Genomic DNA, 68,285 nt, shown 5'->3' with positions numbered 1-68,285 from the left:
ATGTGGCTAGAAGTAGAGTTATGAACTGTGTTTTCTCAAATGAGTAATGAGTTATGCCAACCTTTGAACAGTTTTCTTTTCCCTATAGTGAATGCGAGCTTTATCTTTTATGAAATTCCCACATGTACATGGGTCTGTTTCAAAGCTCTACTCAGTTCTGTTGATCTACCTAGCTATTCTATGCCAAACCACATCTTTAATAACTGCAGCTCTGCTGTATGCTCATTATTCTTGTGCTAAAATTGTCCAGGCTGTTCTTAAGCATAGTCCAGAAGAACTTTAGAACCAACCCTGTCAGGGACTGTATTACTCTTGGAGACCAACTTGGACAGATTTAGCATTTTGCAATATTGAGTCATTCTATCCAGGAACAGGCTAAGTGTTCCTTTCATTCAGGTCTTCTTTTATATTCCTTAGTGGAGCTTAGTCGTTTTCCTCATTTAGATGTTTCCATGTTTTTCATTAGGTTTTCTAGGAACATATCTTTTATTGCTGTTGTAAATCTAGTATTCCCAATCATTTCCCTTATTTTCATAGAGTTATAGGATAACCATATGTTTTTGTATGTTAATCTTATATGTTACTGGATATATAAGTTTCATTAGTTTCATGTTCATTTGGATCTGTTGGCAGCCATACCATCTGCAAACAAGGACATTTTAATATCTTCCTTTCCAAGATTTGCATACAAAATATATCTTTTCTTGTCTTATTGCATTGACTAGGACCTTTAGCAGAATGTCCAGCAGTGGCAGGGGTAAGGTTAGAAGGGGTAAAACAGATTTATTTGCCTTGTTCTTGACTTAGGGGAATATTTCTCATATTTCACCAACTGCTTTTTTATTGTCTTTTAAAACTGAACATTCCATTTTGTGTATATTGCTATATAGTAAGTCATCTCAAATAATTTTTTGGAAGTTGATAAAGCCTTAATCAAAATAATTATTCAAATTGCCTGTTCTGAGGCATGTTGGCCAACATGGTCCTGGGCATGTGCAGTTTGACAACGAAGGATGGAGTGGCTGAATTTTTTCCTTTGCTACTCCTCCTTCCCCACTCTCCCCTAACATGTAAAGGCAGTGTGATGTGATGCACAGAATAAAATTCTGCGAATCAGAGGTTTGAGTCCCTATTTGATCATTAATTTAAGTTATTCAACCTCTCTGACTTTGGTTTTCTCATCTATCAGATGGAAACAAGGATTTCAGATGTGTTGTGGCTCAACAGGCCTGACAATATTATTGTTGTTGGGGTAACAGCCATTGCTATGGTAATCAGCATTATTAATAAACATTGACAGAGGGAATAAGGGACCAAGGCACAGTCCAGATTGGAGCCCAGGGCTGTTCTGACCAGCTCTGCTGGCTCCTGAGGCAGTGGGGAGCTCTGGAGACCTGAACCTCCCATGAGCTATCCATGACCTTGGTGACATGTGTTTACTCCTTGCTGCAGGCAAGGTTCCAGTGGGACCCACGTGCATCTCTATAGAATGCCAGCCAAGGGACTTGCTTCAGCTTCTGGTATGTAGACATTTATGCCAACCAGGCCCAGCCCAGCAGCATTCCTGAGTTGAGGCCTCTGGGCCACCAGGACAGGTCCCTCTTGGGATTCCACACTCTAAGGAGCCCCTAGCCCCAGGCTGGCTCTTGCCAGCAGGGAACCTTGCATCTATATTGTACCTGCTTTGTGACCAGGGATGGGGGACAGGTGCATTTGGGGGCATCTTGGGACACTAGGCATGAAGAACTTTCAAACTGTACGGATATAGAATCGGGTGCATACAAGCATGTGACAATGCCTGTCTTAACATCCATGCTTCAACATGTAATGGAAATATTTTGAGATTTGCAGCAAATTTGGGCCACGCTATTTCCTCACGGTGGGACCTTGAGACTTTGCCCCCTGTCATAAAGGAATTAAAGAAGCTGTTGTAAGTATCGGGTGAAATCTTGTTTATGGGTGTGTCTTGTAAACTGTAACGTGCAGTTCACATAAGGTGATCCTGAGTTTTAGATGCATGGTCATGGAAGTGGTCATTGCATACAAGTGTGTGCAAGATGGACCCAGAACTTGTCTCTCTGCCTCTGTGTGTCAAAAGTAGAAAGCCAAGGGGAAAAGGTAAAGGTATGGTGAATCACAGGGAGAGAGGATGAGGTCCAGAGGTTGCTGTCAGACCACAGACCCTTCCCTGCTTTCCCCATTCATCTCCCCATCTGGTGTCACCTCAGACATCCCCATGCTGCAGGATAAAAAAGACAGCACAGCCTGAAGCTGCCCTGATAACTTCCTGCTGTGTTGCTAAGCAACATGTCCTCCTCTTCCAGAAAAAGGAACCTGATGTTCATGCTCAGGGTCTGGCCTTCCAGTCTCCTTCAACTACTCCTCCATCCCTTGATCTCTCAGAAACTCAAGGAAGGAGCTTCTCTGACTCATGGAAAGAGACTAAGGGTAGGTACACTTGGAGGAGGCAAGACTGGAGGACTGGAGGATGAGACTGGTGGGAGAGGGTTTGAGCTCACAGGGAAGCGCTGTGTTCTGAGCTGGTTGATGCTAGGGGTGGGGGTAACACTTGGGAAGCAACTCTGTGCACTAGACTCTTTAGGCACATGCTCTGTCCTTGCAGCAAATCAACAAGGTGGGCATAATCAGCATCTCCATTCTACAGATGAGGTCACTGAGTCTCAGAGAGAGCAAGTAGCCTTCTGTGTTCCAACGAGAGTACATAAAGGCTGGGTTTGTATCCATGTCCATTTGGGTTCCTTCTACTCTATCATGTCATTTGAGATAAATTCAAAGGTCACAATTGGCCACAAGACTTCTGATAGGCATTACTCACTGTCTTTGTCTGGAACCCATGGTAAGTGCTGGATTTGGAACTTGTCCTGGGGTTGGGCTGGGGTTTGGGCGCAAGCTATAGTCCCACCACTTCCTGGGCCTCTCAGAATCTTAGGATCCACTCATTCTTCCATCAGAGATGATAAGGGATGAAGGGGTGGGGAAAGGGGTGAGCTGGCTGCTAGGTTTGAATCATACCTCTAGCAATGCTGTGACCCCAAGCAAGTTCTTTAACATTTTGTGCCTTAGTTTTCCTCATCTACAGAGTAGGAATAATATTAAAAGCAACTACAGAGGGTCATAAGGATTAAATGAACATAAAGATCTTTTTGAAAAAGATTTTTATTTATTTATTTGACAGACAGAGGTCATAACTAAGCAGAAAGGCAGGCGGAGGTGGGGAGAAGCAGGCTCCACGCTTAGCGGAGAGCCTGATGCAGGGTTCAATCCCAGGACCCTGGGATCCTGACCTGAGCTGAAGGCAGAGGTTTAACCCACTGGGGTGCCGTCCAGGTACATCAAACATAAAGATCTGTAAACAGTGCCTGGCATGTAAGTGTTCAATAAGTATTAGCCATTATTATTATTATTATTATTATTTCTATGAGGCTTCAGTGTATAAAGCTCTTTCACATCCTTAGTGGTTAAGAGAACTCACTGCTTCTGAAATGAGACTGGGTACAGAGTCTGCTCTGCTCTTTTTCACTGTGGGACTTCAGGCTTAACCCCTCTGTGCCTCAGTTTCCACATCTATGAAGTGGGGGACATCATAATGTCTATTTCAGAGGATTGTTGTGAAGCTTTGTGATTTGGATATCAGTTACGGTAACATTAGTTGCTATAACAAGAAATCCTGCAAACTTCAGGGAATAGCGTAATGCATGTTGATGGGTGACTTCTTTCCATGGGGTTTTTAGGAACCAGGATCCAACCATGTGGTAGCTCTGCCTTCTCTTAGGAATGAGCTCTCCTCTGAACCCAGAAGGCAGAAAGGAAATAAGACAGTATGGAAACGGCACATCCATTTCTAAGGGCTTGGGCCTAACGGCGACACATACTATCATTTCCATTCATATTTTGTTGGCAGAAACAAGCCACATGACTCCCACCAAAATGTAAGGAGAGCTGGAAAATTCGACCCTGGCTGGGCAATCACTTCCCAGTGAGAACCCTACTATGTGAAGTAAGGAGCATGCAACTTGGGGCGGGAGTGGGAGGAAAGCTCGCTATTTCTGCTACACTGAGAGGAATAATATTAGGATATTATTTAGGTGGTGATAAGTGTGAGAAGTAGGTTAGGTGCTATTGCTAATATTATTCTTTTTAAAATTTATGTATTTATTTGAGAGAGAGAGAGAGAGAGTGCAGGAGGAGGGGTAGAGGGAGAGAGAGAATCTCAAGCAGACTCCACCCTGAGTACAGAGACTGACGTGGGGCTTGATCTCATGACCCTGAGATCATGACCCGAGTTGAAATCAAGAGTCAGACACTTAACTGACTGAGCCATCCAGGTGTCCCATATTGCTAATATTATTCTTATTTAATCTACATGATGACAATGGGTAATAAGTATTAGTATTGCCCACATTTTATTTTATCTATTTTTTAAAGATTTTATTTATTTATTTGAGATAAAGAGAGCATGAGCGGGGACAGAGGGAGAGGGAGAAACAGACTCCCTCCTGAGCAAGGAACCCAATGTGGCGCTCAATCCCACGACCCTGGGACCATGACCCTAGTCGAAGGCTTACCCAACGGAGCCACCCAGGCGCCCCCTGTCCACAGTTTTCGAAGAGAAAACGAAGTCTCCAAAGAGTACAGACCGATTTCCAAAGTAACAAGGCTGATAACTAGCTGACATGCTCTAATTCTAGATTCAGTATTGCCGCAAGAAGAAATGGAGAATGCACTGAGTATAGGAGGCTGACCCATGTGACAGTGGTGCGGCCCCATCACCAGTCAAGAGAAGCTCAGCAGATGGGCCCAGGACAAGGTCTGGATTGGCCTATAAAAGTAGCTGTGGCCACTCAAGTTCCTCCCATAACATACAGCAGCATCTGATTGGCACTAGAGGGGAAGAGGCAGGTTCTTGCCTTGTTTTGGGTAGTTTTGTTGGTTTGTCTAATAATAGAAAATACTGATATGTAATAAGGTACTTCAGCCCTATACAGTAGGTTCTGTTACTAGCAAATCCACTTTGCAGATAGGATAATTGCACAAAGTACAAAAGCAACGTGCTTGAGGTCACACAGCTAGTAAGGGATGGAGCCAGCACCCAAACCCAGAGCCGCAGAGCCCTTGTTCCTCCCTCCCCCCCATACTATGTTGCCTCTGTCTACAGAGAAAGGAAAGACAGAAATAGCAGGCAGCATCCAGTGAGAGAATTCTCAGAAATAGAAAAAGTCACAGTCAATGGGACAGTGGGTCACTTGTCTCTACAGATGAAACCCGCCATTCTAAGACAGAGGAGAGTCAGGGAAAAATACCACTGACAAAACTAAGATAGGAAATGCCACCAAAGGCAAGGTACAGTCAGACCCCTGGCCTCACCCCAGAGTACAGTGATCTACTCCAAGCTTGTAGGAACACAAGTAAGAAGGTGAAGCCCTGCAAAAGACAAGGGGGCAACAAAAAAGTCTCCGATTTGTTCTTTACCAGATGGAGGCCCTAAATAAGGACTCATAAGACAAGCTGTCAATCTTCTCTTCATAACCATCCACCTTCTGCCACGACAATCAGACAAGAGTACACCTGATATGGGTAAGCAGCAGGTCCCATCCACATGAGGAAGAGGCTCTCCAGGAAGGCCCAGCAGGAGGGAATCTGGTGTGATGTTGAAGACTTGAGCTCAGAAATCATGGGCTAAGTCAGCCACCTGACTTCTCCGAGCCTGAGCTTCCTCATCTGGAAGGGGAGGTAACCACCCCCACCTCACAAGGTTGTGGACCACTCAGAGGAGATGCCATATGAAAAGCATTGGCATAGGGCGTAGCCCGGCAGAGTCAGGTTCAGTGAATGGTAGGACTGCTCTTTTTATTATCAGCAAGTTTAACTGATACAGATTATAAACAGGTTGGGGAAAAACCTGAAGTTCCATGCATCTTAAAGACATGTTGGAAAAAGATGAAGTCCAGAAAAGCAGAAGGGTCTGAGAAAAGGACAGCACAGAAGCCCATTTCGCTGTTTATCTGTGGTCCCCTGAACTAATATGTGCCTCTGTGACCATGCAAGTATCAGGTGCTGTAGACACAGATGTTCTCATGCCACATGCTATCCAGGCTTCTGAGTCCATCTGCAAGCAGAGCTTGGTGACATGGCACACATGCTATCCTCCACCTGTGGAGGAGACACAGGTGTGTGTAATCCTGGCTCGGGGTGGGGGAGGATCCTGCAAAGAAGGTGATCAAGGGCCACGCAAGACAATGGAGAAACCACTCAGCCCTGGGAAAAGACTTGCGAGAGAAACCAGAAGACACAGGTCAACAAATCTGAGACTTTGGCCAAGTCTCTTAACCTCTTGTGCCTTGGTTTATTTATCCTTCTAGAAGGCCCTGTCTTCCTCCCTGATCTTGGAGGGGACCAGCAAAACAATGGATGTGTAAGTGTTTTATAAACTTTGTAACAGAAACAAATAGTTTGGGGGGATGGGAGTGGGGAGGTGGGGAGTGAGTCATATTTTCACCAGTGACATGAATAAGGAGATGAAGAAAAGGCTCAGGACTTCAGGGAATGCAAGAGGAACTGGACTTTGGAATGGGAAAGAGAAGCAATGATAGGGTCAGGATCCTCGAAGGCCAAGGATCAAGGGGTTAAGGGTCCATGAGGACAGACCTGAAACATCAGGAAGATGAGTGTATTAAGAGTGTGGCTTCAGGGCACCTGGGTGGCTCAGTCGGTCAAAGCATCTGCCTTGGGCTCAGGTCTTGATCCTGAGGTCCTGGGATTGAGCCCCTCAAATTCCTGCATCGGGCTCCCTGCTCAGGAAGGAGCTTGCTTCTCCCTCTCCTGTTTCCCCTGCTTATATGCTCACTCTCTCTTTCTGTCTGCGTCAAATGGATAAATAAAATCTTCAAAGTAAATAAATAAAAGAGTGTGGCTTCTTTGGGACTTGAGGTGGAATAGAGTCATCTCAAGATCACAGTAGCTCAGGGCTTGGAAACATCACTGAGGCAGAGCTATAGCCAGACCTGAGATGGCCTAGAGAAGAGAACACCCATCTATGGGATTCAGGGGCTGGACACAACCTTAGAAATCACCTTGGAGAGTCATTTTCCAACTCTTCTTCTTTTTGGACAGAGAAAATCTAGGTGACCTCTGAGGTTCCACCAAGTAGAATTCTCAAATCCCTGGTTGAGCCTCATTTTAAGGAGACACAATAGAATCCCAGAGAAGAGATGTGATTGCCCAAAGATGATGAAGCAAGAGAGTTGCCACACTGGGACTGGAGTTCATGTTTTCTGATTCCCAATCTTGTATCTTAGCTTCCAAACTGGCCCTGAGTGTAGGAAAAAACAGAGGGGCAGGTGGCTTTAAGGATGTGATTTCCTGGGGCGCCTGGGTGGTTCAGTGGGTTAAAGCCTCTGCCTACGGCTCAGGTCATGATCCCAGGGTCCTGGGACCGAGCCCCGCATCTGGCTCTCTGCGCAGCGGGGAGCCTGCTTCCCCCTCTCTCTCTGCCTGCCTCTCTGCCTAGTTGTGATCTCTGTCAAATAAATAAATAAAATCTTAAAAAAAAAAAAGGATGTGATTTCCTAGGGATTAAGAGCCTCTAATCTAGGGGCACCTCCCCTCGGCTCCTCAACGTGCCTGAAATCCCACCCTTACCAGCTGACTCCCAGGACTTGAAGAGTCTCAAGGTTGGAGATGTTATCTTGTCTCTGCCTCCCCAACCCCCTAGGGAAGGGGCTGCTGAGTACTGACAACTGCCTTCCTTCCAGATCAAACTGGCACATTTCTCTATACGTAGCTTCCTACCACGCGTCCTAATACTGCCTTTTGTCACATACATACATCCAGATCCTCTGTCACAAGCCAGCTCTTGGAGTAATTGAGGACAGCCCTCATGTCGCTTTCCCCAGTGTGATTTCCAGATTACGTCTCTCATTGTGGTTGGTTCTCCAGCTTTCTCTCTTCTCACAGCCCGAGCCCACTATGCTATATGTTCTCCATCTGGTGTTCTCTCAGGATTGTTCTCTAGACACTGTGTCCAGTATACCGGGGGCACAACTACTAGCGCAAGTGGGTCATTTCCTTCACCTTCACTCCCATAGCTCCATCAATACCACTTCAGATCACAATGATTTTTCTGCATTCCACCTTCAGCCTCCCATTTAATATTATGCTAAGAAGCCACTAATTTATACACAGGCTCTCCTGAGCCACTTCTTGCCACGCCTCACACTCTGACCTTCTGTCCTTTCATTTAAAGATCTAAGAGCAGGGCCTCACCCTCCCTGCCAGAAAATTTCACCTTGTTACATTTAGCCCATGATTCTCAGCAGCCCAGATCTTTCTGGATCTCGGTTCTATCTCCCCAGTGAATCTGTTCTCCTTCCCAGCTTCCTGCCCCCTGCAAAGAGGTCCTTCCCTCCTCTCTCCAAGTCACCAAGGCCCTTACAACGTGGGACTCGCCCCCTTGGAATGCGTGAGTCCGCTCTTCCACCTCATGAGGTCTATAGGGCGTAATGAGATGGAACACGTTCATATTAGGATATTAGGTTACTAAAGTAGGGTGCCATTAAATTCTAAAAGGCATAGTGAAAAGGAAAGGAATTATGTCAAAGAGATATGAATAGTGACCTCAGTGTAATGGGCCTGTAGGTAATTTTCCCCCCATGCTTCATTCCCCCCTTTGTCCAATTCATATTTAATGAAGGCCATATGTGTGTATCTTCCAAATTTCCTATGCCAAGTATGTGTTATTTGGACAACCAGGAAAAAGTTAAGTGAAAATAAAATGAAAAAGAATAAACACTCTTTCCCTAGGTAGACTTTGATCACTTCATCAACACTCTTTGGGGAAAAACATCTCAGCCCTCCTGTACCAAATTGTGCGCCTTCCATCTGCAATCCCCTTCCCACCCACAGCGCACAAGGAGATCTCCTCGGCCTCCTCTGGGAGCCCAGGGTGTTCTCCCTTCAACCAGCAACCCGAAGGAACCTTGGGAAAGAAGTACCAAGACCATGGGGGAAGGGGTGGGGGCTTGCCTTGATGTGCAGCCCAAGGTCGGAGCAATCGCCTCACTCACCTGCCCAGGTGTTGTTTCATCTAACGGAACCTGTTTAAGGCAGTTTTCCGGCCAATAGTTTTTGTAAAAAGCCTCTCTCAAGAGGTGTGCCTCGGTGGCTCAGTGGGTTAAAGCCTCTGCCTTTGGCTCAGGTCATGATCCCAGGCTCCAGGGACCGAGCCCCACATCTGGCTCTCTGCGCAGCGGGGAGCCTGCTTACCCACCTCTCTCTCTGCCTGCCTCTCTGCCTGCTAATGATCTCTGTCAAATAAATAAATAAAAATCTTTATTTAAAAAAAAGCCTCTTGAGAGAGCATAAAGGCCATGGTCCCAGTGCCTGCAGGATTCAGAAGGGCCTCCAGGTGGGGAGGAGAAGGGCCCAGCCATTAAGCATTTGCCTTCGGCTTTAAGGGGGCGTGATCGGAGGGTGCTGGGATGAAGTCCATGTCGGGTTCCCCGCTGAGCGGGGAGCCTGCTGTCCCACTTCCTCTGCCCCTCCCTCTATTCAGGCGCACTCTTTCTCTCAAATAAATAAAATCTTTAAAAAGCGGGGGCAGGCAACAGAATGACACACTTGAGCCACTTCCAGGACTTCTTGAGGGAGGCAGGGCCGAGGTTCCCCTTTGCCCTCCTCTTTGAAGATCAAAGAAAGCCTGGAAGCCTGGGGGTCCACCTGGACGCTGGGAGATGGGACACCTGAGGCTTCACCAGGCTAAGTCCGGATGTAGCGGTAAAACCCGGCCCTGGGTTACCTCCTCCGACCAGCAGAGGGCGCGCGCTACCCGAGAGAAGGAGGGTGCCTCACCAAGCCACTGTGGGTGGCCGCAGGTGCGGAACCCGAGGCGGAGAGCGAGGGGTAGGGTGGGGAGATGTCTCGGTCTTTCTGAAAATCGGGAGGCAGATCCACAGAAGAGATAGCGTTGGAGATAGAGGGGCGGTGGGGGGGGCTTGTGAAGGAGAGCGAGAGAAAGTCAAAGAGAGGGTCGGCTGGGGAGGGCAGGGCAGGTGGGGAAGGAGACGAACTGGAGACAGGAAAGGTTGAGCGGGCCTGCAGATGAGACAGGCTGGGATGGAGGGTGGGATGGGGTGAGGTGAAGGGGCAGGTGGAAGGCAGGGTGAGGCCGGTTGGGATCCACTGCCCCGCGGTCAGTCCGGTGGGGCTGCTACACTAGGGCGGTCTCCCTCTTGGGCCGAGCCCACCCACCAGAGACTCCCCTGCCCCCTGTAGCACCCAAGTCGGCTTTGGCCTCCTCATTCTCTCCAACTCTTCCTTTCTGCTCAGGCCTAAGCTGGGCATCTCCTTTCCCCCTGAAAAAAGGTTCAGGTGCATCAAAGAACACAAAGAGGAGGCAGTAGGGAGCTTGGGAGCTTTAATGGGTCTGGAAGGGAATAGAAACACACCAGGCCATCCAGAGAGAGGGAGAGAGAGAGAGAGGGAGAGAGAGAGGAAAGGGGGGGCGGAAGCTACCTAGATGAGTCCCAGGGCCAGGGAGCCTCACCAAACCCGGTGAAGTCCCGGAGGTCAAGGAGCAGGTGGGCGGTGTGAGGCCGCTATCACTCTAGGACGGGGCCGCTCCGTGGGAGAAAGAAAAAACGAGAAAAGACTTGGAATTCGAAAAAGAGAGGTCAGAACGGAAGGGGCTTCCAGGAGCCAGGCAGAAGTACAGGTGGAGGGCAGAAAAAGACACGGGAGGTCCCGCAACCCCCTTGAGGGCTCTGGGGCCATGAAGATGGAAGGTAAAGAAAGCCGGGGTGCGGGCGGGTACGACGAGGTGGCGGGAGGCGGTGGCAAATACAAAGTTAAAAGAAGACGGAGGAGGCTTCAGGTCCCTTCCCCCCAGGGGCTGGGTGCTGCGACGGAGGAAAATCTAAGATGACAGAAACGGTCGGGGAGGCTCCCGGCCCCTTTCCCGGGTGTGGATGGGACCGAGCGAGGCTCTGGGCGCCCGGGAGAGGCCGCGCGGCACAGGGCCGCCCCGTCTAGTGGTAGTGGCCCCCCAAGTGCGAGGCTGCGGCCACCGCTCCGAAGGGCCCGGGCGGGGGCTGCAAGCCGGGGCTGGGGTAGAGGGCTGCGGTGGCGGCGGCGGCGGTGGCGGCGGGGCCCGGGCCCGGCCAGTAGGAGAAGCCCGCGGGCGCGACGCCGGCCGAGGCGGCCATAAGGTTGAGTTTGGAGAGGCCCGGGAAGGGCAGCGGGGCGAGACCTGCAGGCAGCTTGTACAGCGCGCCGTCCTGGGCGGCGGCAGCGGCAGCGGCGGCGGCAGCGGCGGCGTGGGCGTGCGCCGGAGGCGGCTGGCAGGCCTGGGCCAGACCCTGGAAGTCGAAGCGGTAGGCGTAGCGCTTGCCGTGCACCTTGCTCATGATGTTCTTGTCGTAGTAGTAGCGCAGCGCGCGGCTCAGCTTGTCATAGTTCATGTTGGGCTTGCTCTTGCGCTCGCCCCAGCGCCGCGCCACCTCGTCTGGGTCTGTGAGCTTGAACTCGCCGTGGCCGCCCTCCCACGCGATGCAGCCGGCGTTGGCGCGGTCCGCCAGGAGCTCCAGCAGAAACTGCCACAGCTGGATCTGCCCGCTGCCTGTGGGGAGGGGGCGGGCAGTCAGGGAAGGGACGGCGGAGGTAGGAGGGAGGGCAAGAGGTGAGGCGGCAGACTGCGGGGGGCTGGTGGGAACCGGCGTCGGGTAGGGGAAAAGGGCGCGTTGGGTAGGGACCGGGTAGCCGGGCGCCGCTGCAGCGCCTGGCCGGGGAGAGGCTGATGGGCCCAGCGGTCCTGAGCCTTTCCCGTGCTTCTGCACAATGGAAACAGGGCTCTCCCTCTTAGAAGGACGAAGCCCCGCGGGCTCCAGGCTTTGTGAGAATTAGGGAGGGGGGCGAAGCACAGCCTCCTCGGCGTGGAGGCAGCGGCGGTACCGGGGCCCGCGACTCTGGGAAGCCAGCAAGGGCTGAACACCGGCCTCTGTTGCCACCGTGAGCCTGCGCCCTTATTCGGAGCAGAGAGGAACCTACGGGACCGCACAGGGTAGTCTGCGCAGGTGCTTAGACGGCCACATCCCAGCTGGACCATGTCCGCAAATCCGGGGGAAGAGACCCCGGTGCCGCGGGACCAACCGGCCACTACACAAGGCCTAGGCCAAAGGACAAAGTTGGATTGGCCCCGCCTGAGGTGGAGAAGAGGTGGAGGCTGGCTTTCTGGCGGTACCAGTCAGACAGGAATGGGGGCAGTGGCCCCCGAAGCGTGCGAGGAGGGTCAGACTCTGAAGGCTCCCCACTCTCTTCAGGATCGGGGTGCGGAGCGCCGCGCTGGCGCTACTAGGGGTTCCGCCCCAGTTTTCGGAACAGCCGGGATTCCCAGCATGGGAAGGTGTCCTACTTTGGGGCGCGATGCACAGCTCTGAAGAGAGGAGATAAGACCGGAAAGCCGCTGGGCTTGACTCCCTGCCTCCTCTCATCTTTGGCCATCTCTGGGATCATGGGGCCAGGCGGTCCCGATTTGGGGGTTGCTGGAAGCGCCAAGCAGGATTTTCCCGGATGGTGATGAAAGAGAGGGCTGCCCGAGAATTCCCACTCCCCTGTTTTGCAGCCTCAGTCAGACAAGTGGAGAAAAATTTTGATACACTGACTTCTTCTCACTCTCTTTTAGGAGAGGGGGGAAAAATAATTTTGCTCAAAGTCGTCTGATTATTGATTCAAATCAAGCCTGGTGGACCTCTCTTCCTCTCTCAACCACTTGCTCTGAACCCAGATGCTGGCCCTCACCATCATTTCAACCCCAGTCTCTCCACACCAGCTCAGCGAGTAGCTGCCTGACTCCAGGTCGGGAGCTCTAAGGTCAGGATCAAGGGACAGTTAAGGGAAGGTTTAGGTTAAAATGCACAGCTGGCTCCCATGCAGACCGACATCAGAGGCTTGGAAACCCATTCTCCTTGGGAGTCACATTCCCTTTTGGAAAAAGCAGTTGCTAACATTGTCATTATGGTTACTGTAACTTGGTGAGATCTGGATACTGGGGTGGGGCAGGGGGAGGCTGTGGAGAGGCTTTGCCTGGAGGGCCAGCCAGGCTCTGAAACCAACAAGGCAAAGCCAAGAGTAATTCAGCGAACCTGAGAATCAACATCAGTGGCCCAGCCGACTTGGCCCCTAGAGCCTGGCGGGCCTGGGCCAGTGAGACTTGTAGGTGCTGGCCCAGTGCTAGTGGGGAGAAGGGGTGGAGTGGCCAGGGAGTAATTACCCTTTGCCAGGATGTGGCCCCCGCCTTGTGTTCCTGCTGCCAAGAGGGGAAGGACACCAAGCACCCGGGTCCTGGCCCCTCAGTGTAAAAAGGCCAAGGGTCAGGATCCTCTCCCTCTGCCCTGGTGTGCAGGTCCAGCTCTGGGACTCAGAATATACTGGAGTGGAACCAAAGGCCAAATGAATACCCCCTCCCCTCAGCCTCTCCACAGTCATACCGCATTGCACATCCCTTCTACCCACCGATCTCCTAGTGGTGGCACCTGTAATTCTGGGGTAGGTGCCCCAGCCTCCATCCACTGTCTCCACCCCCCCTCCCCTGCTTTCGGGCCAGCTCACCTTTCTGTACAGCCGGGCTCAGCGGCCCCCAACCGGGGCTCTTTCCTTCCTTGAAGAGACCGTCTCCGACGTGATCTGTAGCAGCAGGGAAAAAACAGTCAGGAGGACTCGGGCGGAGATTGTGGGCTTGACCGAGAGGGCTCCCGGCCAAGGCTCCGAGGGTGGGGGGTGGAGGGTTGGTTCCTGGGTGCGAGGCTAGGGGCTCGAGCTGCCAGCTCCTCCTCCCCGAGCCTGGCCCGGGCGCGCGCCGCGCGGAGCCCCTCCATAACGCCCAAGTCAGGAAACGCGTCCAGGAAAAAGGAAATCCGCTTTCCGAACGGGCCGGCGGGAGCCTTATAAAGCCGAGCAGGGAGTGCGCCAGCGGAGCGGGAGCGCCCGGAGCCCATCCGAGAAGAGAGGAGGGCGCCAGGAAGGCTGGGCTGGTGGGAACGCTCGGAGCACGGAGGTGAGGAGCCACGAGGGCGCTGGGGCGACGCTCAGCTGACCGCAGCTTCCCAACGCTGAACGCGCACTGAGTCAGTCCCCTGCCACACCGAAGACTCCTGCTTCCCCTACCAGGCTCCCTCAGCCGCTGAGCTCGCGCCCTCGGCCTCCCAGGTTCCCAGTCTCCTCACTTTGAGTCCTTAGACCTCACACTAAAACCCTAAAGCTCTCCATCTGCCTTTAAGGTCCCCCAGTGCCCTACATTGCTCAGTCCTCCCAGCAATCCTAGTCTCTGGACCGCGTTCAGTTCCCTTGGACCCCAGCAACCCCTTCCCAGGCCCGAACCCAAACTTCCGGCCCCAGGTCCTGGTGCCTCCAGCCCCTGGCTGGTCCCTGGTACCTGGCAGGTACATGTTGATCAGCAGGGGCTGGGAGGCGCCGCTCTGTCTCATCGCCGCCAGGGACTGGGTGGTGGGAGGTGGGGGTGGGGATGAGAAAGGGGGACGCGTCAGGCTTTGCGCTCGGGGCACCGATCCCCGCCCGAGGCAACCGCGGGTGACAAGGAGACGGCGCGGGTCCGGCAGGGCCTGGCGGGAGGGGGCTGCCCGGGTGTGGCGGGGGATGGAAGGGGTCCTGGAGCGATGCTCCCAGCTACCAGGCTGCCTGGAACCCTCCGGCCCCCCGCGCGGGCAGGGGCCGCAATTTCCGTTTTAATTAAAGCGAAGCTGCCTCGGCCCCCCGGACCCCGCCCCCGCCCCTCTTATCGCCCGATCGCAATAAAGTCTCCAACACGCCGCGCCGCAGCCAAGCGCGCCCAGCAGCCCCCAGCGCCCCGCAACCCGGGAGACGCGCGGGGGATGGGCTTGGGCCTCCCACTCTGATAGGGGTCGGGAGCGCATTTCTTTTCCGCCTCCTTGACTCTGAGCAAACAGCGTGGGGCAGGGTACCCGGCCCCACCTTGGACCCCAGGGGCCACAGCCCCTCCTCCCGCCCATTGCAGCCCCCATCACCGCCCCACTCTCCTCCCCCTTCTCCCCCCACCCCCACCCGGGTTCCCGTCTCCAGGCTGCGTTATCTGCATCTTCACTTTTAAATTTCCGCTTCCCTCCCTCTCGCCTGTCGCTCCGCTCCCGGCCCGGGCAGCAGTTGCTCCCGTTATCTCCGCTCCCTCCTCCTCCCTGAGCCTCCTCCCTCTTCCTCCTCTCTCACTCTCTGCTCTTCCCTAGAGACCGGATCTCCTTCCCCGTCTCCCTCTTGCTTTGGCCCGTTTCTTGCCTTTCCAGGCCTCTGGGCCAGCGCCGGGTCTTCCCCCCACAACTTCTAGCGGTTTATCTTTCCTCCCCCTTTCTAGGTCTCTCCTTCTCCCTCATCTAGCCTCTTCAGTGCCTTCCGGCTTCCTGTCTCTACTCTCTCTGTCCTATGTCTCTCCTTCCCCTCCTTTTTTCATTCATTTGGTCCTGACAATTTGTGTCAGGCAGGAGGCTCAGGAGCCCCTTTCCATTTCCCCCAGAAGAATTGCTCTTCCATCCTTCCCCATCCCCTGTCATGCCAGCCTACCATCCACCATCTCAACTACTGGCCTCCTGGTTGTCCCTGAACCAGGCTGCAGTTGGCACCTTGTTCTAGCAGGAGTAGAATGACGGAAACAGCGTTGTGTATTGTATAAGGTCTCCAACCCAGGGGAGGTGTGGAGGCTGAAATCCCTTCCAAAGACACTGACTGTGTATTAGCAAAGCTGAATGTGGTTCCCAGGGGGCCTGAAGTCTCTGAGTACCTGTGGGGCTTCCTGGCTCAAAAGAGGCTAGCTAAGGAGGGATGCTAGCTGCAGATGAGGCTCTGGGCTTAGGAACCCACCTGCAGCCAGGCAGCACCTGACGGCTAGTGTCAGAATTGGTAATCTGAAGGCCTTTCTCTCTTGCTGCTTGAGCCCAGGAGGTGAGGAGGCCTGGGACTCCAGAGCACATGGATCAGAGTGGGCAAATTTCCTGCAGGATCCATGATCCTGTGGTGTCTGACTGATGATGGCTAGAGAGTCCAACTTGAGGAGTTCTGCAGGGCCCAGGTTCATTCCTCACTTGCTGCAATTGCTGGAGTGTTCGCCTTTGTTGAAGGAGGAGTGAGGGAGGCAGAGTCCAGGACCCTAAAGGAAGATGTAGATGAGAAATTGCAGGCAGGGGGTGGGGTGGGGAGAAAGATAAGAGATTAGGATGTTTGCTGGAGACCAAACCCAGGACTTCACGAGAGGGGAGGGCCTTGGAGGTGGAGATGAGGTTCCAATCTCTTTCCTTCATGCCTTCTTATTTCTTTCCCAGATAGAAAATGATGAGCAGGAGGCCAGAGCTGAAAGAGTGGGGAGGCAGTGGGGTTCATTCAATGCTCTCAGCAGAAGGCTGAGACAGACAGAAGGGACAGGTGCTCAGAGCTGGAGGTCTATCCAGATATCCCAGCTCTGGACTGTTGATCAACAGCTCAGGCTCTGTGCCTCACAGAGGACTCAGGTGCTGAAGGGGTAGGTGAGCTCTGGAAAGAGGCTGAGAGGTGCTCCCCCTCCAGCCCACTGTCCCTGGGTCTTGGCTGCATCAGAAAGGGGATGACCTCTTTCATCCCCTTTGGCCTTGGCTGAGTGCAGCCAATAGATGAGTCCCAGGCAGCTTCTTCTCCATCCTCCTCTCACCTGGCTGGGTCCCAGACCCACAGGTTTTTGCTGACCATCAACCTGTCTAGAATAGGAGGAGGTTGGAAAAGTGAGAAGACTCCTAGCTTGGCCTCTAAGCCCCTACTCCTTAGGCACCAGTGTGGGAAGCAGAGTTGGACCCCTAGGTCCAGGAAACCCTAGAAGGTTTGTATTGACAAAGGCTGCAGCAAATATTAGCTCTCTCAACTCCCTAGTTGTACAGACGGGAACACTCAGTCCTAGAAACAGGGAGTGTCCTATTCAAGCTCCCACTGCCATTCCTGAAGCAATCTTGCTGACTCTTCCCAGCAGCCACATACCCTCCAAAAGGAATGGGAGATAGTAGATCTTTTGCCCATTCTTACCCCTGCAAAGCAGGAAGAAGGGAGAAGGGCTGCTGGGCTCTGAGGCTCGTTTGTATGGGTTCTAGGTTCAACTCTGGTTCCCTCATTTCTTAGTTGTATGACTTTGGGGGAAGTTAGTCTCTACATCTATAAAATGGGATTACAGTATCTACCATACAGAATTATGAGGCTTATATAGCCCATGCTGACCACTCAGACAGGCTCTAAACATTAAGCTATTATTACTATTACCATTCTCCAAGGGGACAGTTAGGAGTCTGTGACCAGGCAGGGACTCCAGACTCTTTTGGGGCCCACAGAAGTGTGGGGTTCTGCTGAGGCCTGAGGCTTTTAACCCCAGCTCTGGTCAGCCTTCCCTTAACAGTCTGAATTTAGGATCAAGAGCCCAGGGTTCAAGCCCTGTTTTGTCACTGGTCTCATCAAGCCTTCTCCCTCTCAGACAGCCCAGCTTCCTTCCTGATTGATGAAATGGATTAAGTATGGAAGGTTTTAGAGGAACCAAATGCAACAGGGTCATGGGCTCTAGAACCCATCCATTTAGAAAGCAGAACTCATGGCCTATTCAGAATTCTGTCCCTTGCTCCCTCGGCCCTACCCTGGAATCCATGGTGGTGGGGGACCAGTGCAGGAGAATGAAGGCCCTACTTTGACTGCCCAAGTGCTTTTTCATAATACCACAAGCATTTTTAGTGGTTTCTCCTTGAATCCTCACAACTCCGTGAGACCAACAAGGTAGGGATCAATAGCCCCACTTTGCAAGTGAGGGAATGGAGGTTCAAGGATGCTATATGATTAGATCCCAGATGTTCTGACTTCTAGTCCAGGGCTCTTCCCACAGGAGCAGATGCCTGACTTTGCACAGGTGGACCCCTGGGAATGGCTCAAGTCCAAGTCTAACTGTTCTCCAATATTGGTTACCTTCTCTGGGTTTGGGCAATGACCTGGGCCACTCCTCCTTATTGATAGGTCCCCTATGGGCTTGAAGTCACAAGCATCCCTGAGTGACAGAATAAGGGGAGTCCCAAGGGCTTTGAGGGCCCTGCCTATGTGGGATCATGTGTGCCATTAACTGGGCCAAATGGGGAACTGGGTAGAACCTGCACTGGTGCCAGGGGCTCTGGTGCTGCTACCACTCAGCCCCAGGATGCCTGAGGGCTTCTGCCACCTGCTCCAGAATCCAGGCTCACTGTGGTCAGTGGGTGAGGAGTGGCCTCTCCAACTCACCAATCCTCCAAAGAGAGGGGAGGGAGAGGAAGAATGAAGAGAGGGTTCTTTGGAACAGCTGAGAGGAAGGGTATGAAAATGCTTTGTCAATGCCGGAGCTCAATATCATGATGGGATTGTTATGATTCAGACAAAGGATCTGGGGGCTCCACTCAGAGAAAGTCTCCCCTTTAGAAGGCCCTGGGAGGCAGGGGGACCTCTCATCCATCTCTCCTCTTACAGTTTTGCTTCTTTATAAAGCAGAAATTCTATAAAGCTGGGAAAAGGATGCATGGTTTGCTCAGTTGGATAGGGAGTCAGGGCAAAGAGAAAGGCTGGAAATATGCTGGGGAGCTCTGCATACCGTTAAAGAGGTCCTGCTGTGCAGGCATGCAGGTGCCTGGCCCAGGTGGTTGAAATTCAGCTATGAGCCCTGCTGTACAACTGTGTGCACCCGAACCAGAGGATGACAAATGCATCATGTGTGCTATGGTACACATGGCCCAAGCTCATCAGCCTTGACCAAGGAGAGGTGTGGGACTGGTTGTATTTAACAGGATCCCCAGGATTCTTACCAGTAGTTTTCTTAGCCCTATCAGGGTCTAGTCACATATATCCTCAGCCCGTTTATGCTCCATAGTCAAGAATCCTAAAGCTTGAGAGGAGGGTCAGGTTGGCAGTCAAGGACCTTAAGAAGAATTAGGATGAAGATTACAAAGCAAGACATCAAGAAAGAGGCAAGAGGGGCAGGCAGGTTCAGGAGCCTTTATTGAGGGTCCTCAGGAGAAGTTACAAGGCAGTGAAGCTTAATGCTGGACTCTTCGAATGGACTGCAGCAGCCCAGTGTGGGCCTGTGTGCCGAATTCACTGTAGGTACGGAACTCCCCACTGTGCCGGTCCCGCTCCAGTACATACTGGTAGCCCCGGTAGCCTGGGTACTGGTAGGCCACCCACCTAGGCCAGTGAGAGCACAAGGGTGGTAAGCAGCCTCTGCCTGCATCCCCACCAATGTCCCCCATTAGTAGCCCTCCTTTCTCAGCCCCTGCCCCCCAGCTCCAAAACCATTGCTTCAACTTTCCCTACATGGATCTCTTCTTGCCCTGCCCACTGCTCCAGGTCTTATCATAGTCCTCCCCTTGTCCCCTATTCCCACCCTCCATTGCCTCTTCATCCATCTTTTAAAAAATCCTTTCCTCTATCTCCACATTGGCTCCCTGACTCCTATCTCCTACTGCCTGACCCCACAGTCTGTCTCCATCATCTCACTTCCCCCATCTCTCAGCTCCCAGCATCTCTTTACCATGTCTCTTAGCACAGCATCACCTTTCCCAACCTCCCTCCCTGATGACAATTGCCTCCCTTCTCTTCTCATCTCCTTTGTTCCAGTCCCAGGACTCACGCTCCAGAGCTGACTTTGAGGGAACCCACATCCTTGCTGGCCCAGCCCATGGAGGGCAGGGATGGGTAGTCATCGCTGAGTTCAAACTTGCTGCCCTGGAAGTTCTCCCCCTCGAACAGTGTCACACGGCTGTCACTGTGATTCTGAAAGGTGGTGGTGGACAGGTCAGGCCCTCCAAAGAAGTGTTAATGGGTACATCCTCAGTCCTATTTTCCCCATCTTCCCTCCCAACACAGCTGTGCAGACACTTTGGCTCCACAGACATTCCCAGAAATCAGTCCATCTTGTCCATAACAATCTGGGAAGCTGGGATGTTTAGAAGTCCCCAGCCTAGTCCCTTCTGTGGCTTTGACTGGAGGTGCAGAAACTGAGGGTTTCCCCAGAGACCCTTCCAGGTCAAGGCTAGAGGGCATCTTATAATATGGACCTATTTGCAGAAGGCAAATCAGAGATCCCGAGAGAAATTTGGCCCATTAACCAAGATAATTTTCCTAAAGGCCTCATTGACTACTCAATCTCCTGGCCAGGACCTTGGGTACAGTCTCGCAAAGGACTGAATCCAGCTAAGGGATGACAGAGTCAGAACAGACAGGGCAGGGATCAGTGTTGGTTGGGTCTTGCCTTCCATAGCCCTAGAGTCTTCCTCTCCTGGAATGGAGAAATTAAGCTAAGTCAGCATTTGCTCTTTGCCCTCTACCTCTCAGCCACAGGCCTCAACACATGGTACCTAAGTCAGCACAAGTGAGAAATGAGATCCCGCCCTCCAGGGACTTATTTGATTCATTGCCAACCCTTACTCCACATACATACACACAGAGACTGACCCCTTTTCTCCAATGATCCCCGAATTGAGTTCTAGTCTCGTCTTCATGTTAACTCTTGTGTCCGAAGGCTCCTTCTGAGCCCCATTTCCACACCTGTGTATGAGGCTAACAGCAGCCACCCCAGCCTTACAGGACTGTGTGATGACAGAGGCACTCTCTCATAGGTGTGGAGGACACGAAGTGAAGATCCATAGGTGCTCAAGCTCAGTCTTGGTGCTGTCCGTGGTGCTGATTTTGGGTACCTGACTTGGGCCCACTTTTTGAACTTGTAGATATACTTCTGGTTCTGGGAAGTAATGCCGGCACCACCCATCTAGGAATTGTATTTATATGTCCCCATACAGTGACTGGACAGCCTTTCTGAGGTGCCATGGTGGAGTCAGGGTCTGAAGCTAGGAGCTAGGTTGTGTGTGTGTGGGGGGGCTGCTGTGCTTACTGCGCAGAGCACCGGGCGGAAGGAGAGCAGCTGGTCACTGTGATGGCCTCCACTGCCGCTCCAGGCACTCCAGCGAGGATAGTCACCCTTCTCCAGAATGAACTGCTGTCCCTGGAAGTCGGGGTACTCAAAGGCCACCCAACTGGGGAAAGATAAAGGAACGTGGGAGGCATCTACCCCAGCCTCACACCTTCCTCCCCACTCTCAACCCTATTGTGTTAGAGAAGACTGAAACCAGTCTTTTTCTTCAACCCCAGGCCCTTACCCTGACTTACACAGCTCATGGCAATCTGGCCTCCTCTAGAAGCTGAAGACCCTAAATCTTGCTATCCAGGATTTGAGAGACCCAGACTTCCAGCTTAGGCTCCGCAGGTTGGAAGGAATTTTCCAGCTTCTGAAGATCACCCAACCAAGAGTTCCTACCCCGAGGATTTAGGTGCTTGCAAAGGTAGGTGTAGGACGCCCCCGTCCCCCAACCTGCAGTAGCGACTCGTGATAGCAACAACCTGCAGTAGTCAGGGGGCCCCAGGCTCTCAGAGACCAGGGTGGAGCGCGAGGAAGGGATTTAACGCAGAGCCATCTAACTGCACAGAGAAAAACTCTGGATAGGAAATAACTACACTAGGAACCGCTTCAGGGTTCAGGCTGGTTCCACCCGGCACCCGCAAAGTGTTGTCCGTCGCCTTTATCTCTTTGGTTCACACATTTTGTCTTATGGCGAGTTCTGGGGAGGCCAAGGGATTCCCTATGTGGGTCGCTCACTCCCAGGCAGGGCTAACAGTCTAGGGAAAGGAGGGCCGAGAGCTGAGGTCGCAGGCTTGGAGCTTAGGCCAGGGGATCCCGGCGCCCCCCAACGCAGCCTGGCGGTTCCTGGACCGACACTCACGCGCCATTTTCCACCTTGACAGAGCGCACCCTGCGCAGGCCTCCTCGCTCGGCGATGTTCGCGCAGTCGCTCAGCAGCCGGCAGCGGCGGCCCTGGAAGTCCTCCTCGTCCCAGAGTGTGAGGCTGGCGGGCGCCGGGCCCGGCGCGGGGGCGCTGCTCATGCCGCTGCGGGCGAGAAGGGCAGGACCAAAGGTTCAGCGTCTGACAGGCGCCCTTCGGGGCCCAGACCCGCCCAACCCGGGCTGGGACAGGGTGAAGAACACCTGGCTGGACCCGGGCTGCTAGCGGAACTCCGTCACCTCGCCCTCCCCCGCCCCGGAGACACCCTGACCCAGCCCGAGTATTCACCGGGTGGGGTGAGGGTTGTACTGACGGAAATCGGAGAGGCTGCGCGTGGGCCGGGCGTGCGGGTCTTTATAATGGGCCTCGCCCCCCTCCCGCATTCTCTTTCGCTGGGGTGGGGGAGCTGAGTCAGCGGGCAGGCTGCGGTCAGTTCTGGTGTCCTTTGGGGGAGCCCAGGCCTTTCCCAAAGCAGTCAATCTGGCCCCAGCCCTCGGGAATCACAATAGAAAGTGCTGAGGCATACATCCTGCGCCCGCCGCAGCTGAGGCTGACTCCGCTTTTTCTTTTTGGGGGGCCTGAGTCAGGCAAAGCGCTCGCGACCTCTGGGCAGAATGCGCCCTCCCTGGCCTAGCCCTTTAGTGATGGAAGTACCAGGCCACTCTGGTACCTCCGGGTACCAGGGTACCCGGGTACCAGGCCACCCGGCTAAGACCTCAAATTCTTGACTTGAGGCTCGGGAGTTCTATCCAACGTCTAAACTCCACCTCCTACCTCTTTCGAGCGACGCTGGACGGGATCAGACGCGGCTCTCCGCAAGAGACTTTCCTCATACCCTCGGTCTTCTTTCCCATTGTGGCTCCTTTCCTCCCAAGCTTGAGTTCCCAGACCAGCGCTCAACTCCCGGCTCGGCGCTCCCGGAGTTTACTTGGGCAGAGAGGCCAAGAGAAAGCAATAACCAGGACTCGCCGCAAGGCGGCGCTGAGCTCAGGAAACGTAAACCGCCCTACCGAGGGCGCGGATTTAGGAAACGCTTAGAAATAATAGTAACTAAGGGAGCGGCTCACTGTAGGTAGAATGTTTCAACCTCAGCGCTACGCTCCCAGTCGCCAGAGTTCCCGGCTCTGGAGACTCCGGTCGGGACCTGAAGTTTCTAGGCTATTGTCCTCAATCCCAGTGGCGCGCGCGCGCGCGCGTGTGTGTGTGTGTGTGTTGGGGAGAAAGGTAGAGAGTGGGGCGGGGAAGGAGGAGGAAAGGCTTGGGGCCTCCAACGGAAGCTGCAGGGAGGACATTTCCTCCCAATTTACAGCCGAATTTCCTAACCATCATAGCCATACCCGTCAATAAGGCACAAAGACTTCTGGCAAAATCGTGAGTTTCCCTTAATGGAACGGGTATTTCAGCAGAAGTGGAGGGGAGAGTGAAAAGGGAACTACTATTTTGTTGTTCCCATGAGCCAAGTGCCTTCATAGACTCAACAACAGTCCAGTGAGGTAGGCTTGGACATACAGACGTGGAAACTGAGGCACTAGGAGGCCCCCCTCCACATTCCCGCAGCCAGTGTCAGAGGACCATTAGAACCTAAATCCCTTGACTCCAGAGCCAATGCTCTTACTGCTCAACGTCCTGTGACTAAAAGGACTCATTGGCCAGAAGCAGCAGCCCCAGCTCCTGGCAATCTACAATGCTGGCCAGCCCTCCTTTCTCCCAATGGCCACGTTCATTCCCACCTCAGAGCCTCCCACTACCTGGAGTGTCTTGGCAAGCAGGTTCATTTGTTACCTCCTGGGTGATGCTGTTCCTGGCACTTACTGTTCATCATATCAGACTCTTTTCCTTACAGTGTTTATCATTCTGTAAAGTCGATCATCTTTTGTTTATGAGCGTTCGTGGGTGCACTGAGAGTCTCCCTTACTAGAGTGTAAGCTACATTAAAGGAGGCAGGGGTCACATCAATCTTGTTGTTATCCTCAAACCCAGCACAGTCCTGGACACAGAGCAGGTGCTCAATAAAAATTGAGTGAGGGAACAAGGTGGTCAGGCTGGGCCAAATGTCCATGGGGGAAGGAGCATAGAGGAAATTCTCCAGTGAAAGCAAAGGTAAGGGTTTGCTCACTCTACTTATGGAGTGCTGAGAACAAGCGCTGGGAGCCACTGGAGCCCCCGTTGGGTCTCTCTTCAGTGGTGAGGAATTGCTCTTGAGGGTCATATGGCATATGAAGGTGAATGCCAAGAGTAAAGCGCCCTAAAACAGGAGGAGTAAAATCCAGGTTAGTAAGGTTTGCGTCACCGCAAGGACGACCACAGCCAGGCTTGACTGGAGGATGGGGTCGGAAGCACGCCCAGTCCCCCAACTCCCTACCCCAGAGGGCGTTTGGATAAATACAAATAGGGAATAATTTCCCCCAAATCCATAAGGGAGAAACCCAGACTGTCGAGGGAGGCCAGAGCCCGTTCTGGATTCTTCGTGTCCTGGCCCTTGCCCTTGGGCTCACAAGTGGGAACTACAGACGCGGCGGGAGGGGAGAACCGAATTTTTTCTTCCCTCCCTTTCCCTCCCTCCTCCGTCTCTATCGGGCAATTCTGGATTCGGCCGCCAGGAGGCGCAGGCGGACCGCGCTGGGTGGGAAGCCGGCAAGGTAGGGTGGGATGGAAGCGGGAGTCGGTGGGAGGCTGAGGTCCGAGGGGCGGCGCGCGCGAGGAGCGAGAGCGTCTGGCTGTGCGTCTGCGCTGGTCGGCGACGCGGGCATCCGGTGTTAGCGTCGAGGGTGAGCGGGTGTCTGTCAGAGGATGGACGCTGCGTCTGCGGGAGCTGGAGCTGGGGGCCTGGGCGCGGCCCTGGGATCAGGGTTCCACCTGGGTGGGCAGTTTCCAATCCAGCTGTTGGCCAGAGGACTATACGCTGCAGCTACAAGAGGCGCGCGCGCGCGTGGTGGGGGAGGTAATAACAGCTGAGGTCCCGATTAGAATGAGCTGTCCAGCTGGGACTTGGGGTGGAGACCCTTCGTGTGAGACAGGGCACCTTTCTAGCCTAAAATCCTGATCTTGGCTCTGCTCTAAGAAGCTGTGAGGCACTTGCCAGCCTCTTCCCTCCTGTGTACCTCAGTTTCCTCATCAGAAAAATGGTGTGTGGGGGCCCCCAGCCCATGACCTTTAGTTCCAGCTGTCTGTGACCAGCTCTCTCAGAAATGGGCACACCCAACGAGGCCACCAGTAGCCAGTTGTCTAGCCCTCTCTCAGGGTCCCCACATCCCCCAGACCTTCCTCCTGGCTCTGGGTTTCCAAGCTGCGGAAAAAGGGAAGAAGGAGCCACTGAAGAAGAAGGGCCTGTCAGGTGGCCCTGCCTCATGTGCTAGAATGGGACTCTGGGACACTTGTCCCTTTTTTGTGCTATGGACCCCCTCCCAGCCTCCTTTCTCCATGAGGCTGATCCAGCTCCAGCCCCCCAGCTTCCCCCCACCCACTCCCCTCTTAGCCCCCGCCCTCCCCCGGCAGCTGGTCCTGTTTGTTTTCCTAGATCAGTTGCACTGAGAGCTTCCTGAAGGATGGGTGCACAGGTGGCTTTGTTTGCCAGCTCAGCGCTCACCCCCACCTCCTCCCCATCCACAGCCTCAGCCTTTGGGTGTGGAGGGGGAAGCTAAGAAAAGAAAAAATAGTGTCCCCAAATCTAAACTTCCAAGAGACCTCAAGATCTCATAGGGATCTCATCACCCTCAAAGATCTCCCCATCCCCCCCCCCAGTCCTTCATCTCATATCTCATATGGGGACTTTTGCTCCCATAGAGAAATCTTCAGGACCGTCCTCCCCACAATTCTACCAAAACACAAATCCCACATGGTAACTTAAGATCCCACAGAGAAACTCTCAGACTCAGTCTTGTATCCTCAGTATCTGAGACCCTCAGATCTCACTCAGAGCCCCTTCCCATACGTGGACATACAGATCTGATAAAGAACCCCTCAACCTGATCCTGGGTGCCCACCCAGGTCTCTATCCCATATAAAGGCTCCCTGAGAATGCCCAGAGACATCTCTCTCACTTAAAGCCCCATCCCTGGACAGCCCTACTTCTCTGTCCTGCTGGGCAGCCAATGTCTTCTCCTCAAGCCGGACTGCTCCCATCCCTTACTCCTCCTGATTTCCCTGGGAAATCAGCCAGGGCTTTGGTGACTGAAGATGCAAATTCTGTGAAGGGCTCCCTCCTGCTCCCGAGGTCCCCTCACCAGCCTCTCCTCTGCAGCCCTGCTCCTCCTCCCTCCCCTCACCCCCACCCAGGTCTGGAGCCCGGAACCTGCAGACTAGCACCTTCCCTGGGGCTGTGAGGTCTGGTTTCCTGGGAGACAGAGATAACTGAATGAGAGATCAGCTCAGTCCAGGCAGGGTCCGACAGCTGGCCCAAAAGAGGGGGGGTCCTGAGGGGCTGGGAGGCCCACCCGCACACCCATTGTCCTTCCCTGCTAGAAACAGAGCCCCTCTTCTCTGTCCCTCAGTGGGGACACGGGGCTGGCTACCATCCAGAGACATGGGAGGCAGCTTCCTCCCTCACCCCCTCCCCAGACACAAAGCCATGGGGGGGGGGGGGCAGAGGGCTGCAAAGACATATTCACGCAGTTCCAGGCACCGGGACACTTAGACTAGGAGAGTATGAACACTCTCCTAGGATTCAACAAACCCCCAAAGTCACACTCATGTACAGGCAGACGCTTATTCACTCATTTGTTCCTCAAACATTTAATAAAATGTGCCACATGCCCCTCTGTGCTGGGTGTCGGAGTCACGCAGGAGTATGCCCTTGTCACTTACACTCCCACCTATCCCGTTCCATGGTCACCAGTGTCCGAGAGAAGGAGAGAAGGCTGTTCAGTCACCTGCCCAGGATCAGACACACATTGGAGGCTTAAAAGTGCCCTGGAGTCCTACACTGCTGCCTGGGTTCGAATCCAAGCTCCACTGCTTATCATTGGCACTCTTCTCCTCAGTTTTTCCTTCTGTAAAATGGGAACCATAGTCTTAAAAGCTGTTGTGAAGACTTAAGAGCACGTAGAAACAGAACGGGCCTGTGCTACTTACCCAATAGATGTTCTCTATTATTGCCCTTGTAGTTGTGATTATGACTGGCTTTGCTGCTTGGTTTCCCCCTGCTCCCCACACCCCCAGGCCTAGCAGGGAGGGAGGCTGGAGTCAGGGCAGCAAACACAGCTCTGGGATCTGCAGGCCCCTTCCCACATTGGCCTTGTAGAAGCCCTCAGGATGGGGAGCCTTCCTCCCTCCCAGCATTCAAGTAACTCTTCTCCTGATCTCAGTTTGGGAGGTTTGGGAAGGTCGAAGGGGGGGGGGGTATCTCAATTTCTTTTCCTCTGCCCTTCTGGAGAAAGCACTTGGGAGTGGAACTGGAGACCTGCCTTCTGGTCCTGGGGTTTTTCTGGCTCCATATGTGCCCTTGGGCCGGTCACTCCCTCTCTTGAGGCCCCAATTTTGTCCTAAGTGCTTATCTTGGTGGGGGGGGGGGGCTCTTAACCCTGACAACTCTGATCCTGTGATGCCTCAGAAAGGCTCGATCCCTCCCCTCACCAACCAGCCTCTGCACACCACCACCAAGCCAGAGTGAGGGGGCGAGTTGCCAAGGTCGCCATGGGGACTAATCTCTAAGAAGGTCAGTGAGGCTCTGGACCTGCCTTGGCCGGATGGGGATTAGCACTTGGTTATGAGCAACCCCCCCCCCCAATGGTGCCTCCACTCCCAGGTCCCCTGACTCTCACCTAGACCCTGGGCAGAGGTTCCAAGGCTGAACCACAACCAGTAGGTGGGTAAGGGGTTAGGGCAGCTGCAGAAGCTGTCTCTACAGCTGTAGCCAAGAAAGCAAAGGGCAGAGATGGGGTCCGACCCATGCCCCTCACTGCTCAGTGTCCAGCAGGGTCTGAGCCTGGCCCCTCTTCATCTTTTGCCCTTTAATGGGGAGCGATGGGTCTCCCAAGGGAGGGGCATATCAGCCCTACACCCAGCTCTGGCTGTAGAAGCCACCTCTCTCTCCTTTCTTGGGGGTAATTTCACCCAATGTGGGGATGGAGGCTGTTTTCACTTGGTGGACCGCTACCTCTGCACACATCAAGCCTTCCACCTCCGATTACCCTGACCTTTGACCTGGCATCTTTACATCTCTCAGAATTGTTCATCCCTGGTTATGTCCGGTTGCCTCTGTTCTTCTTCTATGGTTTCTCTCTGCCCTCTTCCTACCTCTGGCTTTCAAGGGGGATGGGGTGGGGGCTGTCCTCCCGCCCTGCTTGTGTTTTCCACTCTCCTCCCCTCGCCATTTCTCCTCGGCTCTCCCAGTCCCGAGGCTGTCCACGCTCCAACTGCACAGTCCCTTTTTCCGCTTCCTCCACTACCTGTCCCCTCCCCCGCCTGGGGTGCTGACGGGGATGACAGGAAGCAGGCTCTGGCTGGGAGCAGGAAGGGGGAGGGGTAAGGGGCTGCTCGAACACCAGCTGCTGAGCAACCCCCCCTCCCCAAGCCCCGCACCTGCGGGCCAGCCCGGCGCCTGGAGTCTCCGCCCTTGGCCTAGCTGGGAGGAGGGACTTGGATGGGAGGCCTGATCGCTAGCCTCGGTCAGGAAATGCGGGTCTTGGGGATAGGGGTTGGAGGTCTGGGGAAATTGGGTCTTGGGGGGAGGGGAAAGGCAAGTGGCTCTCAGTCACAAGGGCAGACCCAACCCTTGGTGGCCTCATTCTTCCCAAACACGCCCCCCCAATGACTGTGCAGATGAGGATCATTTCATGGGGGAGATCTCTTCATTGTGCACCCCAAGATCTGAAATCCCAGCCAGAGGTGGAGAGCTCCAGCCCCCTTCCACAATTAGGGAGAAAAGAGGAAGCCCCACAGACACAGGGAAGATGTGCGGGGTGGGGGGGGTGGGGGGGGGTAGGGGGGGCAGGCCCAACCCCGGACAGGCAAATCATTCAGTACCAGAGGAAAGCAGCAGAGGGCTAGGTCCAGGACAGAAGCCTGGTCAGGGAGGGCAGGAAGGGGGCTGCACACACCCCAGCCTGGGGAAATTGATGCCTCCCTCTCCAGGGCTGCTGAGGTCCGCCCCCTCCCAGAACAGTCTGGAATCTGTCAAGCCATCTCACCCCCTCCTCCTCCCTTTCTCTGCAGGGAGGACTCAGCAGATCCCTTGGAGCCTGCCTGCGGGTAGGAGGCTGGGGCTGATGGGGTAGAAGGGACAGGCCAGTACCTCCAGGAACATCCAAGATGGAGCTGGAAGGGACCAGTGACTCTCAACCCAACCCTCGTTCTCTCTCCGCCCCCCCCCCCGGGAGGGGGGTGACCCCTGCCTGGGTGTGTAGTGGTAGAGTCCCTACCCCATGATGCTTCCTCACCTTAAGGGGAAACTGTAGCTTCTCACTGCTGAGGCTTTCCTCCACTTGCCAACTACAACTAGCTCCTCTCTGGGGCTAGACCAGCATCACCATCCATTTGGGGGAGGAGGACTGGAGGACACCAGAGTCAAAGGACAGAGACTCAGCTAAGGGCTCAGACTGGCCTCAGGCTGCATGGGGAACCCTCAGTTCTAGACTCTGGAGGCAGGAGGCCAGGATCTAGGGCAGTCTCCACTCCCTCCCCCATGTCAGATCTTAGCCTTTGGAATCCCTGCACAAGGTGGCCGATCTGTCTCATGTTTGGGTTCTCCTGCCTAAGAAGAGGGCCCTTCACACCCACTCTCACCCCATCTGTAGCTACCTGAAACAGGCAGCCTCGGGATTATGGAGTTTGGGAAAGGGGGTGTGCTGCTTTCCCTGGGGACCCCATCTGGCAAGGGCTACTGGACCCTGAGTGTGTCCTTTTCAATCAGTCTGTCTGTGTGTCTCCCACACGGGAAGACAGAGGGGCCAGGGAGATGGCAGGGAGTGAACCCTTGGGATGTCAGCCCCAAACAGATCTGGAGAAGCACACTTGATCTTCACCTGGCCATAGTACCCCCAACCCAGATTTTCCACAACTCACAGCTACTGCTCCAACCCCTTGAGGGCCTCCAGCTTCCCAGGTCGGGTGGCTCAGAATTATTGCTAGAAGCCAGAAATCAGGATTTGCGGGGCTCTCATGGAGCAAAGGGGAAAACCGCGAGAGAGGCTGGGAAATGACTTGCCCAAGGCCATAGAAGTCGCTGGGACAGAGCGGGACTAGAAGCTGGGTTTCCACCTCCGGAAGGGCTCCTGTTCCTGCCACAGCCCCTTATGCCACCCGGTGGAGCCTGCTAGGCTGGCCCAAATGACCCGAACCAAGCCGGGCAGCCCATGAGTTTCAGGCAGGACAAGGCAGGGAGGGCGGGCCGGATGGGAGCCGGATCTCCTCTGGGAGCGGCGCGCGGCCTCTCCGACCCGTATGGCGGCGGCGGTGGCGGCAGGTGCCTGCGTGGCGGTCGGGCCCGGCCCCCGGGCGGGTGCTGAGAGGCCACCCCTGCCTCACGCGAGCCGAACGAACAAAACGCTCAGGTCCGGTTTGTGCGAGGGGCTCGTCGCGGGGCCGGAGCGGAAGGCCGGGGGCCTGGCTGAGGCCGTGGGCGATCTCCAGGTCCTGGTCTTCTGCGAACGCAGTGCCACACCGCGCGCGCCGCTGGCCGCCGCCCTCACCTGCGCGCGTCTGCGGCTGACACGTAGCCGGCCGAGGCGGCACCGCAGGTGCGCACCTGGTCAGCCCCTCCCTTCCTCCCTTCCTGGCCACCCTTCACCTGGCCGGGCCCTGCTTGGTTTGGTCCCCAGCCTACTCCCCGGAGCTTGTGCGGGAGCCTGGGCTCCGCGCACTCTTATACGGCCTGTTCAGTCCCCGCCCCCCCCCCCCCCACACACACACGCACGCACACACGCTCACACCTGTCCGGGCGCCCGTTTGCTTGGAGCAAATATTGACTCAGAGGAGGCGGAGCACCCCTTCCCCCTCCCCGCCCCCGCCTGGGCTCTGGGGCAGGAGCTCTTCCGAGGCCTTGGCCGCGGGGTGGAAGGGGGGGTGTCGGGGACCTGGGCGCCTCTGGAACAACACCAGATGTCACTTTTCCACCCACCTGCCTGGAAGGCGGGGGAGGAGCTGAGGACAGAGGCCGCCGGGGGGAGGTTAGGGGGAGCGCGAGGTGGGTATCCTAGGGAGGGTGGGACATCACCTGGGCTGGGGATTCAGATTCGCGATGGGAGTCGCTTAGTAGGGCCTGTGGGCCACTGTCTAGCTGTGACCTCAGCCCGCATCCCAAAGGGTAGCTCTTAGCGCTCTGCGATGTGCCTCGGTTTCCCTTCCTTCTCAGCCTCTTAGCTCAGTCCCCGGAGCCAGACAGATACTGAGAAAAGGCCGGTGGTGGAGGGGGCCGAGCCCAGGAGCAGAAGCAACAGGGAAAGGGGAGGGGTGGTCACCTCGCCTTACAGCCACCTGCTGCGCGGATACCGCCTGGCGCTCAGTTTCTGTCCCCCAGGCAATGCGCAGCAAAGGCTAATTAGGCCCGCCCGAAGCGCCCTCCACTGGCCAAACCCCGTCCAGCGCCCAGCAGCGAGCGGCCAGAACTCTGGCCCGGCTATGCTGCGGAGTGGAGAGAAGCAACCTCCCCACCCTCAAGTCTGCAACGAGTCGCCGCAATCCACCTCAGCCACTCCAACCATCTGTCCCTCCCAGAGCGCGCTCGAGAATTCCTTCTGCGTCGGGTAAATAAAGTGAAGGCAGATACAGAAGGCTATATGCTTTAGTGGCCGGGCAGTGGAGAGGGGGGCACGGAGGGCCGCAAGTCGGCGGGGCTGGGGTGTGGCATCCTCAAAGAGTCGCTAGGGGGCGGCACCACCAGGCGGGACACCTCGGCCTGCTGCAGCCCAAGGGGCGCCGCCGAAAGCAAGTCGGGAGTCTCAATCCTGGAAGACAGAAAGCCCCAGAGGGAGGTAGGAGAGAGCCTTCGGGCCGAGCCTACCTGCCCCTGCCGCCCCTCGCGGCCCTCGCGCCCCTCCGGCACAGTCGGCGCCCACACCTGGAAGGGCTGAGCGGCGGCAGGGCGATGACGCGCGGCCGCGAGGTGAGCACCACCTCCCCGCGGCTCGCCTCCACCAGGATGTTCTGGATCATGTTCTCCAGCAGCGCCTCCTGCAGGTTGGCGAACGCTGGGAGCCTGCGGGGCGGGGATGGGGGCAGGACGCGGGTGTCAGCACCGCCATCGACGGCGCTCGTGTTCTCCGCGGGCCTCTTCCGTGCTGTGCCGTGTGTGCCCTGGGCTCAGTCTACGTGGATTCTCATCCCACTCCCCGCCCGCCCAGCACTATAAGGCATCCTTGTTCCAACTCTACAGACGCTCTAACTGTGGCTCAAAGGGACCAAGTGGCCAAACATCCTGCCGCTGGAACAAGTGGTGGGCTGGGAACCCAGGCAGTTGTCGGTCCCATCTCAGAGCCAGGTCCCGGGGAGAGGCATCAACCTGTGAGGAGGTGCCCAAGGGACTGGGTAGGGCCTAAGGGATCCCAAAGCAGACAGGAAGGGCCACAGAGCAGCCCCAGGCAAAGTCCCTCCAGGAAAAGCTGGCAATTCCCTCCTGGCTCTAGAAAACCATTCAACTATGCCCTGGAAGTGGTGTGCTAGAAAACGGTTTAATAGCCGGGTCTGGGAGGGAATAACTAAAGCCCAGATCGGCATTCTGTAAATACCTCGCTGAAGGCCTTAAGGTACCAGCGGGATGTCACTGAACGCTGAGCTGGGAAGAGCCTTGCATCCAGACAGAGGCTGGCTCCCAGCGCACCACGGCCTCCTGGGATCCTTCTGCACACACCTGCCTTGTGAACCCTCAGCCAGGTCTGGCTGCTCACCGGCTGATGGTCTCCTTCTCATCCTGCTCTTGTTCCTCCTTCACCATGACCTTCAGCTGCTGCTGCCACTGCCATTTCAGGGACTCCTGGGATGTGGGCTGCAGTGTGGGCTCAGTCTCCGTCCAGGACGACTTCTCTTCCTTCGCCTCCTCCTCCTGCTCCCCCTTGCCTGTCTCCTCCTCCTCTATCTCCTCTTCTTCCTCCTCTTCCTCGTCCAGCTCCTCCTCTTCCTCTCCACTCTCCTCCTCCTCTTCCCCCACTTTCTTGTCCCGCCTCAGTTTGTCCTCCTCGGACTCCTTGTCTCTGCTGGCCTCCCAGCTGCTGGAGGATGGAGACAGGACAGGTGCTAACTGCAGGGTGTTGCTCTGGGCTGTGATCTTGGCGGACTGCTCATTCCAGAACTGGCAGAAGTAAGGCATCTTCTCCACCAGGCTTTGGTCCACGGCTTCATGGAATATCTTGTCTTCTAGCAGACCCCTGTGTGGAAGGCAGGAGGAGGAGGTCCTCCCCAAGATGGCTTGCCAGGGGGACTTTACACCCCCTGTGGGGCTCTGGCTTCAGAGCCAAGCCTCAAGGGGCAGTTCCTGACTTCTGTGTCTACAAATGGGTGATTGGTGGGGGAGGCCAGCCCTGAGTCAGTTGCCCCGCCCACCCCTCCTTTGGAGGAAGGCATCTCTGAGCTCCATGGGATCTTAGAGGCAGAGCCAGGAGGTCAGAGTTAGGCAGATAAGGGACAAGAACCCCAGGGAGACAGTGAACTGGCTCAGACCTTATCTGGACAGGACAGAACTCAGGATCCAGCCCTGAGGATCCTTCTAGCAAGCTCCATTAGAGCTGCCCCATCCTGCAGGGCCTGGGGCCACCAGTAGAAGGATCTTGTGGGGAAGTTCTATTTTTCAGGAAAGGAAGGGCTGGGACTTCAGGGGCCATGGGTGGACACAGAGCTGGCTGGCCAAGCTGGTGAGATCACCTGATGATGGTGGTGAGACAGTCGATCAGGAGCTGTTTCTCCTGCTTGGAGATGGGGGCCCACTTGTCTTGGGCTTCTTCCTCAGAAGACTCCAACTTTTCCTCCTTGTGGTATTTCCTCTTTGGCAGCTCCCTGGAGCAGGCCATGACATTCTGAGTGGCCTGGGAAAGCCACCATGCTGGGTGGGGGGTGTCATGAGCAGTGGCGGTGGCCATCCAGTCAGAACATAGATGAGCTTGGGACAGCCCACCGCTTTGGCCCAAATGTAATGCTATGGCATATGGGGACCAAAGCCCAAACCCCAGGGTCAGCACAGGACCTGGAGAGGCTCCAAGTTGGAAAGGTAAGGAAGGAGGAAGGGCAAGAAGCCCAGGTGGGTTCCCAAGCAGCAGAAACCCCCTCCCTGCCTGAGAATTCACCGGTGCAGGAAGTGCTGGGGAAAGCCAGAGCAGTTGGCCAGGAAGTCGTCGGGGGCATGAGCACGGGCCGTGAGGCTCAAGCACAGCATGCCTGGCGAGGGCGGCTGGGGACGGGGCCACAATATCTTCTTCTTTGGGATCTTAAGTTTCCAGCTGACAGGCCGGTTGAGAGGCTGCTGACTCTTGATGGGGGGCAGCGTCTTTGGAAAGGGAGAGACGTGGATGACAAGGATTTGGGAATGTCACTCCCTCACCGATGGATCTCTAGCCCCCCAACCAGGCCTTTGGAGCCAAATCGAAGTGTGACCCCACCCATTGGCACTTCCATCCCTCCCTTCCAGGAGGCTGGGCCAGCAGTTGGGAGTATCTCTGGGAGCAAGAAAGGGGCACCTGGGTGGCTCAGTGGGTTAAAGCCTCTGCCTTCAGCTCAGGTCATGATCCCAAGGTCCTGGGATCCAGCCCTGCATCAGGCTCTTTGCTCAGCAGGGAGCCTGCTTCCTTCCCACCCCCCCCCCTCTGCCTGCCTCTCTGCCTACTTGTGATCTCTCTCTCTGTCAAATAAATAAATAAAATCTTAAAAAAAAAAAAAAAGAAAAAAAAAAAAAAAAAAGAAAGGACTGCTCAATTTATCCCAAGGAGACGGGGCATATGAGCTCACCTTGTACTTCCTCTTAGGGACACAGGCTCTACAATATTCTTCTCTCTATGGAAGCAAAGAGACCCGTACTTAGGGTATAAGAAGAGGGGCTTCCCTCTTCTTACCCTTTCTGCCAACCCACGAGGTGGGGGGTGGGGAGGTGCCAGCAGCCAATGCCAGGACCTGCTGCCCTCCTGATCTCCCCCACCTCCCAGCCACACCTCCTTCCAGGACCTTCCTTAGGGAAGTGCTGCCCGCAGACAAGGAAAATCAGATCACCCAGCTGAAGGAAAAAAGGAGGTGTGAGCAAATATACGCAGACTGTACCAAGGGTGCTTGTCCTTGTGCCTCGGAACTTTGCAGTTCAGTGCGATAAGGAAATTCTCTCCTTTATTAAGATTTAATCCAGAAATCCCTTCTCCCACACCCTCCAGACAGGAGGTTGTGCCCTCATAGTTGGGCCAGAGCTTCAGAGGGGAGCAGAGCCTCCCTGGGGGCTGAGTGTGGTGAGGACAGAGGTGAGCAAGGTGCAAGAATAGCAGCCCAGGGGCGCCTGGGTGGCTCGGTAGGTTAAAGCCTCTGCCTTCAGCTCAGGTCATGATCCCAGGGTCCTGGGATGGAGCACTCATCGGGCTCTCTGCTCATCGGGGAGCCTGCCCCCCCCCCCGCCTGCCTCTCTGCCTATTTGTGATCTCTGTCAAATGGATAAATAAAATCTTAAAAAAAAAAATTAAAAAAAGAATAGCAGCCCAGGGAGGCTGGGAAGCTGGGGGAGGAACCAAGAGGGCTGTGTGGTCTCACCTTTACTCTCCGGCTCCCCTACAGATAGGAATAGCCTGCTTAGTGCGTGTTTCCTGGGTACCAGGCACTGTTGTAGGCACTTCACAGGCTTTAACTCATTCGATCCTCACAACAGTGCTGCGAAGCGGACACTATTTTACTTGCATTCAAAATATTTTTTAAACTTTTATTTTTAACCTTCTTAATATGGAAAATTTCAAATGCATTGGAAAGTAGAGAGAATGTACCAAGAGTCCACCCAGCTTCAACAATCAGCAGGTCACGGCCAGTCTTGTCTCATCTGTGCCCCACTTCTGGATTTTTGTTTAAGATTTGTTTATTTAGGGGCACCTGGGTAGCTCAGTGGGTTAAAGCCTCTACCTTCGGCTTGGCTCAGGTCATGATCCCAGGGTCCTGGGATCGATCCCTGTGTCGGGATCTCTGCTCAGTGGGGGGCCTGCCTCCAGCCCACCCCCTGTCTGCCTCTCTGCCTACTTGTGATCTCTCTCTGTCAAATAAATAAGTTAAAAAAAAAGATTTATTTATTTGAGAGAGCACCTGCGCATACACGAGTGAGTTGGGGGAGGGGCAGAGGCAGAGGGAGAGAATCTCAACCCCACTCCCTGCTGAGGGCAGAGCCTGAGATCATGACCTGAGCTGAAATCAAGAATCGGACATTCCCTGACTGCGCCATCAGGCACTCCTGGATTATTTTGAACTCAATCCCAGATGACACATTACCCCTATTTTATAGTTAAGGGAACAGAGACAATAAGTGACTTGACCAAGATCTCAGAACTAGAAATCTTCAAAGCCAAGAATAGAAACTGGGCAACTTGTCTCCAGAGTCTGCCTCTGAAACCACTGTCCCACACCGTTTTCCATCAGAAGGTGAGCTGTCTTGCCTCCTTTGGCTCCCCGGTGCCTAGCACTTAGCAGGCACCCATTAAACACTGGCTACACGAGGCTGGGAATGGTCAGCCAGTCTTCTGTGTACAGAACAGCGTCTCTTGGGGAGATGCTCTGCTAATGGAAGCAAGCTGATCTAGGACAGGCTTGCCAGTTTTGCATGTAGGACCACCTCACACCCCCACCTCTCTCCCCTCTGGTAAGGCCAATCAGAAAGATCTGTGATGTTCAAGGCCCACTCACCTTCCCTTTCCTATCTGTGATGGTGAACTCCACTTCCTGCCGTATTTCTTCGTCCTTCCACTCCTGTAGTTCCTTACGGTATTGGTTTAGGAGTTTCTGTCGGTACACCTGTAGCCCAGGACAAGGAGGGAGAAGGCCAAGGTCTGGAGGACCTGTGTGCTGTGGACCCCTCACTCTTCCAGGGGCTGGCCCCTGCCTTTCAGTAAAGGTCTGGGGATCTCATAGACCACCACCACCCCCAACACCACATCCCAGTACCGGGAGCTATGCTCCATCCCGGCTTCTTTCTGATGCTGGTCCTACCTTGCACACCAGGTCCGTGCTGTAGAAGCTGGCATGCACTGAGGCCTTCAGGGTCACCACAAAGGGAATCGTCTCTTCAGGAGCCACCTTTCCTGTCATGGGACTCACAGACACCTGTTTGTTTGGGGGAAGGGGTCTCTGGAGCTTCACAGGGATGGGATAGAGTGGGATGAAATGGGGTGGGCAGGACGGGGTGGTATGGGATGGGGAGGGGAGGGGCTAGGTGGGGTGAAATAAGACAAGATGGGACAGGATGGGGTGGAATAAGGTGGGCCTGGAGTCCTGCTAGAGGTTCTGATTCTCTGGAAATATGGGACTCTCACCTCCCCAAACTCTAGAGGCTGCAGCTGCCACTCAAAGTCAATTGTCTCACTCTTGGAGATGTTGTTGAGGAACAGCAGGCGGCTGCACTTGCTCTGCACAGGTATGTTTCCCAGGGAGATATGGGACTGGGACAGGAAGACGTTCTGTTTGTGGAGACAACACAACAGCCACTTGGGGAGGTGAAGTTACCGAGTGCCTTCGGCAAGCGTCAGGGTAGGCAGTTCACAGGCATTTGATCCTCACCATGCCCCTGTGATACACGTATTATTGTCGCCCCACTTTACAGCCAGTGCTGCTAAGGTTTAGAGAGCATAAAGAATTTGTCCAAAGGTCTCTTATAGGCACAGTGGGGATAAACCCAGACAGTCTCACCCTAAAGCTTATGCTTTTGACCATTAAAATAGGCTTGGGAGGGCTGAGAAATCAGAATTTGCTTAGAGAACTAAAGCCACCATAATTTGAATCCCTGAAGAATGCTTGTAGATTAATGGTGTGTGGGGGGAGATCAGCAGTTGGCATTGTCAATGGGAACAGAACAGTAGGGGCTCTGGAAAGCCTGAGGTCACATGGGAGGGACACTTCCTCTCTGTCCAGACCCTGAATGTCTCCAGGGCTGGGACTTTGTCTGGCTCTTCTTTGTGTCCTCAGGGCCTCCAAAGTGCTCGTCATGCAGTTAGAGTCCAGAGAGGGTAGGAGTGGAAAGCTGGACAGGCCAATGTATAGGTGTATAGCAACTGGGTGGCTGTACGGAAGGATGGATGGAGAAGTGAGTGAGCAGATGGTTGGGTGGATGAGTAAATGAGCATGTGGGGGGAGCCTGGGTGGCTCAGTGGGTTAAGATTCTGCTTTTGGCTTTTGGTGATGATCTCAGGGTCCTGGGATCGAGTCCCGCATCAGGCTCTCTGCTTGACAGGGAGCATGCTTCCCTTTCTCTCTCTCTCTGCCTGCCTCTCTGCCTCCTTGTGATCTCTCTCTGTCAAATAAATAAATAAAATCTTTAAAAAACATGAGCATGTGGGCCAGTGGGAGGAGATGGACAGCTGGGTGGATGAATGAATGGGTCAGACGTCCCAACAGTGGGGTGTGTTTGAACTAAAGATGGGGTTATTGACCCTAGATATTTTATGGCAAAATCCATCTAGGTCCAGGGAGGGACTGTTCTGTGTGAAGATAATACTTTACAGCCCTAAAATGGGAGAGCTTCCTTCTATCCCTTCCAAAATCCCCATCCCAATTCCCAGAGTGACTTGAGCAGGAACACCTGTGGGCACTAGGGGGCAGGGTAAGCCTCTCATGGAGCCAGTCCTGCCTGCTTGATGAGGTCAAGTTCCAGGCTTTACTTCTGTATCCCTCCCTTATCACCTCTATCACATTTCCTTCCCAACTTCCCTCTGCCCTGGCCCCGGGGGGCCCCTCAGGCCCCTCCTAGGCCTCAGGCCTTCCACCTCCCTACCCCTACCTGTCCAGGAACCATCAGCCTGGAATGTATGGAGTGGTCGTCCCAAGAGGAGATGTTGTGGAATGGGGCTGTGTCCCCCATGACCTGGGGGTCATAGCCCACTCCCTGGAAGCGGATGATGGCTGAGTTCCATCCCAGGATATGTATGGGTACATCTACCTAGGAAGTTAGGAGGGTGGGGAAGGGACTGGTCAGAGCAAGGCTTGCTGAGGGAAGCCAACACCAACCCCCGCCCTTCCTCAGCCCAGGCTGTGGCTCACCATGTAGGTCTTGGCCTCAATAGGGGAGAAGATCCACAAGACCTGAGCAGTTGTGCCCGGCTGGATCTCTCCATGGGGATTGAGGCAGCAGAAGACGGGGTGATCGAAATTTTTTTCCTGAACCTGCGACAGGATGTTGGTCTGGATCTCGTATGTCACAGGCACCGAGCCACCATTATACAGTTCATAAATCTGCAAGGGGGGCAGGAATAATGAAGTTTCCACACCAGATCAGGGTTTGCAGCATAGAGAGCCTGGGATTCTATGTCCAAGGTGGGAAGACAGGCTGATCTCCATGATGTGACTTTACCGCTCCAGAGCCCCCTAACCACCTCTGATTTCCATTATGGCCTGATCATCCAAGAAGTATGTAACTGCATTTTCAGTCTGGGACATTTTAGGATAATCTGTAATCCTTATTTGCTATTCATTTACTTTTGTCAAGGTATAAGACAACACTAACACTTGTGTCTCTAGCATGGGGATTTACAGAACTGTCCATGCACGCACCCTTCTAGCCCTTCAGGCTCTCGTTCTAACCCTCCGGGAGGCTGCCACTTTCCACGTCTGCCCTTAGAGGCAGTCCTGCTTAAAGGCAGAGGAGGGAGGGGAAGGAAGCTATGATGTCCCCCAGGACTAACTCCAAAGTGTGGGAATCACAGAATGTCCTGGAAGAAACCCAAGATCTTCTGGTCCAAGCCTTCATTTTAGGATAGGAAAATGGAAGTCAGAGAGAGCAAACAGTTCATCTGGACCTAGGTCTTGTCTCCTCATCTTTCCCAGCATGCACTCCTGAATATGCTGATTTTATTTCTCTAGCCTGGGCTACGTCCAAGCTTCAGACCTGGTATCCACCTGGTATCCGACTTCCGCTTCCCAAGCCCTTCCTGCCCCCTTGCCAGCCACTGATCGTCTCACAGACATCTCAAATTTGGTAAAAACCCAACTCTTCACTAGAAAGCCTATTTCTACCTCCCTACTGCCTCGGAGTGCACCTCCTTTCAGTAAATGCTCCAACTAGGAATTCATTACAGCTCAATCCCTGTCTTTCTCCTACGTTCTCAAGCTAGCCCCAGCAAGTCCCTACGATTTTGCCTCCAAAATGTAAATTAAATCTGTTCACTTCTACTTCTGCTGTCCTCTCATGGGTCCAGGCCACCGTCTATCATCCTCTCATGAATGAAAGAGGAAGCTTGGCCAGTTCTGGAGATTGCTTGGAGGCACGGTTGGGTCTCCTGGCTCTAGATCTGGGGGCATTTTCCAGTGTCTATGTTCAGGACCCCACAGGGAAGTGGTCTAGTCTCTCAGGAAAGCTCTCCAGGGGGCACCAATCAGTGCTTTCCTTTTCAAGGACCTGGGCCTCTGTAGCCTTGGCCTGGGGGGGCAGGGGGGCTTCCAGGAAGCCAGTAAGGTAAAGGATGGTCTCCTAGGTCCGGAAAGCCCATTCCTCTGACTCTAGGCTGGACGACCAGAGACTTCTGTTCAGAAATACAAGGACTTCTAAATGGTTAGAAATTTCACAGCTGGGGCACCTGGGTGGCTCAGTGGGTTAAAGCCTCTGCCTTCAGCTCAGGTCATGATCCCAGGGTCCTGGGATCGAGCCCCGAATCCAGCTGTCTTCTCAGGGGGAGCCTGCTTCCCTTCCTCTCTCTCTGCCTGCCTCTCTGCCTGCTTGTGATCTCTGTCTTTCAAATAAATAAATAAAGTCTTTTAAAAAAATGTTTTAAAAAAAAGAAATTTCGCAGCCATGACAAGTTTGGGAAAATACTACATCCCCCTCTGGGAGATTTCCAGTGTACATGTTCAGAGCAAAGGAACCCAGTTCCCTCCACTTGATAAAGAAAATTCTATAGCTTCACAAGGATTCATAGTCTAGTTTTTCACACTTCAGAAAAACGTCCTTCCTGGAGCAGCAATTTTCAACCTGGGGCTGAGACCTATTAGTAAGCAGGCCATGAAAGCAATTTAGCAGGTGGAACAGAATAAAGTAAAAATGGAAAACATCTGAACACTTTGCATGTAGTAGTGTACATACTAATTTGTGATATTTTGTTTTAAGTATATGTTTTGTACTTATGGGATTATTATGGGATTATTATCCAAAATATATTAGTGTGACTCCTGGTCAAAGAAGTTCAAAGAATCCTGTTCTAGGGGAGAGAACCCCCTGCTTTTGCATGAGAACATGGGAATGAGGCAAAGGGCTTCGCACCAGGCACCAGGAAGCAGAAGCCTCTCATCTTGGATCATTCTCAGTTACCCCAACTCAGTGTTTGACCTGTAGCCCCACCTCTCAGCGTGAGGACTTCTGGAGGGCAAGATCTTTGTTACCCTGTAGAGGGCTGATGCAGATACACAGAGATCAATGCTTAGGCTTCTTGGTAACTGGGACAACGTAGACCACTCACCTGCCTTGGGGGCAGTGTGTTGCCAATGGGGACAGGGACGAACTCGTGGCTAGTGGAGGTGAAGTGCACGTACTTTTGCTCCAGCTTCACTGTCACACCTATGAAATTTAGCTGGAAATAGAAAGCCCATGAGTAGCATCCTTCCCCAGGAGGAACAGAAGCACCCAGCCCAAAGTTCTGGACCCTAGGTCTCCAGGGGCACAGTTCCCTGCTCCTCTCTCGGGTGTCCAGGACAGAATGAGGTCGAGGGTCTCACCAGGATCTCCCGGCCGTGGGACACCTTGAAGAGCACTGGGAGGCGATCAGTGCCAATGAACACGTGGCTGGAAGGGAGGAGAGTCTGGGCTGAAGTTACAGAGCCCCAGTACCCGCAGGAGAGCAAAGTGCCTGTAGCTTTGAGGGGGCCAGCCCCTGGGAGAGTGTGGAAGGAACCCCCCCGAGCTGGGATAGGGCAAGAGAGACATGAAGCCTCCCTGCCAAGTGGTTGGACAGGGTCCTCCCTTGGCGGTGCGCACCCTGGTGGTGGAGTCACCAGAGTCCAAGGAGGAGCTACTCTGGGAGCACAGGGAAAGCAGGGGGTGGGGTGGGTCTCCAGGACCGGAAGTATGGACAGGCATGGGAGGAGCACCTGTATTTGAGTTCCACCACCTGCTCCTGCCCGGAACTCAGGCTCCCAGCCTTGGGGCTGATGGAGAATACGCAGTTGTCCTGCACACGCATTTGGTGGAGCTCAGTGGCGTCAAACTCCGCTTGCTGTGCCCACAACTCCAGGTCAATCTGCTGGTCACTTGGAAAGAGGAAGGCCCTGGAAGAGGGTGTGCAAGCCTTTTAGAACAGAGAGGTGGGAGCTCTACACAGCAGGCGGAGTGGATGGAGGCCTCCCAGGAGACCTCCCCTACTCCCTCCCTCCCCCACCCGATTTGGCAAGCTGCCCCACACGTGGCTGAGAAAACATGGCTCTAGCGGACTCTCACTTCATAACGACCCCAAACCCAAACCCAGAAATGGCAGCAGGTCCTTGGTGATGGAGTGGAAAGTGGAGACTGGGGCTTCCATTGTCAGGGACAGGAGTCAAGGGGGACAACCCGTGTATATGGGGAACTTTGAGCTAGCTAGTCACTAAGCCCAGGGGGATGGTTGTGTGACAAAGCCCTTAGGGAGGGCCATTTGAAGCACCTACAAATGCCGGCAGCACATACCAGCCCCCCTCCGTTCAGGGGGAGGGTGTCTAGGCCAGCGTGAGCCTGGGGCGGAGAACAGATGCCCCAGCAGGGCTGGTGTTCTCGAATCTAGAGCAAGTCTGGGCATAGAATTCATGTCCCCCAAATGCCTCATGTTGTGGGAAAGTGCATACTGCCCTCAAGCTGGTTAACACAGCGAGAGGTGAAGGGGTCCCCGAGTTATGATCTGAAAAGGAGGACCCCTCTGCTTGCAGATACACAGAGAGAACTGGCCTCAAACTGGGCAGATGGCAGGAACAGGGAGCAGTCAAAGTGGAAATGCTCAAAGAATGGAGGAAACCGCAAACCTAGACTCCCTTGAATCAGTCTTTTTTTTTTTTTAATGGAATTTTCTTTTTTTTTAAAAAAATTAATTTATTTATTTATTTGACACAGAGAGAGAACACAAGCAGGCAGAGAGGCAGGCAGAGAGAGAGAGAGAGAGGGAAGTAGGCTCCCCGCTGAACAGAGAGCCCGATGCGGGGCTCGATCCCAGGACCTGAGATCATGACCTGAGTTGAAGGCAGAGGCTTTAACCCACTGAGCCACCCAGGCGCCCCTCCCTTGAATCAGTGTTAAAATAGTTTCACATCAGAAATGTGATAAACATGGGGTGCCTGGGTGGCTCAGTCATTAGGCTTCTGCCTTCGGTTCAGGTCATGTTCCCTGATCATGTTCCCTGGTCATGTTCCTGGGATCGAGCCCTGCACTGGGCTCCCTGCTCAGCGGGAAGCCTGCTTCTCCCTCGCCCACTCCCCCTGCTTGTATTCCCTGTCTCGCTGTGTCTCTCTCTGTCAAATAAATAAAGTAAAATAAAATAAAGGAATGTGATAAACAGTTCCACTCAACACTGGAAGTTTTGAAAGAACAGACACCTTCAAACAGGAAAGGAGAGAAGGCACGGCTACCACCTTCTGCTGTGGGAATTTTGACAGCATCTACTAGAATAAAAACTGCATGAGCCCTTTGACTCGGGAATTTTCTCCTGGGGAACTAACCTGTAGGAATAAAGGTATGCGTGCACATGCTCACGCTGACACACGTGTGCACAGCAACACACACACACACGTGCACACGGATGTTTGTTACAACTTTCTTTGTAGTGGGGGAAAGAAAAACCCACTGGGAACAACTAATGTCATCCAATACCGGAGGAGTTTAATAACTTCAGGGCCATTCATACTACAGAATATTATGCCAAATATTACAGAGAAAGAGTTAAGGGGCGCCTGGGTGGGTGAGTGGGGTAAGCGTCTACCTTGGACTCAGGTCATGATCTCAGGGTCCTGGGATCCAGCCCCGCATCGGACTCCTTGCTCATCAGGGAGTCTGCTTCTCCCACTTCCCTTCCCCCTACCCCTGCTCATGTTCTCTCTTTTGCACACACAATCTCTCTCAAATGAATCAATAAAAAATCTTTTAAAAAAGAGTTAGTTTTATGCACTGATCTGTATTGATCTGAAGGGAATGTTATGGGCGTAATGCTGAGTGAAAATGTTAATGATCTAACAGAAAGCAGTATGCACAGCATCGTGCCAATACTGTAAAAAAAAATTCAAGGGGAACAGAGTAACCCTGGGCTGTGTTCACATGTGGATGGCATAGGGGCTGGGGGTGGAAGCCCCCCACAAACCCTCCATCACCCCCAGAGGAGCAGACATGCAGCGGGAGCCGGAGAGTTGCTTGCTTTGTGTCTTTTGACAGGTGAATAAACTGCTTCCTCACTTCATCCAGGGGATACTGATCAGCGGCACAAGTGGAGATCTTGCTACTTTGGGGTTATCTGGGTAGTTTCGACACCTCTGTTTCCCTCGCTGCCCTTGCTCAGTCCCCCTCCCAATAATCCTGACCCCTTTTTCCCTGCCAGTCCCTTAGTGGGGGGCGCCCCTTGCTGGCTCCCCTGCCTCAGGCTCCGAGGCCATTTCTCTCCCTGCACCCCACACCCTAGACCAGAGTGGCAGGTCTCGAAGGCAGATCATGTCTTTGTCCCCTGTCCCCGTTTCATCGCCACCATGCCCTCAGGAAGAAGGCCACACTCTTAGGAGAAAGGTCCCGATGCCGTGGCCCTTGTCTGCCTTCCCAGTCACACCCGGGACCCCATCCTCCTCCTCTGTCAACACTCTAGGTGGGCTGAGCCTTTTTCTCTTACTCATGTACACACCAGGCCCCCTGTCTGGAAGGTTCTTACCCCCCCGCCACCATTTTATTTAAAGATTTTATTTATTTGTCAGAGGGAGAGAGAGAAAGCAAGCACAAGCAGGAGGAGCAGCAGGCAGAGGGAGAAGCCGGCTTCCAGCCGAGCAGGGAACCCAACAGGGACTTGATCCCAGGGCTCTGGAATCATGACTGGAGCCAGAGACAGATGCCTAACCGACTGAGCCATCCAGGCCTCCCTGTCTGGAAGGTTCTCTGCAGCCTCTCTGCGTCTTCTCCCTAAGCTGCTGGTCTAGCTCAGTTGTAGCTTTCTTCAGCCCACATCACCCTGCCTCAGACCCCTGCAGCTCTTGGGGGGCCAGGCTTGGACCTGTCGGCACCTCGATTCTGAGGGCCATGTCGGGAGCCTGGGCCTAGAAGCCCCCAGTAAACGTTTAGCCAAGACTTAATGAGTGCAGGGACCAGGAGGGACCAGGGACCAGGAGGTGTTAGCCTGAGTATCTGATGTTGGTAAGGCCTTCCACCTCCCCGGGCCGGAGCAGAGGCATGGGGGGAGAAGACCCGGAGAGAGCGGGGAAGGCCACTCTAGGCTCCTCTTCCCTCCGATGCTCCCCCTCCCTCTTGGGGTTCTCACTCTGTCCTGCCTGCAGCTGCCTCCAGGCCAAGTCCACACTCCCCATTTCTTACTGATCTTGGCAGGAATAAAACCTTCAGTCTGTTTTTTATGAGCTCAGCAAAGACCAGCTAGAAGTTTCAAAAATAGCCTTCTAAGAAATTGAAAGGAAACACAACAACACAAAAAACCTAGGAGAGTCAAGCCTTCCAAGGAAGGTTCGCTGTGCTTGGACTCCTGGAAGAAGCACGGACTGCCTTCCTGAACCTCAGATGATCTCCTGATGGATGGGCTCAGCTCAGTGGGCACCTTGCCTGGGTTTCCTCCCACCTCGGTTTCCAGCCACCTGGACTCTCTCCACAGAGAGTGTGAGCTGGCTTGCTCCTACACAAACACACTTGCATGCATAATCCACCAAAATACCCTGTTCTGCGCCAGGATGGACTAACGCCGCTTTTCCTGTAGTGCCTGGCTCCTGGCCACACCAGTAGCCTCAGGGAATGGTGGATCTGGAGCTCTGGCGGGCCCCAGGCCTGCCCCACCTGGCTAGCAGCCCTGTCTGCCAAGCTTCAAGTCATTAGGGCCAGGAGCCCTCAGCTACTCATAGTCCTGGCCCTTCTCAGACAGGAGCCAGCCTCACTGCTTGCTTCCCCTCCAGCTTAGCCCTCACCCCAAGACTCTGCTCAGGTAGGAAGGTTCCTGAGATCGCAGAAACACCCCACCCCACCCCACCCCAGCCCCCGCCATGCCCCTGGTCATCCCTCTCAAGCCTGACCCCAGTGGGTACACTTCTTTGTCACTTCCGTTTAGGCAAGAAAAGTTAGAAGTCATCAAAAGGAAATTTACTAGGAAGTCGAGACGCGTGGCAGCGGTGGGGAGGAAGAACAAGAAAAAGCTCTGGCATGGAAACAGATGTTTATTGGGCACAAGTTTGGGCCCCGACAGGAGGAAAGTCAAGCACAGGAAGGGCCATGCTTGGCAGGCTCAGAGCTCCAGGCCTGGGCTGCTGTGACCATAGAGGCGCAGCCTGCCCTGTGGCCGGCCTCCAGCCTTCCCACAGCCCACGTGACTTCTCTCAGCCACGTCTTCCTCCCCAACACCAGCTCGGTGGCAGCCTGTCCCTGTCCTTCTCCACCAGAGATCTTCACTCAGCCCCATACAGGCTTGGCCTCCCTGGACTGAAACTCTACTGGGGGTGCCCCACTGCCTAGCACAGTGCCTGGGACATGGAGGCACTCTGAAGACTTCTTGCCATCTAACCGGTACCACTCTGGCTTTGAACCCGGCTCTGCCTGCTAATGGATGAGTGGCCTTAGCCTCCATCTGCAAAAGTCAGCAGAGGAGGTTTTTTTCCCCCTGGGGTTGGTGTGAGGCTTGGAGGAGAAAAGTCTCATAAATTGGTACCTGGCACACAGCAGGAGCCCATAGGACACCTCTAACTCATTAAGCAATTAGGATGACCATGCCAGTCTTCATCAGCCTCTCCCACTCTTGAGCCTAAGGCCGTCTCGGGCAGTGACAGGTTTGGAGCACTGAAGGATGATCCCAATCCCACACTGGCCTCCCCACCCCATGAAGGAGGGGATCCACTGCTCACAGGCACCAGACAGCTAGGTCCACCTGGAGCCAGAGATGGCCTCCAGCACCTGCCTCCCGGGCCCCCCCAGCAGCCCCCTCCCAGCCCCCCGTACCAGTCCAGGGACACCACTCCGTGGTTCTTCAGGGCCAGGAGCACCACTGAGGGTGGGGCCTCCACTGGCGCCGCCCCGAAGTTGAAGTCGAGCTTCAGATGGGTGAAGACAGTGGGGATCTGGCTTGTGCTGTGTGAAGCAGAGACTCAGACTCAGAGACAGAGGCAGACAGTAGGAACCCCCCACCAGGGGCGGATGGCTGGCCAAGCAATCATCTTCCTGTCGGTGAGAATTGGAGAATCTGGGACTCGGGGACTGGGGTGGGCTAGCATTTGTGACCTTGAGCCCATCCCTGACTTCTTCAGGCCACTCCAGGGATGGAAAGAATTTGGGGGGAGATGGGGAGACACTCCATAGATAAGTCCTGGTGCTGGGGGAAGGGTGTGGGCAGAGAGCTCCAAGAACACCCCAGATAGACCCTGCCCCCGCCCTGAGCCCACCTCACCTGTGCCGGGTGGGCACCTTGTAGGTGAGCTCTTGGGGGGTGGGGTCACGCTCCAAGTAACTGTTGAGCGTGTCTAGGGAGAAGAGGCGCCACAGGTGTTTTCGGGTGATGCCCTTGGCGCTGCCCACGGGGCAGACATCCAGGATGGAGAGCAAGGGGTACACAGCCATCAGGAAGACGCAACACAGCTCCTGCCTCTTCCCAGCCTTGTTATCTAGGGGAGAGAGGTGTGGACGTGAGGAGTGGCCTCACCTCTCTGCTGTCCTGGGCCCCAGCATGCAGGCTGAGCATGTAGGATCCCTGGCCACCTTCCCAGGACCCTTGTCAGGAGGAGCGGATATCTCCCAGGCTCTGGGACCTTTCCAGAACAGCCAAGCCTCGTCTGGTACTTTCTATGTGTCAGGCATTGTCTGAAATGCTCTGTGTGCATTGTGGTGCTCACTGGGTGTTGTCGCTTGTTTGCACACTGACTCTCACTAACGGCTTTATTGAGGTAGAATTTATATACCATGAAATTAACACTTTTAACCCATACAATCCAGATTTGTCCTATATTCATAGCTGTGCCACCATCACCACTATCTAATTTAGAACATTTCCATCACCCCCTAAAGAAGCATGGTACCAAAAAGCTGTCACTCCCCGTTCCCCTCCCCCGACACCATCCCCCAGCCACCACTGATCTACTTTCTGTCTCTATAGAGTTGCCTGTCCTGGCTGGACATCTCACATAAACAAAATCATACAATATGTGGGGTTTTGGTGATTGGCTTTTTTCACCTGGTGTAACGTTTTCAAAATTCATTCATGGGGTAACACGCATCAGCCTTTTTTTTTTTTTTTTCCCACATGTGCACACACATACACGGACATCTGTGTGGACGGATGTGGTCATTATGAGGCATACACACCAGTCACCCCAGCACATCCCAGCATGCTAACGCACACCCTGCTGGCACTGTCTGGATCCCCAGCACCCGCCCACCCCAGATCCTGCTCACACAGTCCGCCACCTTTCCTCTCAGGTGGCCCACGTACCTCTGTGCGAGAGGAGAGCATAGCAGATCTTCCAGCAGTACTGGGAGCGCTGGTGGGGACAAGCGGTCAAGCAGATAGTGTCCTGGGACCGGGGTGGCAGGCTCCCCTCTGTGCGGTCCAGCTGCAGGGCTGCTCAGGGATGACCCCGGTAGGGTCAAGGGCAGAAGCAGCCCTCAGTGCAGGCCAGGGAGTCCCAGGAGGCCAGCAGTCCTCCTGCTCCTTTCCACATACCCTCCCCTGGGCGCAGAGTACTGGCTAGAGAGCAGGCCCAGAGCCAGGAAAACAGGGAGCAGAGTCCCTCTTCCCAGAGCAGACAGAGGAAACCACGTTTTGTGTCACTGGCGTCTGCTAAGCACTTCACTCTGCCTCGAAGCCCTGGGAGGCAGGTGCTGGCAATCGTCCCATTTTATAGATGAGGCAGCTGAGGCTCAGAGTCACCCACCCCATGCCACACATCTAAAAGGTGGAAGCACCAAGTTTTAAGCCCTGCTCTGCCTTCCCCCAAAGCATGATCTGGTTAACCATCGTCCCTCCCTGCTTGCCTCCCTGGCCCCAGCCCTGGCCCGGGCTCGAGTACCAAGAGGCCCGTTGTCCACGACCTGAGGGCTGCACTGCTCCAGGAACAGGCGGTAATAAAGGGTGCAGTTGCCATCATTCAGAAGCTTCAGCGATCTGGACTGCTTGCTGTTCACCAGCACGTTCCCGAATTCCAGCTCCTTTTCCTTCACCTGAGGGCCAGAGTCAGCCAGCCACAGCCCTGGCTTCCCCACCCCTGGCCTCAGAGAATTGATGAGGGAGTACAGGGCCAGAGGGCTGGATGGCTCCCATCCCTTGCCCTCTTGGAGTCGGGCACCCTGGGGCCTTCCCTCCCACCTGTGCCCTGGCCCGCAGCTCCCCAGCCCCACCTGCCAGGGTTCTCCTACTCACGGAGAGGCTGCTGGTGATGCCCATGCCCACCAGCCTGAGCATGTAGTGGGTGGTGGCGGGGGGCTTGGTGTTTGGGGGCAGATCGGCTTCCCAGACCCACATCCCCACTCGGAACAGGTACTTGGTCTCCTCCAGAGGGCTGAAGGTCCATGTCAGCGTCTAGGGTCACAGAGATCATCCCTGCGTGGGGTCTCCAAAACCCCTTGCCCAGACTCCTGGCCACAGGAGATCCCACAGTGGGGGACCAAGCTATGGTACCTCTGAGTGATAACCCTTCCCACACATCGGATTTTATGTTCATTCCTTCAGCCTCTCCATCCTTTATCCCCACGAGGTAAGTGGTATTATTTAGTACCTCATTTTCTGATGACACACCGGAGACAGAGAAGTGGGGTAACTTGCCGCAGGTCACACGGCTGACGAGGGGTTTGGTGGGAGCTGGAGTGTGAGCTCCTGAAGCCAACTCCAGAGCCTATGCTGTCTCTGGCCTCCCTGACTACCACCTGGGTTCTTCCAGACACCATGTGTTGGTGGTTCTGGTGTCCGGCCTCCCCAACTCGTCTGTATGGCCCTAGACCAGGAAATGGGGCTCTGCTAGTTTGGGTCCCAGCCAGTACCCCCCTTCGGACTGCTGCTGAGGACTCCCCTTCCTCACGCCTTCATGATACGCACCCACCTGGCCCCAAACCACCTTGCAGCGATCTTGCAGCTTTGGGGACCATGGATGGAGAGAGGACTTGCCCCTTGAAAGTGTTTCAAGTGCCAGCTCTCCACCTCCTCATTTGTAATATTCATAAATGGCTTTCTCTTCTCTAAGTTTCAATTCTTCTTTGTAAAATGGGGGCTAAGACCATGGTAGCTGTCCCACCTGCTTGTAAGGCGGGGGAGGTGGTTATCGAATAAATGGGAGGGTGCACACTATAAGTCCGGCCCCCGGAGAGGCGTGAGTAAGAGATGATGGTCAAAGTGAAGGTGACCTTGGATCTCCTTAGAGACAGCAGCCCCAGCTCAACGTAGACTCTCTCCAGTGTGAGCCTTGGCTGTGGGCAAGGTGCGGGGAGCATGCAGATGGGAGCACAGGGGTGGCGGGGGCAGCAGCAGGGTGGGGCACTCACAATGCTCTCGCTGGGCTGGATAAGCCCCCGCACAGGCTGGACGGCCAGGATCTTTCCGTAAGGTTGGGAAATCCTCCATTCAAACTCCAGGGGCAGACGCGAGGGGTTACGGAAGGTGAAGAGGCTGGTGGAGGAGCAGCCCACCCAGGTGGGCTTGAAGAACACGCTCTTAGAGGTGTCCAGCTTCAGCTGTAGGGGCTCCTCCCGGCTCTGCATGCTTACCTCCTAGGGCCGGGGGAGGGAGGGCAGGGACCGGATGTCACCCCGCTGCCCCGGCTCCCCCAAATGTCTGAGAGGCCACGGGTGGGCAGCTTTTCCCCTGGGAGGGAAGGCAAAAGGCCCTCCTCCAGCCTGGGCACAGGCAGCTTCTGTCAAGGCAGAGTAGGTGGAGACCGACCCAAGAGATGGTTCTTGAAAAGAACCCAGGGACCGAGACAGGAGGTACCGATCATTTCATGGGCCAGATGTGGGCCCACCAGCCTGGCTCCTTTTCCAGCCCAACCCCACACCTCCCTCTGCAACCTGCAATGAGTCTTATTTTGCCCCCACTCATTTCTTTGGGACCTCTGCATCCCTTTTCTTGTCCCAGACACCTTGAGGTCGACATGCTGGGCCTGAGGGTGGGGAGCTCTTCACAAATGGGGCCAAGGGGTCTTTGCCCTCCTAGGGCACTTCCTGGGGGGAGGGGAGAAAAGCAGCCCCTTGGCTACTTTAGGGGAGATTTAGAGGCCAACCCAGAATCTGGCTTTGAGAAGGAAAGCCCCAGACTACGGCTCATTCCTCAGGACCCAGTCCCCTAGCCTTGCCTTTTACCTTGAGATACTGGGGACAAAAATTAAACTGTAAGTAGAAAAGGTGTTGCTTCCAGCAGTTGCCCTTAGGGTAGGTACAGATGAGGAAGATCTGGTGGGCCCTGGGGGCCACGAGGCCTGAACTGGGCCGCAGGGAGATGTCTGAGCTGCTCTGGGGGGCCAAGTTGAAGGTCAACATCATGGAGCCTTTGTTGATCAAGAGCAGGCTACGGTAGGAGGGTTCACCGGCGGACACTGCAGGAAAGAGCTGGGGTGCACAACAAGAGGGATCCACGCTCAGATCTATATGCTTCCTCCTCCCTCACCCCACTGACCCGCACGTGAGCCACATCCCTTGGTAGTCCAGATGCCCGGGGGCTCAGGGAAGTCTGTGTGGGCTTGGCTGGGCCTGTCTTCAAGGAGAGCCAAGATACCTCCACACATCCCAGTCACTCCCCTGCGAGCAGGGAACAGAGGGTCACAGCTTGGCACCAAAAAATGATTCTGTCCTCCAGAGACCTCCAGACAGGGAGAGGGAGTGGCCGTAGGGAAGTGAGCCCAGGAAACACAGTCATCTGAGACTTCCTCCGCAGAGTTAAGGAGGTCTTTCATTTTAGGGTGCCCACAAGTCATCCTTTGGAGAATTCACTTTCAGAGATCCTGGTCCAGAAGCTCTGGGATCAGCAGTCCCTTCTAGATAACTCTCTTACAGAGAGCTGAGAGGAACCCCTTGGCCCCTCTTTGAGAAGGGGAAAGCCCCAGAATTCCCAGCTTCCAAACATTCCTAAAGCGCGTAGGGTATGATCAGCCGCAGGGTAAGAGCTAGTCCAGCCATATCGTAAAAGGCCTGAGATCTCGGACAGGGCGCCCACCCAGCTGGGACAGACATGCCCGCCTGTGAGGTGGCGGGTGGGCGGGGGGTTGGGCAACACAGGCCCAGAATCAGATGGACAGACGTAAAAAACTGCTGGGATGGAACCAGCCATGAGAAAGAGACGGGGGTCAGGGAGGGGAACCCCATGCAGTCAGGGAGGGGGACTTGAGCTGAATCTCAGGTGGTGAAGTCAGGTGGGGATTGGAGAGCAGAAGTGCAGCTGGTGGGGGGGGGCAGCACAGGGCCCTGGAGGGGTGCCTTTCCAGCAATATGAGGCATGAGGGCAGGGGAGATGGACAAAAAGGATGACAAAGGTCAGGGAGGCCGGGAAGAGTTGTGGAAGGAGAAACCAGGACTGGAACTCGGTCGTCTGGGTCCAGGCTTGATGCTTTTAAGCCTTCTGTCATCTGGCTGCTCGGGTCAGACATGACCTCCAATGGTTCTTCGGAGAGGCCTGGGAATTATGACTCAGGAAACCAAGGGTCTGGCTCTGTGACCCACAGGAGCCTGGGCAATCTCCAAGGCCAGGGGCTCATGGTGGGAGGGTCAGATCCCTGAGCAGGTGCTTAGCAAACAAGGCACAGACAAATGAAGGAGCCAGAGAATCTTCAATCTCAGTGCGAGATAGCCGGTGAGTATTCCAGATGGAGCAAGGAGCGGCCAGGGGTCCGAAACCAGACTGGCCCCAGAGAGCCCTCCATGCCCGGGGAGCCATGCGGTGGGGAGGGTGTTGGGATGTATGCAAGGCCGGCAGAGTATGGACCGGACCAAGGCCAAACTCCCCTGTCCTACCTCCCACTGCCGCTGGGGCCATGCTCACCTTGGGGGCATGCAGAGAATACTGAGGGACAGGGTGTTCCAAGGCAGCACGATAGCTGTGGCCTCGTGCATGGACGGTCAGGCACCAGGAGGGACACACGGTGCAGTCCTCCTCGATGTTATTATAGCTCTGCAGAACCTGCACAGGGGGCCAGACCAGTGGACGAGCTGAGAGTCCCATGTCCGACCCTGCGGGGCCCCCTATCCTGCCCCACTGTGCTACAGGAGTCCCACACCAGGCACAGAGAGAGGACAGGGTCTCCCTGGGAAGACAGCGCAGAGAACAGCCATCGGAACGGCTCTGACCACAGGGCACAGGGGCCGTGCTTGGCACTCCCGCAAGGAGGCTCTGTCATAACCACAGCAGCAGCAGGCTGGGGCCGAGGCAGGGGTGTGAGGACAGCATTTCTCCTGCAGGAATGTGGCGGCCTAGAGATGCGCCCGCCAAAAGAAACAGGACACGAGCCACGAAGGCAAGCCACAAAGGTAGTTTTACGTGTTCTAGCAGCCAGTCTCAAAGTGAAACGACGTGCCTCCAGGCGGGAAGAAGTTAGAGGCTGGGCTATCAGCCTCCCTGAGGGTATCTCAGAAGGAGTCCCCTAATGGAAGGTGGCAATCTCAGCGATATGACTTATTTATCCCAACGGATCCCAAATCTTACCACTTCAACCCAAAATCAACATATAAGTGATGCGTGAGATACCTTACATTCTTTTGGCGCTAAGTTTTTGAAAGCCGGTGGGTCTCTTATGATGTATCTCATTTGAACTGGCCACCTTTTGGGTGTTCGGTGGTCATGTGTGGCTGGTGGCTGCTGTAGCACACAGGGCCGGGCCAGAGCCAGTAGCCTAACAATCTGGATGGGTCAGACTTGGCAAAGCCAGGTGTCCACAGCCTTATTCCTAAATCCTCCATATCTCCCTGTCTCCCACCCCCCGCTGCCAAGATATTAGAGCGGAGGCAATTAAAGCCTTAGCTTTGGAAAGCCTTCTCAAAAGTTCAGATATGGCCCCACACTTTTAGATGAAAAGACCAGGGCATCAGGGACATTAAAGGACTTTCCCAGGGTCACAGAGCTGATAAGGGATGCTAATCTCTCATTCCTGGCACCCTGGCCCCTGGCAGAGAATAGCAGCATAGGTAGAGCCGATAAGGAAGGGAAAAAGCAGGACCAGAGATGAGGTAGTGACCAGCATCTGCTGTGCTCAGCCCAGCCTATGGTCCAAGTTCCCTGGCCAAGGGAGGTCATGCTAGAAGCTCCCCCCACCGCCCCCGCCTAATTATCCGGCTCCCCTGACTTGGTCTCCCAGGCTCTGGTTCCTGCCCATAGTTCTTCTGGATGGACCATTCCCTACTTCAAGGACTAGAGAGAAGTCAGGAGCTCCAGGGAGTGACTCCTTGTGTGGTGAGTTTTCCCAAAGGGCTGGACCCCAGCTGAGTTCTCTCTTGACTGGGTGTGGGGTACAGGGGTGACACAAGCACTAGAGGCAGTCAGATGGGCCAAGAACCCCTTGGCCAAGGCAGCCGATAAGCCTTGGAGAAGACAAACCAGTAAGGACTGTGGAGTGTGGCCAAAGAGGAGCCTGGCACAGAGAGGAAGGATCCTCTAGGGGCTCCCGCCACTTCCTGCAACCCCACCTTGCCATTCAAGCTCCAGGGCAGACAGGAGGCCCTCTCCTGATCTCTTCTGCCCGCACACACCTTATAGACAGCGAAGGCCTCGAGCTCCGCGGCGTACAAGCAGTTGGGGTCAGGTGGATGGAAGTGCAGGCGCATGGCCATGGACTTCAGTGGAGGCACACTGCAGGTATCTGGGGTCACCCAGAAGGGGCAATCAGACCTATGTGTCCAGACCACCGTGATCTTGCCCTTGGTGTGGTTCATCAAGCACAGGGGGACAGGGTTGGGGTTCTCAGGCCCGGGGCAGGCACCAAAGTCCACCTCTGTGGGCTCTATGCTGACCGGTGGGGGGAAGATGGCTATGTCATTGGTGCCATCGAAGAAGTACTCAGTCATGGGGGAAATGAGAGGATACTTCGGGGATGACGCGTCCGCCAGGTCCTGTGTGGGGAGAGACAGGTGAGCGGGGGCCCAATTGCCATTTCTCCTGCCACTGCCCCTCATTCGCGTGCCCCTTTCTGGAAAAGATGACAGGGATCCACACAGGTCATCCCCAACTACTAATGGCACCCACAGGGCTCTGGGGGAACATGGCTCGCTAAGAATTTCTGGAGAAGGGAGCATGGACCTGGGGAAGGGAGCCTATCTGTGGGAGGCCCCAAGTGGTCCATCAAACCTCGGTGGGAATCCTGAGGGCCCCATTCTTATCCTGCTCCAGCTTCTTCTCCCTCAGCAAGGTGCTCAAGATGTCGGGAGGGTAGAATGTCAGGCCCCGTGCCAGGTGCGTGCGGTACCAAGCCAGATGCTGTGGCCTCAGGATGGCTGGCTTGGTGCTGTCTGAGTGGCAGGTCCCAATCAGGTCCAGGAACAGGGGGTCCTATGACATGCATCTGTATGAGGCTAGACTTCAGCCTCCGCTTGCCACCTGGGCCAGATGCCAGCTGGTCAAGGTGCAATTTGGATAACCTTGCCCATGGCCCTGAGTTGGGTCTGACTTTAAGGCTCTCTACTCTGAGTCCAGTCCCCCCTCTCCCCAGCCCATTGGCAGCAGCAGCAGCAGCAGCAGCAGAAAAGCCCTTGACCTGGTCTGGAGTGAGCCTTCCTATGTGCTTGGCCCGGCCCTGGCAGAGATAATCCAAGCAGAGTTTCCTGAATACAAAAGAGTGATCGCCAAGCACTGTCTTCATCAGTGGGCCTCAGGTTGGTTCCTCCAAGTCCCAGGAGAGCCCCTCCTCGCCTCTGCCCCCACTGCTCACCTGGTGGTGGATGAGACAGGCCACTCTCCGGGAGTAGATGATGGGGTGAGTGGGCCGGAAGGCACAGTGCAGGGTCATGCGGGCCTTGCCCACCAGAGTCCCAAAGGCCGGTCTGATGCTGAAGACACTCTCTTGGCAGTCAATGGCAAACTGGAAGTAGGCTGTGCAGTCCGACTTGTTCTCGATCCACAGGGGCTGCTCCGAGAACTGTCCAAGGTTGACCCAGCTGAAGTTGACACAGTTGTGTTGCAGGGACACATCAGGACCTGAGTGGAGATGGGACTCTTGTGAGCCCTGCCACCTGGGTGGGGCTGGGCTATCAACCTCCCTGAGGATATCTCAGAAGGAGTCCCCTAATGGAAGGTGGCAATTCCTGGAGACAGAAGGCTGAGCCCCAGCAACCCGAGCTGACCTCCAAGTTCATCAGGGGGTAAGGGCAGGAATATGATCTCTGAGCATCCAAAACTGATTCCACACTGAGCCCACTAGGGGGCAGCAGACACCCAGGCTGAAGGGCATGGAGGCACCAGGCCTTTCAACCAGGCCAAGATCCCTTCCCAGTCCTAAATGGGGGCTGCTCCTGTCCCCAGAGGCAGTGCGCTGTCCTAGGGTGGCCAGTACCTCTACAGAAACCAACGACTTTGAGCAGGGTTTGGGAGGCACAGCCAGAGGGCATGATGGACAAGTAGTCAATAGTTCTGACGTCCAAGGTCTCAGGGTGGAAGGACACTGACACTAACTTCTTCCCGCCTGGAGGCACAATGCCATTGGTAGTGGGGCATGAGAAGGTATGATCTTTGGCCAGCACGTCTGGGGCTACTTCGATCCGGAAGGGGGCGCTCACCTGTGGGACCAGGGAGGGGCAGAAGGGTCAGGTCACAGGGTGAGGCAGCTGTCCTTACCAAAGTGCATGACTGAGCAGGTGAGGACAGCCGAAGTCCATCCTGTGCCCTACTTGTCAGTTTGAGTACAGAGGCCACCTCACCAAGAGGAAAGAAGAGGCCAAGCTATGTGCTAGGCACTGGGACAGCCTGGTGGGCACTCTTTTCTTTCCCCGAAGGTATCAGAAAGGCTAGCTGTGGTCCTGGGGGTAGGACCCCCTTAGGGCTGCTCTTGGAGTTGCTCTGGGGGTGTCAAGGGATACCCCAGCCCAGTCCCCAGCTGAGAAGAGAGGACACCTGTTGACACATGCGTGTATCAACAGACATGAGTTATATGAGGCTTGGGGCCAAAGCACGGAGAGGAAGAGGGCACTTTGTAAAGGGGAGGGGTCTTAGAAGCATCTGGTCCTGTGGTCCTGCCTGCCCATGCCCCGACCACCCCCAACAGGAGGCATACCGCCGAAGGGTTGTAAAGCTTGATCTGCCTCTCCGCGGTGCAGCCCACGGCGACCGTGCCGAAGTGCAGCACTTTCTGGGCGCCTTCAGCATCCTGGTCCTCTGGGCGCTTCTGCTTTATGCTCACCAGCAGTTGTGCACACTTGGCTGGGGCAGAGATGGGGAGTCTTGGGAAGAAACCCACCAGGGTCTCTGTTGCCCCAGCTGAACTGTCCCTTGAAGAAGGCAGGGATCCCCAGGGAAGCACTGGTCTGCCACACCAAGGAAGGCAAAGAAAAGGCAAGGCCTGCAGGGCTCGGGGGTGGGTGGATGGGGGAAGCTGGTGGAGGTCCTGTGGAGAACAGGCCAGCAGGGGAGGTGCGGGGGTGCACCCTGAGGCTCTGAGACCCAGAAGGGGCAGCAGGGGACTCGGGACAAGTGAGAGGTCGGGCCTCACCCACAGCCTGCAGCTGGATGCTGCTTTTTTGCTTGCTGCCCTCTCCGTACCAGCACGTGGCCTGAACTTCATAGAGGATAGCCAAAAGGGGATGAAATGTCACCTTGATGTAGGAGGCCTGGCCTGGCTCCAGCAGGCCCGTGGTGGGCAGTATATGGAATGGGCTGGGGAACTCCCAGGTGAAGAAGGTGGGCAGGTCCCTGGAGAGGGCGGGGGGTTGCAGATCAGAGCCACTGGGCTCATTTGGACCCCTGTCTCTACTTTAGAAAGACCCAGAGATGCTGGGCCCTTCTCTTCCTCCCCTCCCCCAACAGCATCCTGGCACCCTCCTCACCGAGCTCACTCTCCCCACCTCTGAGCCTCAGCTGCTCCCCTCACCCCACATTTTCCAGGCAGAACCAGGCCTCAGCTGTGTCCCCCACGGCACACATGGGCAACTGTAGGGACGGTGGGCAGATCAGACTGTGGCGAGGCAGGGTGGCCCTCAGGTCCACATAGAACATTCCCTCTTCTTTCTCAAACCAGAGCTGGTCCACATACTCCTTCTGCAACGTGGGAGGTGGGGGGGCCGGAGGCAGTCACATATCCGTGGTAAGTGTATGGTGTTCAGGGACCACAAGCCCCCCCACTCCACCCCTCCTGCTATTGGTTCTGCCCCCAACACAGTTGCTGAGGGCGGGGCTGGATCATGCCCTCCCCCCATCAGTGTCCGAGGAGAGCTGGGTACTCATCCTCTCAGAGGATGAGTACCTGTCTTGGTCTCAGAGATCAGGGGCCTCTTTTGCGAGGACCAAAGTATTTGGGGGAATGTTCCGAGAGTAGGAAGAGATTAAGGGTAAGGAATCTAAGGCTTGTGGCCAATAGAGTAGCACAGACTAGTCTCCAACATCCGACTGGGATCCCCCCTGCTGTCCAATGAGTTCAGGCTGGGAGCCTCTCCAGGGTTTCCCAAGCTGGAGCTTCTGGAGCTGGCAGGATGGGTGTGTGTGTGTCTTGGTGGGGGAGGGGGGTTCTTTTTGCTGCTCTGCTCTGCTTCCTATTCCAAGGACACGGTGCCCATGTCCCTCCCTGACCGCCCCCTCTCAGTGGCAGACCTTACCTCTTCCAGAGGCCGGAAGATAATGGGGAGTGTGAAGGTTATGCCTGGGCTCAGCAAGATGGGCAGGGGGATGACGGTGAAGAAGAACTTGGTCTTGGGGGGCCTGCAGGAGAGAGCCGGGGCTTAAGCATTTCACGATCAGGGCTCAGATAACAAGAAAAATCCTGGCGCACTGAGCTGAGGGAAACCAAGGCTGAGACCAGAGGGGCCAGGGTGCCTATCCAAGCCGAGATCTAGGCAAGGCTGTGGAGTCTCAAAACAGTAGATAGTGCAGACTTCTGAAATAGTCACAGGAAGATGATACTACCAATAACTCTGTACCAATAAATGTTCAAGTTTACGGGCACTAGATGGCTCAGTGGGTTAAGCCTCTGCCTTCCGCTCAGGTCATGATCTTAGGGTCCTGAGATTGAGCTCCACATTGGGCTTTCTGCTCAGCAAGGGGCCTGCTTCCTTTCCTCTCTCTCTGCGTGCCTCTCTGCCTGCTGTGATCTCTGTCTGTCAAATATATAAATTAAAAGTTAAAAAATGTTCAAGTTTAGGGGCGCCTGGGTGGCTCAGTGGGTTAAGCCGCTGCCTTCGGCTCAGGTCCTGATCTCAGGGTCCTGGGATCGAGTCCCGCATCGGGCTCTCTGCTCAGCAGGGAGCCTGCTTCTCTCTCTCTCTCTGCCTGCCTCTCCGACTACTTGTGATTTCTCTCTGTCAAATAAATAAATAAAATCTTTAAAAAAAATGTTCAAGTTTAGATGACATAAACCCATTTCTAGGAAACAATAACTTACCAAAGTGGACTCAATAATTAGATAATTCACTTTATGGCCATCCTACCTAAAATCATCAAAGCCATTGAATAAGTAGTTAAGAATCTTCCCATAGAGGGGTGCTTGGGTAGCTCACTCAGTTAAGCATCTGCCTTCGGCTCTGGTCATGATTGCAGGGTTCTAGGATGGAGCCCCGCATGGGGTTCCCTGCTCAGTGGGGACCCTGCTTCTCCTCCGCCTCTGTTGCTCCCCCTGCTGTGCTCTCTCATTCTCCCTCTCTCTCAAATAAATAAGTAAAATCTTCCCACAGAGAAAACACTAAGTTGGATGGCTTCACAGCAAGTCCTACTAGACATTTGATAAAAAATAAGCCCAGTTGGGGCACCTGGGTGGCTCAGTGGGTTAAGCTGCTGCCTTCGGCTTGGGTCATGATCTCGGAATCCTGGGATCGAGCCCCGCATTGGGCTCTCTGCTCAGCGGGGAGCCTGCTGTCTCTCTCTCTGCCTGCTTGTGATCTCTCTATGTCAAATAAATAAATAAAATCTTTGAAAAAAAAAAATAAGCCCAGCCTTACCTTCCCAGTAATATAAAATAAGGGAAAAAGGTCTCCCAAATATACAGATCCACTGTAACACTGTTACCAAAATCTAACAGAAGCAGGAGAGGAATGAAAAAGTATAGATTTATCTCTCTCATAAACAAAAGGAGAGAGCCAAAGGAATTTAGCAATGTATAGAAAGAATTATGACAAAGTTGAGTTCGCTCCAGGAAATACATGGTTGGTTTAGCAGAGGAAATCAATTAATGTACTCCACCAGGTTAACAAATTAAGGCAGAAAAAAAATCAAATGATCATCTCAATAAAGAAAAATATTAGGTAACTTTCAACTTGTTTATAAGAAAAACTCTCAGCAAAGTAGGAATAGAAGGGAATGTCCTTAACCTGATAAAATCTTTAAAAAACCCAAGTCAAAACCAAAAGCCACAGGAAACATCCAAACCAATGGTGATATGTTGGAATTGGTCACATTAAGATCACAAACAAACAAGGATAAACATCAGTGGAGGAGGAGATCATCAGGGAAAGCATAAACTTTTCAACAAATGGCTTGGGGATATTTAGACATTTGTTTGAAGAAAAGCATCATCGGATCCCTACTTGAAATCATTCAATAAATAGATAAATAAAATAACATCATTCACAAAAATCAATTCTGCGTAGATTAAAGACAAACATGAAAAGCAAAACCATCATCTTTAGAAGATACTATAGGAGGGGCGCCTGGGTAGCTCAGTCGTTAAGCATCTGCCTTCAGCCTGTGTCATGATCCCAGGGTCCTGGGATCGAGGGTCCTGGGATCGACCTCTGCATAGGGCTCCCTGCTCAGCAGGAAGCCTGCTTCTCCTTCTCCCACTCCCCCTGCTTGTGTTCCCTCTCTTGCTGTCTCTCTCTCTCTGTCAAGTAAATAAATAAAATCATTTTTTTAAAAAAACTTTGTTTTTAAAAAAGAAAATCTTTAAAAAATAAAATTTTTTTTAAAGATTTTTAAAACAGATTTTTTTAAATAAATCTGTTTTTAAAAAGATTTTATTTATTTACCTGACAGAGAGAGAGATCATAAGTAGGCAGACAGGCAGGCAGAGGGAGAGAGGGTGAAGCAGGCTCCCTGCTGAGCAGAGCCCAATGCGGGGCTCGATCCCAGGAATCTAGGATCATGACCTGAGCGGAAGGCAGAAGCTTAACCCACTGAGCCACCCAGGCACCCCTAAATAAATAAAATCTTTAAAAAAAAAGAAGATACTATAGGATAGTGTCTTCATGACCTAGGCAGTGAGAGAGAAGGACTTCTTAAAAGCAGCATCAATCATAACCTAAAAAGATTGATACATTTGATTCCTTTGAAATGAAGAACTTCAATTCTTCAAAAGACATGGTAAATAAATGAAAAGACAAGTCACAGGTGGGAGGAGATAGTTACAACACATGACTGACAAAAGATTAGTAGCAATAAGAACTTCTATTTGAAAAAAAGACAGGGGCACCTGGCATGGGACTCTTGATCTAGGGGTTGTGAGTTTGAGCCTTGTGTGAGGGTGAAGTTCATTAAAAAAAAAAAAAAAAAGACAATCTAAGAGAAAAGTGAGTCCAGTCTTAAATAGGAATTCCACCAATGAAATGGCCAATAGCACACGAAAGACACTTAGCTGTGTCGGCAAGCAGGGAAATGTATATCAGAGCCACAAAAAAATCACCACTGTTGGAAATATTTTAAATTCTGACAATAGCTTTGGTTGGTAAAATTGTGGAAGTGGGGGAATTCGTGCTTGGCTGGTGGGAACAGAAATATGAATGAGTACTTTAGAGAAGAGTTTCTATAAAAGGCAAGAATGGACATGCTCTAGGTCACAGCAATTCTCCTCCTATGTATCTACCCTAGGAAAAAACCTGCAGGTGAAGATCTATACATGAATGCTGATCACAGTCCCAGACCAGAAATAACCCAAACATCCCTCAGCAGAAGAATGGATAATATATTACAATATAAGCATCTGTTGGAATATTATACTGTGATGACCAAGAATGAACTATGGTCACATGCAGATGAGTCTTCCAAATATAACGTAACTTAACAAAACCCAAGGAGATAAAAAAAATATGCCATACTATTCTACTTACATCAAGTTTGTTAAGAAGGTAAAATTAAACTATATCATCTAGGGATGCAAACATAGGTGGTAAGTCCCTTCTTTAGAGAAAAGCAAGGAAATCTTTAAGTCAAGAGGGTGGTTACTTTTATGGTTGTGAAGGTGTTTCGACAGGGGAGTGACACACCATGGGAGAAGGTCAGCTTCAGACACGTACTATTCTATTAGTAATCTGGTCACGAGGGCTCCTCTTTCAATAATTATTCAAACTGTGCCTGTTTTATATGCTCTTCTAATTTTAAATGATAACTTAAATTTTTGAAAAGATATATTTATTTATTTTAGAGAGAGACAGAGAACGCGGTGGGGAGGGGTACAAGGAGAGGCAGAGAGAATCTCCAGCAGACTCCCCGCTGAGCAAGGAGCTGGGTGCAAGGTTGATCTCACGACCCTGAGATCATGACCGGAGCCGAAACCAAGAGTTGATTCTTAACTGACCGAGCCACTCAAAGTCCCCTAATTTTATATGAAAATTTTAAAGTTTGGTTTCTAAAGAGTGACTGGGGGGCTTGAGGACTCAGGGGCTGGATCTCTGATCCCTGATACTCATACCTGTACACCATCTTCTGGGTTTTCAATGACACGTTTTTCAGAGCTAGGTTCTTGGTGACCTCCTTCCCTAATGTCCAACCTTTCCACTGCAGTACCTCGGCCACCTCAATGCCCCAGATGACTCTCTTCTTCACTTTGTCTCGCTTCTTTGAGAAGCACACGCAAGTGTCCATCAAGCTGGCTGGCTGTCCAGATGTCAGGGAAAAGGAGGAGAAGAAAGGGCATGTTAACAGGGTAAGATTCAAATACCCAGAGAACAGGCAAAGATCTCCCTTCTCCAGGAAGTAAGGAATTACCCCACCTCTGGCCCTTGGGGGATGGTCTTGGAGAGAGACGGTGAGGGGCAGTAAGCCCTGGAGTCAGATATCACTGTTTCTGAGGTCATGGCGATGGTTTTCCAACTAGATTTTCCATGACCCCACCCCTACAGCCGTCCCTGGACCACTCCATCCGATACTGAGCAGTCTTAGTCTGCTCTGTTCCTCAGTGCACCTAAAGATACCAGTCCTCTCTGGTGTTGTCTTGTCCTTTCCCTCCTTCCCATCCTATGCTTTTATGCTTTTGCTGCAGAAGTCTTTCATAGCTGGAGTGGTCTATCCTGCACAATTTTGGAGATGACGAGAATACTCTACCATTCCCTCTCCCATCCCTCAACTGCCTGGTAGAGCAGGGGAAGGAGTCAATCTGCCTGCAAGAAACCTCCACCCCCCACCGTGATATGGGGCCACTCCAAGGGCTGCTCCTGACGATGCTAGAGGAGCTGTGTGCCAACGCTTCCCATCAATCATGGAAAATCCTTCCCAAGCTGATCCCTAGCCCCATCTACCTGAGAAGGGAGGGGGATGGAGGGGCAAAGCCAAGATGAAGAGAAGATGAGCAAGATACCTCTTCCTACCACAGTCTTTGCGATGAACACTCCCCTTACTGCCATGTTACATTATCTTTGGGCAAGTATTGCTTCCATGTTGTTACTTAAAATAAAGATATATTCATCTGTTGGACAAATATTTGGTGACTACATACCACATGCCAGACATTGTGCTAGGCACCAGGACCACAACAGTGAACAAGATAGATGCATCTCTTCTCTCTTGGAGCTTACACTCTTAGTTTAAATATTTACAGAGTGTCAGGTGGCCAATGTGGTATTTTCTTTCCTGGTCAGCCCATGGAGGAAAGGTGACATGGGTGGGAAAGGGTAATTTACGGTAATATCAGTTGGGACATCAGTCAGGTCCAGTCAGGAAAACAGAAGCCACCGTGGGTGTTTAAAATGAGGAATTTAATGCACAACCAAGGTATAGTGAAGTGCCCAGAAGCTAGCAACATCAAGAAAGGGCTGCTGTGCTTGGTTAGGGGAGGTGCTGGGCTTCTCAGAGCCCTGACGCCTTTCGGGTGGGGACTGGGGTCATGGGGAGATGCAGCTGCTGATGGGACTACTGTCTCAAAAGCCGGGGGTGGGGGTGGGGGAGAGAAATACCCTGGCCCCTCCCTTCCACTCTACTTCCAATCTCCTGCCAGCTCAGGCAGAGTAGGGAAGGGTGGCAAAGAAACATGGGGCAGACAAGCCCAGAATGGCCCAGAGGGAGGGAGTGAGATGATGACCCCACAGTCCTCAGGGAAGCAAAGGCAAGCACCACTGTATCTAGAGAGACACAAGAATGCACACACAACACAGACACATGCGGCACCCCACACAGTCACACACCCCAAACACTCCTAGACAACTACCTTCCACCCCTGCCACTGCAATGTCACAGAGAGACACCCGAGAGCTGCAAAAAAGTCAGCAACATCCACATCTGGGTCACGCACACAGGGTCAAGCCCAGGAGAACTTTCTGAGGGAAGAGAGAACCCTTGACTACTCTCTCAGCTCTGACTGGCACCTCTCCAGGTGGCGTGGTGCTCCATGTATGCAGGGTATAGGGTTGGGGTTTGGACAGAGGAGTCAGGTCCTTCCGGACTCCTACCCCGCCCCCTGCCTCCTTGCCCCCTGCCCGGTTGTCCCCCTGCCCCCCCCACCCTGGTCATGGGCTCACCCGTGCACTGGTGTTGCTGCTGCTGCAGACGCTTAGCGCCACACTGCTGCCGGTGATGGTGGCCATGGCCGCTGTACTGGCACTCAGACAGGACCCAGAGTTCATGGTACAGTCCCCGTTGTCCCTAATCTGTGTCAGGGAGCTTGGGGCTGCCTGGAAGAGCATCAGCCACCTAGAACACAAGTCCAAGGGGAGCACTCTGGCTGAGCCAGAAGTTCCTGCCAATGGGGAGCTAGGAAGAGACCAGAGGGGAGACAGAGACATCAAAGAAAGAGGCTCGTGGAGTAGACTCACTGATGCTCTCATTATCAAAGAAGGGCCCACTTTCCAGCTGTGGCAAGGAGGCAGGAGGTGGCTCCACGAGCAATGAGCCTGAATCTAAGATCCAGTGCTTGACCCAGGAGCCTAGAAACTCCCCATTCAGGAGAGGGACCCAGGGATGAGGCCTGCCATGGCCATGCATGGCATTTCTCAGGAAGCCCCGAGGGAGTGAGGCACATGCATTACCTTTAGCTGGCTTTTGCCCTCTACTTGTTTCTTCTGAACGTGTCTTGCCTCCTCTGCGAAGAAGGGGCAAAGAAGAGGTGAATGAGATTGGATAGTTATTGGTCTTTCAGGTTTTTTCTATCAGTATGCAACCTGCAGTCCAGGTTTAAAGTAAGCATTCACTGAAATAGCCACTCAATCCAGAGATAAGCAAGTCAACTTCTAGAGCAGAGGGATCCAGGGAGAGACTGCAGCTGGAAATTATAGGCGAATATATGCAAATTTAATATGCAAACCATATGCAAAATGTCATATATATGGAGAAGTGCTTTTTTCCCAAGGAAAGTGTCCACAGCTTTCACCAAATATTCAAAAGGATGTTTGGTCTTGCTCTAGGGAACACACATGGGACCTAAACTCCAAACCCCCTCTTCCTTAGGGGACTTCCTTTAGCACACACACCCAGGTGTGGCTACTATATTGGACAGCATCAATCTAATACCTTTTTGAACATATGTATATTTTTCAGACTACTCAGTGTCTTTCCCCACCTCTTTAATATTTTATTATTTTTTAAGATTTTATTTTTAAGTAATCTCTACACTCAACGTGGGGCTCAAACTCACAAACCTGGGGTCAAGAGTCACATGTTCCACCAACTGAGCCAGCCAGGTGTCCCTTATATATTTTAATCTTTACAACAATTTATGGTGAGATGCAAGCTGTCTTTTATTTGTCTTAAATTCTCTCTCTTCGAGGCACCTGGGTGGCTCAGTTGGTTAAGTGTTTGTCGACCCCAGCTCAGGGTCTTGATCTCAGGGTTGTGAGTTCAAGTCCTACGTTGGACTCCATTGTGGAATGCAGCCTACTTAAAAAAAAAAAAAACACCTCTTTTCAAGTTTGGGGTTCAACTTTTAACTCCTTATTACAACATATTACATTTTAGTCAATAATTTTATGGTTATCCTTTAGAAATTTACACAGTTTCATCAGACACTCTCCCATCCCCTCCGCATCACCATCCAAAGCAAAAGATTCTGTTGATTCAGTTTTTCCTAATTGGCAACACCTCCAAAACCTCTGGAGAATATCTTAGTTCCACTCACTGACTCATTCATTCATTCACTCTCAAAGCTTTTACTGAGCAGCTATTATATATGTGCAGTGCTAAGCAATGAACAAGACAGGGGAGGCCCCTCCCTTCCACTGTAAAGAGGATGTTCAGATGGAATCAAAGAAATGTCAGCTGGGGAGGCAGGGAGGAGAGTCCCATTACTTTTTGGCTATTGGATGGCTTTGTTGTCCAGCCTGACTCAGTCAAGTCTGTGACTTCAGGGGATTCCATAGATACCACTGCCTCAGAGCTCTAAAAAAAATCTCCAGTCAACAGCTGTAGAAGAAATTAGAGATGATGGGGGTAGAAATTTGGTCTAGATCAGGTCTTAGGGCTTAGGGAAGAGAGCGTTGCTCCTGGAGCAAGGAGGGCTGCATTGGCTCAGGCTGGTTGAGATGGACAAGTTTCTCCTCACTAAATAAAGGTTATCTTACTTCACAAAGTTGATGTGAAGCTGGGATGAAATAGGGGATTTGAAAAAGCCATAGATGAGCCAGTGTTACTGTAGTTAATAATTATAACTTCCCTACTCGGTTGAGCTACTCTTCCAAAAGACACCCATCTACAGCGACTGTGAAGACCCTGGGCCAGTTAGGGGTTGTTTTTAAATCCAATTTTCTAATCTTGAGGACTTTAGAAAAATATATATCATCAGCTTCCTTTATTTGCCTCATTTCCAACGTAAACATTCCTAAGATGACCACTGGAAAAGTGGCGTAGTGTGGAGTGGAAAAGAAATTGATAAAGTGAAGTGATAAAAATACTTAAGTTCGTTCCTCCTCCCTCTTCTGATCTTACCCAAGTCTCAGTCCTACGGGATCTCTAAGGGACATGAAGAGGACCCCCGGCCACAACTTCCCAAAGGAGGTGGTCTTCCAGGACAGATACCTTCGGTCGCCACTCGCGCGGTTCCCCAGATCCTGGGACCAACTCTCGGAACTCACTCCGCCGCCATATTGTCGTCTCCATAGAGACAGGACGCTCAGGGCACGGCGTCTCTCGGTATCCCAGGACAACGACGGCATCCCGAAGGAGTCAAGGTTCACGGAAGGCGAAAGAGCCGGCCTATTTTAATGCTTACCCTTTTTGTATTCTCTGGTTTTCCCTTCTAGTAGTCCCTGAGCTTCTATCAGTCGCGACGTGGAATGTATGGTCTCCTACTTGTCGTGACGTCCTCGCAATCCTTATTTTAGTAGGCGACCAAATTCACAGGAGGTTACTCCGTGGGCTCGCCCCGGGAGTGGGAGCCGTTCCAGTTCTTTCCGGCCGCGCGATGGTAGTTGCTTTACGACTGGATTCCTTTTGCAGGTGGGAGAGAAAGTGACCTATCCGTGTTCTGCCGGCATTTCCTCCTCCCTGGCAGCAAACCAACTCCTTTCTGGGGATCTGAAGGTTAATGGTTGAAGAAGGCGCTGGTACGCTAATGTGGATTCTTGGAAGCCCATTTGTTGATTTGTCCACATTTGCTTTGTGGAAAAGTTCTGTAGAACAACAAAAATTCAAGGGGGTAAACTTTAAGTAATAAATAATTATTACTTATAATCCAGTTGGTTTTCTAAAATGGATTTATGAATTGGGCCGCATCCCATCTACAAGTAGAGGGGAGCTCCAGGGAGTTGTGCAAAATGGAAGGTTTATACAGGCAGGAGGGTGCGTCAAGATGCTATTAGCAAAAGAAAAGGATTTTTTTTTCCAGGTAAGGTGGCCTTCTCTTATGGGGAAGGACAGGGGCTCTTATTACAGATTGCCTTTTGGGGGTTGGAGAGGG

The 68,285-nt window shown here is 53.6% G+C and overlaps 3 protein-coding genes across 9 annotated transcripts; all 3 read right to left on the bottom strand.

Moving 5' to 3' along the window:
• Window positions 1-10,495: 10,495 nt before the first annotated feature.
• On the bottom strand, window positions 10,496-14,495 carry FEV (FEV transcription factor, ETS family member). The gene is made up of 3 exons (XM_059168887.1): window positions 14,389-14,495; window positions 13,621-14,144; window positions 10,496-11,632 (listed from the first exon to the last, which is right to left on the bottom strand). Exons 1-3 carry the CDS (start codon window positions 14,493-14,495, stop codon window positions 11,043-11,045), a joined length of 1,221 nt encoding a protein of 406 aa, XP_059024870.1. The 3' UTR covers window positions 10,496-11,042.
• Window positions 14,496-19,030: 4,535 nt separating this feature from the next.
• CRYBA2 (crystallin beta A2) lies at window positions 19,031-25,161 on the bottom strand. 2 transcript variants are annotated; one of them, XM_059168022.1, is made up of 5 exons: window positions 22,179-25,161; window positions 21,831-21,995; window positions 20,945-21,086; window positions 19,685-19,827; window positions 19,031-19,239 (listed from the first exon to the last, which is right to left on the bottom strand). In XM_059168022.1, exons 1-5 carry the CDS (start codon window positions 22,271-22,273, stop codon window positions 19,092-19,094), a joined length of 693 nt encoding a protein of 230 aa, XP_059024005.1. In that variant the 5' UTR covers window positions 22,274-25,161; the 3' UTR covers window positions 19,031-19,091. The 2 variants fall into 2 exon arrangements, with proteins under 2 accessions (XP_059024005.1, XP_059024006.1); XM_059168023.1 differs by having other exon boundaries at window positions 22,665-25,161.
• Window positions 25,162-31,590: 6,429 nt separating this feature from the next.
• Window positions 31,591-67,768, bottom strand: CFAP65 (cilia and flagella associated protein 65). Of its 6 annotated transcripts, none has more exons than XM_059168018.1 (34): window positions 67,599-67,768; window positions 65,425-65,477; window positions 64,918-65,089; window positions 62,877-63,061; window positions 58,858-58,960; window positions 58,137-58,303; window positions 57,759-57,958; window positions 57,324-57,469; window positions 56,607-56,829; window positions 55,986-56,251; window positions 55,406-55,606; window positions 54,811-55,170; window positions 53,111-53,248; window positions 51,439-51,684; window positions 50,626-50,850; window positions 49,511-49,669; window positions 49,161-49,311; window positions 48,584-48,712; window positions 47,546-47,759; window positions 47,101-47,229; window positions 42,051-42,227; window positions 41,679-41,745; window positions 41,423-41,533; window positions 39,015-39,206; window positions 38,755-38,913; window positions 37,295-37,438; window positions 36,972-37,085; window positions 36,669-36,776; window positions 34,758-34,802; window positions 34,100-34,299; window positions 33,681-33,812; window positions 32,711-33,187; window positions 31,885-32,022; window positions 31,591-31,771 (listed from the first exon to the last, which is right to left on the bottom strand). In XM_059168018.1, exons 3-34 carry the CDS (start codon window positions 65,080-65,082, stop codon window positions 31,609-31,611), a joined length of 5,634 nt encoding a protein of 1,877 aa, XP_059024001.1. In that variant the 5' UTR covers window positions 65,083-65,089; window positions 65,425-65,477; window positions 67,599-67,768; the 3' UTR covers window positions 31,591-31,608. The 6 variants fall into 6 exon arrangements, with proteins under 6 accessions (XP_059024001.1, XP_059023999.1, XP_059024000.1 ...); XM_059168016.1 differs by lacking the exon at window positions 67,599-67,768 and adding an exon at window positions 67,406-67,554; XM_059168017.1 differs by lacking the exon at window positions 67,599-67,768 and adding an exon at window positions 67,316-67,541.
• Window positions 67,769-68,285: the final 517 nt, after the last annotated feature.

Source organism: Mustela lutreola, chromosome 3 (genome assembly GCF_030435805.1).
Source record: "Mustela lutreola isolate mMusLut2 chromosome 3, mMusLut2.pri, whole genome shotgun sequence".
Taxonomy (NCBI): Eukaryota; Metazoa; Chordata; class Mammalia; order Carnivora; family Mustelidae; genus Mustela; species Mustela lutreola.
The sequence above is the reverse complement of the archived record's forward strand: the minus strand, read 5'-3'. Positions and strand labels throughout refer to the sequence as shown.

Coding starts and splice junctions, on each gene's coding strand:
- FEV (XM_059168887.1), bottom strand. CDS start 14,495: ATGAGACAGAGCGGCGCCTCCCAGCCCCTGCTGATCAACATGTACCTG. Junction 14,145..14,388: donor ACCTGGGGCCGGAAGTTTGG/GTTCGGGCCTGG, acceptor TCGGTGTGGCAG/GGGACTGACTCAGTGCGCGT. Junction 11,633..13,620: donor GAGCCCGGCTGTACAGAAAG/GTGAGCTGGCCC, acceptor CCCTCCCCACAG/GCAGCGGGCAGATCCAGCTG.
- CRYBA2 (XM_059168022.1), bottom strand. CDS start 22,273: ATGCGGGAGGGGGGCGAGGCCCATTATAAAGACCCGCACGCCCGGCCC. Junction 21,996..22,178: donor TACAACCCTCACCCCACCCG/GTGAATACTCGG, acceptor TCTCGCCCGCAG/CGGCATGAGCAGCGCCCCCG. Junction 19,240..19,684: donor CTCAAAGTCAGCTCTGGAGC/GTGAGTCCTGGG, acceptor TCACTGGCCTAG/GTGGGTGGCCTACCAGTACC.
- CFAP65 (XM_059168018.1), bottom strand. CDS start 65,082: ATGCTCTTCCAGGCAGCCCCAAGCTCCCTGACACAGATTAGGGACAAC. Junction 63,062..64,917: donor GCAGCAACACCAGTGCACGG/GTGAGCCCATGA, acceptor ACATCTGGACAG/CCAGCCAGCTTGATGGACAC. Junction 57,959..58,136: donor TTCTGCCTGGAAAATGTGGG/GTGAGGGGAGCA, acceptor CGCCCTCTCCAG/GGACCTGCCCACCTTCTTCA.